Raw genomic sequence first — 71841 nt, 5'->3', positions numbered from 1 at the left:
AATGGAAAGTTCTGTTTTTGACAGGCAAACCCACAAATGATCAAGAGCGAGAAAGTATTCTAGAAGAATCTAGATTATTCGGTGACATTTTAGTGACAAACATTCCAGAAGAGTACTTTTCTCCGACAGTTCTCAAATTGCTAATTGGATTTGAGTTCATCGCCAAAAATTGTCCAGATTTAGATTATTTGGTCAAGACTGACGATGATGTTTACCTTCATTTGCCAAATTTGGAAAAGGCAATAGAAGGAACTTGGCTTAGCACTAAACCGCCTAACAAATTATTTTTAATCCAATAAAAATAAAAGTAATTATCAAAAATCAGTAATTTTGTGCTCGATCAGCAAATGTTTAACTTGGGTCTCGATCTGTGATCAAGTTTTTGGTAATCATGGAAAATTAACAGTGATCACGTATCTTTCTATTCATTTTTCTCAATTAAAAGAAGTTTCTAATTAAACAAGGCGGCTCGGTAATGTGCGATGGCACATAAGGTTCCGATCCCGCCCATCCACAAATTTGGCATAATTGTCTACCAAATGAGGAACAGATAGAAGAACCCAAAAATTATTTTTTGCGATTCCCAAAAAAGCCCAAGTCTTTTTCAAAAAATTCTGTATCAACGATAAGATAGCCTCCAAAGCAAATAACTCAGTGGAGTAAAAGTTGATGCATTAGATTGCTGTAATATGTCAATATTAAGAAAGCGAGTCAAGACGAAAAGCAAAATCAAACAACAACAACAACAAACATTAATTACATCAAAAAATTTATGTCCCTCTTAAAAACTAAACTTAATAACAAAATCAACATACCGTCAGATAAACCCAAAACTAAACAAAAATAACTTATAAATCCCCAGAAAACATATGCGACCAGTCCATAAAAAGGTTTGGTAACAATTATACAAGAAAGAACAAAAACAGTAAAGTAAAAAAATTAACTTATTTTTTTGAAACAGTTAACTTCAAAGTAATAAATACCATTAGGAATCAATTAATATTACCACAATTTTACGATTTCCACTACTTCTATAGAAGGGCATTAGGACCTGTCCTTATTCATTTTTTAAACCGGCTAAAAAGAACAATAAAGAACAAACAAAATTTCAATTGAAACTTGCCAGAAAACGCTGTCAAAACTGTCAAGCCAATTTTTGGCACTCAAAATACATTTGATTGCGCCTTCTTCAAACAGCTATAATTTAGTACGTGGCTATTCATTAGCAAGACTAGGTAACAAGCAGACAAAAAAGCGAAGTGCTAAAGTATGTAATTTTTTTTTCGAAACAAAATTACATTTAATGTCATGAAAGGCATTAATAACAAAAAGAGCTATTTAAATAGTGTCGTTTATTCAAAAAAAACCCTCGAGGCCTGTAATTATCCAGAATACTTCTCGCATCTACAAAAAGAACGTCAAATATGACAAAAATCACATTAGTTTACTTTTTTTTGTGAAAAACCGGTGTCGAAGCCAGTAAGGTCATAACAAATTCTTTAAAAGATTTTGGGACACCAATCCCTCTTATTCCTTTGACACCCATAATGTTATATTTGACCTGTAGTTAACTAACGAGATTAGGTAACAAAAAGAAACATAAAAAGAACAAAATTGCGAAGTTGAAAAATTTTTTTTTTTAAATTTTGGAAAACGATTATTTTGATCGTCATGAAAGCCATCAGCTATCTACTAATATCAGAATATCGGTTCTTCTACTCTTCTATGAAAAGCCAATGAAAGCTATCACTATACAGGAAATTTCATGCGACCGAAATGACAAAGTATAAATGACAGTTAGAGACAAAATTAAAAAATTCAATTGATTTCTTCAAGAAAGAGGCGTCGAGGCCGTTAAAACGATGATGTATATCTTTCAGAATTTTAATATGTTCAATTGTGCCTTATTTTGAATGCTAATGAGGTGACATGAGAACCGTCAAAAAAGTGATAATGTGACAAAATTAGAAAACGTGAAAAACTGGCAAAAATCAAAACAAAAAAAATCTGAAATCTTGTGGTATCAAAGCCAGAAAACAATAATTTCAGGCTTAAAACTGCAACTGAGAATAAATGTTAAATAAGTAGAAAGAAGAAGCGGTCGTTTTTTTGCTGACATTAAGCTGGAAATTGTACAAATTAAGAAAAAATGTAGAGAAAAAGTTAATTAAGCCATCATTTATTGAAAGGTCAATTATTTTTAAAAAAAGAAACGACCATAAATTTTCAATTAAAAATCTTAATGCATTAGCTTGGAGCTGCTTAACAAGCAAATCGGTTGGACCTATCACTCCTGAGCTTTGATTTGATATGTTCTGTTTTTTATTTTTAAAGAAAGGGTCCTTTTTTTTAAAAAAAAAAGACCGACTGATTACAACCCGATTTCTTTGGGTGGTAGCAGTCCAAGAATGGCCCAAAACAAACCCTGCTATTGCTTATTGTCCGTTAGGAACATTTGATTTTCGAATGTTGCAGATATAGATAATTTGTTAGTTGAAAACTCAAAATAAGTTCTGCATTTTTGATAATCAACGAGTAAAGTTAGCAAAACACGGCAAGGTTTTAACTACAGTGCACTCTCAGCGGACTCTGAAGTAGAAATAGCCCCCCTCTGAGTCTACAAAGATTTTTTGAGTGTTGTTTGGGGATGTACTGTCGGCAAATTTAATCAAAGTGGACTATATTAGCTTATTTCGTGCTGTTTTTGATGAAAAAGTCTAAATTTTGAAATGTTTATCCAGATTTTTTGACCAAAAAAATTAAATCAAAACAATCAACAATGCTTGTTCGTCTTCAAAAATAAAATCAACGACACTATTCTTAAAAATTATAACAAATTTTAGCAAAATTGACGAAAATTTAGGCAAAAATTCCGGAAAATGTGAATAAAAACAACGTGAATTCACTCTTCTTTTCTCAGAACTTTAAACCTCGATAACTCTCTTTAGAAATCGAAAATTAAAAAAATCTTTTTAATTCCATATTCTACGCTGGATGAGCTTTCTAATGATACCAGTCTCAACTCTCTACGATGATTATATCGAGCGGCGAAAATTCACTGAACAAAAAAAAAAAAAACCCAGTTGAGTATATAGTTCCTCCCCCCTCAAGAGGGTCGGAACAAATAGTTTTTTATTAACAATGATGATACAAACAAAAGGAAATTTTTCGTCTCTAGAAACCACAACATAAACAGATCTTCAAAAAGGAATAAAAGGCAATATATATTAAAAATGGGAAGTTTTCGAAAGCATCTGCTTTTCGGCCTGCAATTTCATTGACCAGCATTTTCCTTGACAATTTTTATCTTTGAAAATTTCAAACTGGTTAGTTAAGAAAAATTTCGCCTTTTTCCAATCATTTTTGTGATTCAAATATCGATTCTGTCACATTTTCACTTTCCAGGTTAGAATATTATAGATTTCAATTTTCATCCTCGAAATATTAGAATTCTTTAACAGCAAGAATTATGTGCAAATTTTGGCATTTTATATACGAAAACATAAGTCATGTTCAATGAGTGAGTCCATGCTGAATTGTTGACCAGCATTTCAAACTTAGAAAATCAACCATTTCGTTACCAAAAATTAGCACTTCTAGGATTCCTAATTTTACATGTTTGCAATCCGAAGAATTGAATCTGACAAACAACAGAAACGATCAAAACTTGGCAAGTTCGATGACAAAAGAATAATTTTTCGGCAAAAACTAAATTTAAAGTTCTATTGTCCAATTGCGATTGAGAAATTTTCTAACCAATCTGGCTAAAATACTTTTACAAAAGCAAAAATACCGACCTTCAGTAAGTTTATCATGTAAGTATTATCATCAAGCATTATAGAACTTTTAATAGTACACCAATTTTTCTTTCTCAACTGGCCAAATGTTCCATGAAACCTAAAAACTAACATTAGGTGACCAATGTCGATACAACAAATTTCAATGAATTCGAATTTTGTGGAAACAAAACCATTTTGAGCATGTAACTAGCCTAAAATTGTTCAAATTTTATTAGTGTTTACTTGAGACCAAATTCAAAATAACTTAATTGCTCTTGTGAACTGTGGTATTGGTGCTTTCAGAATCTCTAATTGTCTTCTAAACGCACAATTAGTATTGAGAGGGAATTTCCTGAAATTATCCACCAATTAGATTTTCTTCAATTCGTTAACTAGATACTGTATCTGAGGAAAAGGTGTAAATTTAAGCAAATTCGAATCGAATTAGCTTTTTGTCACTCGTTTCCACACACGCTTACAATTTTAATCTTATAACATGGGTCGTGAACAAGCCCGACTAAATCGAGTGTGTATACTCGATTTTTTAGACATTTGGCACATGAAGCTCTGATGTTTTTTCATAACATTTAGTTTGCTAGACGCATCAACATTGCTTCAACTTATCGCGATTGATTCATGTTTTCAAAAGAAATGAATATTAATTAAAGTCGTCAAAAGTATTAATTAAAAACTAATTTTAATCAAAATAGTTCACTAGAATAACACAAACGCATATTTTTTTTCAATGCAAATTTTGTAGAATGAGTTCAATTGAAGAAAAAAAACACGGAATTCCGAGTCAGAATCAAATAATAAACTCTTATAACTCACAATCTGGCAGTGTAAATGCTTACAATATTTGTCATTCGTGATAAATTGAAATAACTTAAAACTTTAAATTATTCGGAAGTAAAAAAATTAATCATCGAATTAATTAAGTTTATTGAATTTATTCTAAATTCAATTTTTAAAAATGTCAAGTGTTTCAAATATTGGCGGTTTAATGATAACAGGGATGCAACAAATAGCCGACAAAACCAGAAAACTCACGAAGCATAATGTTTCCCAACATGCATCATTATATACTGGCGCGCAATGCAAGGATGCATTTGTTCATCGAAAGGACACTTGGAAAACTAAATTGGAGGAGTATCCTTTAAAAACGTGGCCAGTCTTCTGTTTCGGTGCTTTGTCAATTTTATCATCCGACCTCGTTCCGAAAATAGCCCAGTCTTGTCCTTATCATTGCATAGGAAATTCAACCATAGCCAACTTTAGTTTCAATTCTACTTGTTTTTACAAGTTTGAAGACGTCTTCTTCGGTTCATGTTTAGCGACTTTTAAAGACTTGTTTGTCCGCGAAATTTCGAAGACTTTCGGAAAATGGTCATTGAAGTACGCAAATTTCAGAAAGAGGAAATCAAATCATTTTTTTATGGTACATACCGCAATGAACGTCAACGTGACGGAAGAACGAGAGAATGAACATTTAACAACGAAAGAAATACTCAAAGAGATAACGAAGACTGAAATGGCACTTGTTCACAACTTCTTCACAAAAACTAACGAAAATAGACGCTAACGTAAATTTGGTTTGGCTTTGATGTGAAGATATGTACCGCTTAATGAGTTTACGACATTTATTATGTAACAATTATCTTTGGTAAAATTATGTTTTTTTGGAGTTTCATCGGCCAAAAAAAATTATTGATTTCAAAAATTATGAAGTTAACAGAATTAAGCGGAAAAGAAGCGATATTAGCTTATGTGTCTGAACTAAGTCAGCCCTTATTAGATTGAAATTGGCTGCTGCACTCCCGTGACATTGCTTGGCAGTAACGCTAAAGAGATTATAATTTGAACTGGAATCAATTAGGACTAGGCATGGATAACGGTGTGAACAAAGCTCAAGCATTTGACCGGATACATTTTTTATGAGTGCTCAATTATAGGCACGGATATATTCTGTTCAGCACACTGAAAAAGTTAAGGTATATTTACCTGAAAAAAGAAACACCTGAAACTGAAAAACACCCAAATAAATCTTTTGCAGACGCTATTGAGAATCTTGGTTGAATCCTGGTCGAATTGGGACGGTTATCTGGTCAAGAATTTTGGAAGACTCATGATTATATATCATCTTGTAAGGGATCTTACAAGACTCTAACTGGATAACCATTAATATTGTAAGAATCTTCGCAGATAACCGTCAGCTTCGTAAAACTCTTGCCAGGCATCCATCGCTCCGGAAATGTCCCTGAAACCAAACCAATGGTATTGCAGGACCAACAGCTATAAAAAGATTTCAAAAATGTACAGCAACTTGAACCCTTTGTACTACTACAACAAAAGTTCAGTCTATAGCATTTGTTTTGAAATCACTCATTTGTGTCTCCGGTATTAAGCAAAGAATGTTGCACTTTTAAACTATAAATAAAACTTTTCAGTGGATTGGTAACGCATATCTGATGCATTTTGCTTCTAATTTATTTTTATTATTTGTGCAACTTTTGTGATTAAATTTTGAAATTACAACAAATAATAAGAATAATAAGAAGCCGCTCAATAACTATTTGATGGCAGCAAATGTGGGTTTGGAGCTAATGGAGTTTGTAAATTGAGCAGTTTAACACCTTAAAATAATAATTTTCAAAATTTGAAAAGGTTAGCGATACAGACAAACAACAAAAACTTTTTAGTTAGTTCAATTTGCGCTTTAAAGTTTTTCGCGGTGTTATCTTACTTTCTGTAATGTTTTCCAATGAAAAGTGCATGTTTTTCTATTTCTTTTGACCAAAAAATGAAAAGCTTTGGGTAAAATTCTTGTGAGTGTCGTATTAGGTAACCGCTGCAGCCTTGCGTTTTCGCAGATAACCGTTATTTGCAAGACTCTCACAAGATCTTAGCAGATAACAATTTTTTGCAAGAATCTTGCAAGATATTAGCAGATAACCGTCCCAGTTTGCTCAAAAAAGTTTTATCTCCTTCATAGAATGGTAGAGGCATTCTTAATGAGGGTGAAAAAGAGCTGAAAAGTTAAAACAACTGATATTGTCATTACAAGATTTTCCGAAATTGTGTTTATCATAAAGTACTGATTTTTACACGTCAACTTTTGTGATCATTCGGCCTTAACTATTTTTTCATGTAAATACACTTGAAACAGTTTGAAAAGAAATGCAGTTTTTTTTAGTTTTTTTCAATTTTTTGTAGTGACATTCATAAAAAACTAGGATTATCGTCTTATCATTTCTAATAATTGTCAATCAGTAGTCCAGGGCTCGTTAAAAAGAACAAAATTTAAATAATGTAATAGTTTTGATGATTAGTGAAGCAAATCTGCTGCCAATGTTCATGGGCTTCATCACAAAAGACAGAAGACAATTGAGCAAGTATTTCATGATTTAGTCAAATTTTGTAAACTACTACTCAGTGCAGTTAAAACAGTTTATTTTCAAAGAATTCACAACGGCACCAAAAAATGTAGAAAGTTTGCAAAAGCACTAGAAGCATGTGATAAAAACCACTTTTTTGAGGTCAAAGATGTTTTCAGGAAAAAAAAAGTTTATAGTACTTTTCACAAACGCTTTTTATGGCATTCCGCGTCAATTTTGTTCCATTTTCCGACTCTTTTCTCTTATAATTTTTCAAAAAATCTGTCCGCGTGTGTGAATTTTGCGTAAAAAATGCCCATAAATTTGCTATTGGATTTCGTAAATTAGACATTTAGCTTGTTTGGGCATCTAACTAGCAGTTTCTGTCCATTTGATTGTGCTGCACACCGAAACACAAGTGATCACTTGACCAAATGCAGAAATTTTTCTGCAAGAAATCTTGTTCCTTCGTAAGAAGGCAACGTTTGTGTGAAGGCTGTGAACTATGTATTGACCTATACATAGTAGCTGTTGTATAAGCGTGAAGGCTGGCTGGGTAGACACTGAACGAACAAAACAGTTTAACCATATTTTATGTCGAAATCATGAGAATGAGATCTCTTCAAAGCTTCAAAATTTCTCGCTTTTGTTTAGTGTAAATCAAATTTCCTGAGCAAACAAACTCTCGAAGAGCACCAATAATACTTTACGTCGCTTTTTGCTACCATAGTGCATATAATGATTGTCATCTCAGCATATTGGTCCTTGATAAGTTGACGGGTTAGAAAATTTAGACTGCTGAAACGAAACGTTGTATTTTTCATCCAAAATTAAAATTTTAAAATATGTGACCAATATTTTTGAATCTTGATCCATGGATTTCAGACATACAATAAAATACTTTGAAAAATCAAATTAAAAAAGCGAGACAGAAAAAATTGAGCGTGAAATTAGGATTCAACAATAAAAAGAACACACGATTTCCAAAGACCGATATAAATAGCAAGCCAAGGGGAGTGTAGGTAAATGTACAAATTATTGCTTTGTTTGGTACAGAAAAATGTTTTATTGTATCAATTTCAACTTAATTTAAAGTCTCTCCATAATAGATTTTCATAACCTAGGTTATAAGAAGTTGAATTTCTTTTACGGTTTTAAATTTAGGATGATTTCTAATTATATTACATATGATGAAGCCATCATTCCAGGACTCTATAGCTCTGGCGAAAAACCAGTTCTTAGGGTACTGCGAATTTTTTGATGTCGAAACGGAGGAAATTTTTTCGTGTGGTCCTTTGGTACGACAATGTGGGTGCCCCTAAATTCAGGAAAGCTGGAGCTCTAGTCGATGACAATTTTTGCAAGTGAGTGGCTTGTTTAATCCTGAAAAGTTATGCAAGTGGAAAAATTTCAAATTGTAACTTTAGGTCATGAGATAAGTCATATTTTCGTCTGTTGAATCAGAAATCTACTACCCAGTTCAACTGTTTTCCAAGTGAAATTATAAAAGAACGCTTAATGCCACTCAATAAGACTGCACTATATATAAATGACTAGCATCTAGTACTTTCATAAGTTTAATTCTTGTATCAACTGGGAAAGAGCTCTTTATTGCATAATCTGCTCTTAGTCCAAATTTTTCTCAGACAATTTTGCTTCCTCTTGGTAGTTTAGATTTATGTGATGAAAAACTTCTTTTCACAATTTCAGATTCAAGTTCAACGCTGTTTCAGATTGAAATGTAAAATAGCAAATAGAAAATAAGTGAGACAACGTGCAGGATTTTAGACAAATTATCCGGTCTCTTTATTTAAAGAAGACATTTTCGTTCAGAACTACAACAGTTCCCATAGTACTACCAAATTTTCTTTTAGCAAACACTAACCAGATGGCATAAGGCCTGTTCGATCTGACCACAGGTAGGTATTTGGTTAGATCATAGTTGGGCTGGATCATGATCTGGCCTATGAACCGTTTTCAATGACCGCGGGTATGAATTAAGGTATACTCATTTTGTACCAAGGTAGCCGAAATGTTTTTGAATCAGCCCAAGTAACCTAAGTCTGTTAGCTCTGGTCCACATCAATTATCAACCAGTTTGCTTTCTACATTTGTCCGAACCTTAATTCAGTCTGGGTCAAATCTGCTTTGGTTCTGGGATCCCTGAGTAGATTCCAGAGGATATTTAGTTGGGCCGCGGCCCAATCCAATATCGGTCGACTGATATGGGATATGAAAAGACCGTGATCGACTTAAGAAAAGACTTTATGTCGACCCTTACTAGGAGGTCGACCGTGTATTTAAGGTAGGAAAACACCCCCCCCCCCCCCCCAGGTCGACTTTATAAGTCTTTTCATAAAGTCGACCTCTCAACTGGGTAGCGTCACTGTTATATAATCATTAGATGAACTGGATGATAGATATTTGTGATGTTGTGTCACCTTTTAATCCAAATTGGTAAAAAAATTTCAGATTCTCAGTTTTACTACCCTCCGAGCAGGCCTTCAACTATTATAATGTTATTGTTTTTTTTAGAACCGACTCTAATAGGTCATCTGAGAGATCAAGCCAGCACATTTAGAACCTGCAAAAGAATCAAATAACGACTCGATTTAAATGCTTTGTGATGTTTTTCCAAGATTAAGTCCTGAAGTCACAAAAAATATGAACCAGATGCACTTTGGTTGCAAACAGGTGACCAGGACCGATCAATCTGTAAATGCGACTCCAGAGACAAGAGGGACTCCAGAGAATTGTATAACTACAAAGAGTGTTGTCATCCCTTGTCCAGATCCACGTGAATTTGATCAAAGTCAATATCAACCTGCACCGTCTGACCTCTGATGGTCTGACCAAAAATGGCAACTTGGTCGCGCACCAAAGGTTGTGAGGAGTTATCTCGATACTACGTTTTAGCATGAGTTATGAAAAAAGCTAAATTCGACATGACAATTGAAGTCAATCTAAAATTTTTTTCATAGGCAATTCGAGTCGAGCATGGTCCTTTAAAAAATCGAGTCCTCAAATTGGCCCGTGTCGAATTTTTACTCCAAAAAATATAAGATTAGGGGGGTTAATCGGGGGAATTTTTAGCCAATTCCCTTCAAAAATCTTACATCATTTTGGGGGTAATGGGGGATGGTGGTAACTTGATGCAAGAGTGGGGGGTAATGGGGGGTATTTTTTTGGGAGGGGGGGGAGGGGGTAAAATGGTGCAAGAGTAGGGGAAATTATCCCGCTTGGAGGCCCTAATAGAGGGGTAATCGGGATAGTCTTACATTGTTTTAGCCCCCCATACTCGAAGACTGACAATCTTGAACCCGCAAACTCTCTAACCTCCGAAGGTTCTCCTTAGCCCCTAAACCATCAATGCTTGCCCAGTTCTTGACGGGCCATCTATATAAATCTACTCCCCATTAACTTCGTTGCCTCTTTAACCGAACATCGTTTCACCCCCTTAAATTTACCCCCCTATTCTTTCATCTTTTTGGATGATATTTTTTTTGGAATCGGGGGGAGGTAAAATATAAAAATCCAACCCCCCATACTCCCCATTACCTCCATAACCCCTCTTATCTCACATCGTTTTACCCCCTAAAATTACCCCCCTAACCGTTCATCATTTTTGGGGGTAACTTTTTTTTTGGGGGGGGGAGGTAGGTAAAATCTAAAGTCAAAAGTTGAAAGTCAGCTGCATGGTTTTTTTTACAGTACACATCTAACGGCTTTTTGAAATCCATTTTTTTCAATACACGACAATATCTTGGATATTTTACTGGGTATTCTACTAGCTGGGCATTCTGTTTTTGATGAGATCAATCCCTTTTCTTACTAATGTACACAGTCAGTTTAAGCTCCAATTTTTCTTAGTTACGCCACTCTGACACAATCAATTTTTACGTGGGGCAACAAAAGAAAGTGGGTCCCCGTATGTTTTTTGAAAACCAAAAACTAATTCACCCTAAGCATAAGATCTCAAGATGACTGATACTCCAAGTTTGATGAAATGGACAGAAGAGAAAATGATAAACGAGGTAATGCAACTAAGTATCCAAAGAAAGGAGTCACTTAATGTTGCAACAAATAAAAAGGAGGAAAATAATCATGAAATGACAATTTTGATGACAAAACTACAGCTTGAAAGAGAACTTTACAACCAAGCGCATTCTGAAATTCAGTAGTTGGGTAGTCAAATTGACAAATTGATATCAAACCTCATCAAAGCCAAAACATCCGACAATGTTGTATCAATTCCAACTGTAAGCAGCATTTTTACACAAAAAATTTCCCGTGATTAGCAAAACCACTAAGTTCCTAAGTTCTGATAGCACCTCCTAAGTTCTAATAGCACGTAAAAATTAGTCCGGCAAAATTACATTAGTATTGAGGCAGCTATATATTCGTATCTCTCATCTACAACTCAAAAACCAGGGCAACATTGTTAACGATTATGCGCCATCAGCCAACTCAGAATGTCCTATAGTCCACATTGGAGGTATCTCAATGGATCAGGGTCTGCTAGGCAAAAAAGCAGCAAAAGACTTAGGAACACTTCTGTTAAAATAAATCCGGAACTTTAACCATGCACACTAGCAATTTTCCAATTGTCAAAAGTACATAATGGTGGAATTGGTAGAGAAACTAACAACCATGAAATTGAAAAATATAATTGTGAGTAAAATGACTTTGCAGACGAACTACGAGGCAAGTTCCAAAAACACCGATATTAAATTTTTCGACTATAATTTGGATCAAGCAGATATTGGACTGGATGGCATCCATCCAAACCAAAGTAGAATTAAAAAAATTGTGTTCACTGTCCAGAATTGTATTTCAAGTGTGGGGTATCAACATGCTGGGTGCAATGTGTCTGTGAGAAAAATTCCAAGGGAATTAAAAATAGGAAAAGTTACGGTTAACTGAAACATCAATTGTCATATAGGATATAATGCGTAGGTTTTTGGAAAAAGATTTCAGATTGTTCTTTTTTTGCGCTTTTCAACTTAATAGTTTTTGGAGAAAAAGACACGTTAAAATATTTTGTAAAAAGTTACTCAAATTTCCTTTATGGCCATTTACTTTCTTGTAAAAATCTCATAATTCGAAAAAAAATTTGATCCTTAATTTTATCATACTAATTTTATATTATCTTATTTTATTATGTGGCGATGTTAAACCAAATCCAGGGCCCAATCCTAAGGGAACCCAAACATTCGAAAGTTGCAGGAAGCAATTGGCTAACCCATGGTTGTATCCTAAGTTTTTCTGTATGAATATGGAGTGTCAATAACAAACACCAAGAAAAATATAAAATTTTTCACTGCAACAAGACAGCCAAACGTGCCTAATAGTTCCTAAAACCTGGATAAACGACAAATATGATATGGCATTGAAAATGCTAAGCAATAAGCATTTTTTCATTCATCAAAATAGGTCCAAATTAACGCAACTGTCAAGGAGTGGTGGAGTAGGAATATGGATTCCAATTACTTTCAAAAATAATATCAAGAACAGATGTTTAAAATCAATTAACAGAAACACTTTGAACCTTTCTGGGTTAAAATAGTTGAAGCAATTGAAAAAACTGTGAATAAACTTTTCAAATTGTACTAAGAGAAACCTTGGAAAATTTTTTCCTGGATGAATTGACAAAAAAAGTCTCAGGAGCATACCTGTTGACAGACAACTTTATTTAATTCGGAGATTACAATCTAAATTACTTTCAACAAAAAGAAAAACGGTTTTCAACAGAGCAAAAATGGGTTACACATTGTCAACAAAGGCTAGCCAAATTGGACAAATGGAAACAGTGAAACTTTATTTGATCCTTTCTTATCCACAAAATACAAATTTTGGATACAATAACATTAGAACAATTGTTTGGAATTGATCAATTTTCACAGTTGTTTGCTTCATATTAATATTTTCATTACAAAAAAAGACAGTGCAATACCATTACAGAGCTACAAAAAAAATTTTCAAGAGCTGGGTTGAATAAACAAAATGGCCTCAACAGATTGGAGAGCAATCTATCAACAAAAAGATGCAAATACCACATTCCAAATGTTTTTAGATTTCTTTGTAATTGGCTGAATAATTTAGCTCCCATAAAATTTAAAGAGCCAACGAACAGTCCCAACAAACAAAACAGAATATCCATAGAAATATTGAAACTTGTTGACAAAGAACATCGACCTTTTAATAATTGTAATGAGAAGGCAGATTTTTCCGCTTATAATAGAAACAAATACCCTAAACGCCACTAATCAATAAGTAATGAGCATACAAAGAAAATTCTTCAGAGTGTTCCAGATTTAAAACAGCAATGGAAACTAATAAACACAAAACTCAAAAAAAATAGGTAAAACATAACAACATTTCCCAAATTCGGCGCAATAATATTATTTCAAAAGATAAAAAACAGGTGCCTAACACTTAAAAAATGGTTTTTCCAAAATAGGTATATGCAAAGACGTAAAAAAAGGATTGAATTACCAAAATTTGTTTTTTTGAAAAAATTTTTTCTTTCAGATTTATAATGAGAAAAGAGTTGCATGATGTTAATGACAAACTATCGCCGAACAAAACATCGGGTCCTGTATTAATGGTCCCAAATGGTCCCTCAATTTTAGTAAGATGTCTAGTGGAACACAATTCTAGTTTGCAATTAACAACTGTATTTCGAACAATGTTTTTCCAGATATTCCTAAAAAGCATATGTAATCCAGATTACAAAACAGGCGATCTACACGAATCAGTGACCTTTTCAATGACCTCAACTCTTAAAGGACAAAGTTTAGAACAAAATAGAACTGTTATGAGCATTTCTTTAGATTTAGCAAAGGCGATCAACTCAATTTCGCACAAAAATTGTTCTGAAAATATGTCAAATTTTTATGGGTCTGAAAAAACTGTTATTTATATGTTTCGATATAATTGAAAAACCGATAATAACAGAGTTTGTTAACATTGAACAAAGATAAAAGCAAAACACTTGTTTTTTCTTTAAAAAGATCAGCTGCTTTCTGAGAAATTTTTTATGATGGAAGTATTGTAAAACAGGAAATGAGTTGTCGTTATCTGGGCTTAATGATTGACAATAAAGTGAAAATTGACTCAGATCTAAACAAAATGTTGATAAAATGTCGACTGCTATTAGATCAACCTACTTGGTGAGACATCTAATACCGTTAAAAGCAAGAATTGTACTGTTTTAAATCACTTGTCCTGTCACATTTCAAATTCAGTCCAATTTTTCTCCAATCTCTGCCAGCCTTATCACTTCTGCGATTAAACAGACAAATAAATTAGGTTCTAGAGGTTTGCCATATGCTTAAAAAGCTTGAAAGCGGGAGGGACCTTTAATAAGAGATAAAAATTTCATCTGCAGAGCTTTTCATTAAAAAAATTTTTCTTTTAAAATTTTTTTGAATTAATTAAGCGTTACAAGGAAAGCAGTCAAATATCCAAAAATAATGAACTTTGGAATTTCGGGAAAATATGAGGTGAGAGAAAACTCCCGAACAGTCCATATTTTGCAAAAAAAATTGTGTGAATCCACATGAAGTGACCGATCAATAGTCAGAAATTTCTCGAGAAAGTGGAACAAGTTGCCAATAGAAATCCGGAAAGAAAAAAACACAATTTTAGTTTAACTAGAGAAATGATCAAATTACTTGATCAAACGTGTTCCAATAGACAGACAAGTAAAAGGTTTTAGAAACTATTTTTACATGTGTTTTAAGGACCAAACTTTTCATATGCTTTTGAAGTGATTGTTAAATGTAAATGTTTAATGAAACTTTTGTTATGGTTATAAAATTTTGAATTTACCTTTTACAGATTTAAAAAAATTCCCCATTACCCTCCATTACCCCCATTACCCCCCTAATCTTACATCGTTTTACCCCCATAGACAATTACTTCCCTACTCTTCTTACATCAACTTGGGAGTAATCAAGGTGGGGGGTATTTTGAAACGGGGGAGAACAATCGCTACAAAACTTTGAGCAAAATCAAAGACGATTGAATTAAGGTTGATTGACGAATTTAAAGAAAACTCGTATCACTAAAATGACATTGGGATAAGTCGACTGATATCTGAAAATGTGTTAGAAAACCGCATCCAAAACTATCACAGACAAACTTTAAACTGTCACAACCGTATCAAGTAACTTGTTTTTGTCGTTCAACTACAAATATTTCGAAAAAAAATTCATATTTTAACTTCTTGGTTTTAAAAAAGTTGTTTGTTCATTGTTACGCAAATGTAATTTGCTTCTCTTTTAAGTTGATGTTTTACATAGTTTGCATAGAGTAGTAATAACTTCGTGTGATTAATAAAATTTGTTCACTTGTTTTTACAATATATTCATATGTACTTTAAAGCTAATGTCTCTCATACGTAGGTCTCTATAAATACATGCTAAAAATATAACGATTTTTTGTACCTTCTTTGATCATAAACTAAAAAGCCACGAAACACATCTTTGATCAGATTTTAACCCCATGTAAATGAAAATCTTAAAAATAGGTTAACCAATAACCTTTTTTCTCATTTATTGCTCTCATGATTTTCAGCTTCCATGATGAAAGCGGCTTTTCCAAAACATGCAAATAACATCATAGGTACCCATTTTTTGGTATAGTTATTGTTATTGCTGTTATTTTAACAAATCAATTCCTTGCCTTTTTTGTTGTTATACACTACTTTGTTGATTTTGTTCCAAAATTGATCACAACTCTATTCAATCCGAGTCAAAATGGACCACAGACGAGCCATATCCGAAGTCAAACTACGTTCGGAAGTCTTCAGACGAAAGGCGCCGACTGTTGTTCGTATTCTGTGCGACAGAGCTTGGTTTAACTTTCCCCTCATACACCCGGAAGACATGAGACAGTTCATATACTGGCTCAATTTCAAGAGACCCAAATCATGGTAAGATATAACGCTAGACAGAACAAGAAAACAAAACTAATTATCATAAAAAAGAAAACGAAAACGAAGTGGAGTAACAAATCTTTGATCTTGAAAAGCGCTCAAAAATGGAACAAATTGCCCTCTTCAATAAGAACTTTTAACAGTAAAACTTGCTTTAAAAATATTTTAACCGAGTTTTTGCTCGATCAACACAAAAAAGTACCCGTTAATAGACAAATTGGAGCCTTCAAATCCTATGTTTACCTATGAAAACGAACAGCCACAATTTGAAGATTATTATATTAATAACAATGCTGATTAATTAATTTAACATTTTAAAGCATGTAGATATCTAACCTTAGGGTTATAGTCTGAGTAATTTACATGTTTCAAAAAATATATATGACAAAAAATTACACAAATGTCAAAATTATCAGAGAGCATTTAAGTCGTTTTGTCTCTTACAAAGTGAGCCTATAAATTAAAATTTATTTATACCGTTATAAAGTTCCGATAATAACTGTTATGGAGAGATATGCGAGGGGTGGGTATTCTGTTTCGGCTTACCCCAGTCAAGACCGGATGGTTATCTTGCAAAAAAACTTGCGAAAAATGGTTATCTTGCAAAATTCTTGCGATAAAACATATTCAAAAATGAGTAATATAACTCCAATATCAACCATCTATATCTGAAATAAACTATAGTGAACGAATTGTTTTGATATAGTTTTTTAAGTTCAAAGAAGCTCTGAATGAAATTTAGGCAAAAATAAATTGAAGTTGTCAAAAAAAGTTTTAAATAATTGGTGTTATGATCTATTTTTTAAAAAAAAAACAGGAAAATAATGGAGAATTGGATCAAACTTTACGACTCAAGTGCAGCTCTTCTAAAACAGGTCATATCTGAATCATCAATTGCAATACGTGACATCAAATACGCGGATCTGTTCAACCTCAACCGTTACTTAAAAGCAGCTAATGAGTTCGTCAAACCCTCTCTTGACCTCAAGTGGGTGGCACAGTTCTACAGGGATAATTGTGACCAAACAGCGAACCAGAGAGACCATAGTGACGTCATGTTTAGAGCCCTGGATGAGAGGGACCAGTTCTTGGATGTGCATTCCAAAATATCGCATCTTTATGGTTTGGGTTTCTATCCAATTAACTCATATAACTGAGTCTAAGGTTGATCACATTGAAAGGTGATGACAAGTTATGACACAAATAAGATTTTCGGCAGAAATTTGCTGATCGTTTTTTGCTGTATTAAAGTTTCCCGTTGATAACCGTCAATCGACACCACCTACCATTGATCTAGCCGTATTTTCAGAGCCAAAGCTTGCTAAAGATTAGAGCATGTAGATATCTAACCTTAGGGTTATAGGGTGAGTAATTTACATGTTTCAAAAAAAGAAAACTTTAAAATATTTCGAAGAAAATTTTCATATTTTAGGTTCTTGGTTTTAAAAAAGCAGTTTGTTCATTGTTACGCAAATGTAATTTGCTTCTCTTTTAAGTTGATGTTTTACATAGTTTGCATAGAGCAGTAAGAACTTCGAGTGAGTAATAAAATTTGTTCACTTGTTTTTACAATATATTCATATGTACTTTAAAGCTAATGTCTCTCATACGTAGTTCTCTATAAATGCATGCTATAACTATAACGATTTTTCATACCTTTTTTGATCATAAACTAAAAAGCCACGAAACACATCTTTGATCAGTTTTTAACCCCATGTAAATGAAAATCTTAAAAATAGGTTAACCAATAACCTTTTTTCTCATTTATTGCTCTCACGATTTTCAGCTTCCATGAAGAAAGCGGCTTTTCCAAAACATGCAAATAACATCATAGGTACCCATTTTTTGGTATAGTTATTGTTATTGCTGTTATTTTAACAAATCAATTCCTTGCCTTTTTGTTGTTAAACACTACTTTGTTGATTTTGTTCCAAAATTGATCACAGCTCTATTCAATCCGAGTCAAAATGGACCACAGACGAGCCATATCCGAAGTCAAACTACGTTCGGAAGTCTTCAGACGAAAGGCGCCGACTGTTGTTCGAATTCTGTGCGACAGAGCTTGGTTTAACTTTCCCCTCATACACCCGGAAGACATGAGACAGTTCATATACTGGCTCAATTTCAAGAGACCCAAATCATGGTAAGATATGACTAAAAATTACATAAATGTCAAAATTATCAGAGAGCATTTTGTCATTTGGTCTCTTACAAGGTCATTTGCTATACAATAAAATTTATATATGCTATTATAAAGTTGCAGAAATAACTGTTATGGAGAGATATGCCAGGGGTGGGGATTCTGTTTCGGCTTACCCCAGTCAAGACCGGATGGTTATCTTGCAATAATCTTGCAAAAGTGGTTATCTTGCGAAAAAAAGATATTCAAAAATGAGTAATATAACTCCAATTTTAACCATCTATATCTGAATGAAACTATAGTGAACGAATTGTTTCGATATAGTTTTCTAAGTTCAAAGAAGCTCTGAATGAAATTGAGGAAAAAGCAAATTGAAGTTGTCAAAAAAAGTTTCAAATAATATGTGTTATGATCATTTTTTTTTTTAAAAAAAAACAGGAAAATTATGGACACTTGGATCAAACTTTACGACTCAAGTGCCGCTCTTCTAAAACAAGTCATAACAGAATCATCAATTGCAATACGTGACATCAGATACGCGGATCTATTCAACCTCAACCGTTACTTGAAAGCAGCTAATGAGTTCGTCAAACCATCTCTTGACCTCAAATGGGTGGCAAGGTTCTACAGGGATAATTGTGACCAAACAGCTAACCAGAGAGACCACAGTGACGTCATGTTTAGAGCCCTGGATGAGAGGGACCAGTTCTTGGATGTGCATTCCAAAATATCGCATCTTTATGGTTTGGGTTTCTATGCAATTAACTCATATAACCGAGTTTAAATTTGATAACATTGAAAAAGGGTGATAAATAATGGCACAAATGAGATTTTCGACAGAGTTTTGCTGATCGTTTTTTGCTCTATTAAATTTTCCCGTTGATAACCGTCAATCGACACCACCTACCATTGATCTAGCCGTATTTTCAGAGCCAAAGCTTGCTAAAACATTTGAATTTTTAAGAGTTTTTTTTTAGTTAATGAGGTTAATATTTCTCGTCCAATGAAGGAAATAGGTTTTAATTGAATGCTAAAAACATGTTGAGGAAATGATGGTTTTTCAATGACCCAGTGAAATCCCATCAATGGAATTTCTATGATCAGCGACAAAGTGGTAATGATCCATCGATGAAACATCGATGGACTTTTAGGAAAATGATCCATCGATGGGATTCACTGGGAGCCCAACCCGGGCAGCACTTTTATTAGCCGGTTTTCTGCACTTTGGGATGATTGTCAAATTTTCTTCAAAAATATTTATTTTCGATTGGTACGAATAAATTGAAGCGCTATCTTTTCTTTGATTTCCAATTAGGTTTTTGATGTCCTAGGGAAATTTTGTTGTTCAAGTGTGCGGATTTTTAAATTTTGAGTTTCAACTTATGCTTGGAACAATTTTTCTAAAACTAAGATTATATTGAAAAGTACATATATATTATTTTATATCCTGGTTTTCTGCCCTTGATTTTTTTAAAAGTTTCTAGAAACGTTTTTTTTCTATCGGCATAAATTTGATTTCAACCCTTGAGTTTTTTTTAATTTTATCATTGAAAAAGTTGAGCGCGTTCGCTGATTATTATACAAAAGTGACAACAATGAGTTCTCATTTCACTGAATTTGATTAGATTAGGAAACTTGGAAATATTTTTGAGCGAAATAGAGACTTTTTGCATTGAAGGCTTTGTCAAAAATATGTCAATAATTCATATTTTTATATACATATAAACTTTTCTTTAAATCCTTTCGAGTATTTTTACCAACCTGTCACTGAGCAAGCACGCTCAAAAAACACTTGTGAGAAACTCAGAACTTCCAATATCCTATGAACAGCAAATTCTTAACTGAAAGAACAATTTAATTTAAAACTTTTAGTAGCAGACAACAGTGAATTATTCTCAGCCAAAAGTTCCCGATCACCATACGTTTCCATTTACTATTTGCGTATTGGCCAGTAGAAACAGTACCACAAATTATTTTCACCTTGAAATCGTTTTTGTATCAGATGATGCACTGTCAGTTAATGCACTGAAATCGACGAAAATTTATCACATTATTGCTTGAAATTTTAACATAAACAACCTCAACTTAATAGACTGGCTTTTGCTATGTCGATTTTTCAAACCTCTGAAAACAGTTTTTTTAACAAGTAATGCTGGTTAAAACTATAATTTATTTCATGTCCAATTTAATATTACTCATTAATGGATTGGATATGATCATTAACACATAAATTACGTGAGCTTTTAAACTAATCACAACACACTTAATAATTTAAATTTTCTCGAACGAAGTTTCAAGCAATTGTGTAAACGTGTGTGTCGTTTTTATGCAAAATTATTGCTTGATCACTTTAACGCTTTTGTTCTAGAACATTCTTCCAACTTCACTTTTCGACTGACTCTTTCATGCTTACATGCTTGAATTCCTTAATTTTAAATGATCTAAATTTCACTAATTTACAAAATTAAATATGTCCCAAAATAAACGCGGTTGTAAGATACGACATTACTTCTCCCTAGTCCGAATTTTTTTGCACCATAATAATCCATTTGTTCGAAAAACGTTGCACCATTATACACAGTGACTTCTGCTGCTATTCTAAACAAATTTTCACTATTCCTAAACACGGCTGCTTATTTTGCGGTTAATTGAGGGTCTAAGTGTATGATAGAACATATTTGATATAAAATAATTTGGCTTGCGCCCCGGACAGATCTGAAATTTTCAAAAGGTTTCAGAACGCTCTTCAAATTTATTTCTTCGAATATTTAATTTAGTTTCCTAAAGTATCAGTTTTGCGTTTTTTATTTAAATGTTTTGGCAAAATATCACGCTGACAACAAACACATACCTCAATCTACGTCTCTTTGAAAACAAAATTTGTCGTTGGAATAGTTTATTATTTAGTAGTTGCGTCGGTTGTTTTGATGTAAGCGTCAGCCCTAAATTAGTTTGGAAAACAAACGAAGCAATTCTCTTCCCAACTTTCATATGGTCTTTCGATTAGTTTCTGCAAAAAGCTTGTTTAGGGCGTCAAAGAATTTTTTCCGAGAAGTTTGCTCTACTTTTTAATCATATTCTAACACGTTGTACTTTACAGCTTTAAGAAGGTCTGATTATGCGTGAACACAAGTATGAAAAAATGAACGAAACCCGTACAATGACTTCTTGCAGGAGAAACTCCTCACCTTAGATCTTGATTCCAGGTTTATTAGTGCTTTTTAGCTGCAAAATTGGGGTCTAAAAGCGATGGCTTTCATCAGGGCTGGAGTTTTTTCCATCTCATAATTGAGTTCTTGCAAACTATTTTTGGTGACCCATTGCGTGAGAGCTCATTTCGAATTGATTATTTCAATTGATATATTGGAGTGCAAAGACTATTGAGTTGGTTTTCGGTAAAAATTAGAGAGAAAAAACTTGGTATGTTTTCACTTATAAGCAAGATTTTTTTGTACTTGCATGCTTTGAAATTGGAAATTACGAAATTTAAAAGTTCTTCGAAAGACTAATTTTGGGTTCATTTTGGTAATTAAATAGACTAGATTGCAAAGAGTTGTTAAGAATGTGATTAAAATTTGTGTTTAGACCCGGATCAATCTGTCAACCCATACTCCCTTCTTAACAATTCGGTCGACTACTCGCGTCCTAGAGTAAGGTTTGATCACACAAAAGAGAGAGCATCATTCACCTCTCTTCCTCTGAACGTGAACAAACTGCTCATTTCACGCCCCCTAGCAATCTCAGTCGAGGATAGCGAGCTGATCGAAGGCGTCTTAAAGGTTAACAGCATGCTAACATAAATGATTACAGAGAAGACATTGGTTTCCTATTTTGTAATTCTGTACCAGCTCTTCATATTTAATTTAAGATTACCACGACAATTTGAAGTCAAATAATTTAACTGAATTACTAAGTCTTACATCACTTCAAATCACAATTTTATGGAATTTTCTGATGCGAAAGGAATGTTATCTTAGATTGAAAATTATTGGCATGCACTGCCCTGGTTAAATTCTTAACGCCTTTCTTGTGAGATTCTTAATCAAATAGGCCAGGGTGCTTACAAAAATAACGAAGTTTTAAAGAGAAACAAACATCTGCATCTTTTAAAGTAAAAAAATAATTAACTAATTAACGAGTTTTTTCTGTTTTATAGTTTGCTGATTGCGTGGTATATCTGTGCGAAGAGATTTCAGCAGAGTTGGATAGTCTGACAAGAGAAAATGAGTTCAAGGCATTTGGTTTCATCAAAAGACTTCACGGTTTGGAAGAGTACAAGCGTGAACAGAGAGCCCGAAATGGGTACCCGGTACCAAAATCTCAAAATGCAAATGACGCAGAAGATTTTGAGACGAAAAAGTTGCCTCCGATTGATTGGAATAAACCTATTATATCAATTAACAGCCTATTATAAATGTATTTGATGTTGAAAATTATAAATTCAAAATAATATTTATTTGAACAATGAGACTCGCATGATTCTGTGCGTGGCAAAGAATGTTCCCACAATCGCAGTTGACAGAATTCAGTGTTTGGGTCATATAACAATATCTGACATGATATTGCAGGCCCACCACCTGTATGTTTTAAGCAAGCTGCTACGAAAGCGGCGGCCCCGGGTCGAGGTTTCATGACAATAAAAAGTTAGAATTGCCGTAAATGCGGTAAAAATTTTCAGCGTGGTAAAAATTTTAATGTGGTAAATTTTCAGCGCTTAATGCGGTGAATGTCGTGAAAAAAATTAATTTCACCGCTAAAAATTGATTATGTTATGTCAATTCACCAGTAATAATTGCTGTAAATTTTTTTGGTAATAGTTTTGTAAAAGTTTTAGTAATATATGCTGTTTTCAGCGCTGAAATTTTTTTTTAGCCGCTTCCTGTTGGTGGCGATGAACTTCACCGCTAAATATAGCTGCTCTTACAATAGCTCACAGCTAAAAACAGCAAAGATTGCAAAATTTTAACGTATGTGTTTTCCACAAAAGGGAGTGAATCTGATTTAAATTCAAAAGTAATATGAAAGAAAATCTAAGACAAGTGGCACGGAAGAAAAAGGGATTGACAGAGGTTCGAAACCGTGTACGTCATTTTAATTTTCGTAATAATTCCAGTGAATTTGTTGACACCAAAATTTTTATCTCTAAAAACCGCAAATTTGACAAAAATTCACCTAAAAAAAACAAATCTTAAAAATTCACCGGTTTCTCCGCTAGAAATTTGGGCACTTTGCGGTTGAAAAAATTTTTCGGTGCTATTCAACGCAATTCTTATATTATTTTTTCAACAAAACAGTGACCCTGCTTTTAAATAAGCAATTTAAAAAAGCTGCGTCTAATTTGAGCTTCTGTAATGTAGGTATGATGTATGTAAATCAAAACTATCAGCATCTAACCGAGTTCTCAGAAATTACTTGCACTTATCTTTTTCATTTTTTCTCAAAACTTAATGAAAATTAAACCTTGCACAGACAAAACATTTCTTCTCATTTTGTCAAAATCTTGCAATGGTCCACACTGAAATAACAAAAATGTGTGAAATGACTGAAAAAAAAGGCTGACCATCTTCTTAAAAATCTTCTTGCACATTAATTCATAAAAACTGCAATATTTTTATGTGTATTGGAATCTATACAAAAACAGGGCAAACTAAAAGAATATTGGTCTTTAAAACCATCAGAAATGCCTTAAGTTGGCGTATATATTAGAAATAGGAATATGTTTATAAGTTTTTGAAAATTTCGGTCAGAATTTGAGCAAACTGACATATTGAACTGCAATGTGGCTCCAATATTGCTCAAAAATGTTTACCAAAAAAACTGCAATTATTGAAATTTTCTTTGTTCCGACCCACTTGTGGGGGGAGGAACTATATACTCCAATGGGTTTTTTTTGTTCAGTCAATTTTGACCGATCGATATATTCATCGTAGAGATTTGAGACTGGTATCGTCAGAAAGCCCATCCAGCATAGAGCATGGAAATTAAACTATTTTTTTTTTCACAAGGAGGTATCGAGGTTTAAAATTGTGAGAATATAGTCGGAATACTTTTGTTTTTATTCACATTTTCCTACCAAATTCACAATTTTAGATCAAATTTTCGTCTTTTTGCAAAAATTTGTTAAAATGTCCAGCAACAATGTTATTGGTTTTATTTTTATGAATAAAGAATTCCTATTGATTTGTTTTATGCGGGTCTTTTGGTTAATATTTTTTGATTGAATCTGTCGAATTTCAGACATTTTTTAATCAAAAATGGCTCCAAATACGTTTTTTATACCTTTTTGTATAATTATACCGGAAATACAGACCTAAAATCAGCTGTCAAAACATCTGAAACCTGCAAAAAAAGTTAACTGCGAATTGGTTTCCTATAGGGGTCCTTTGGAGTTAAAATTTTGTCGGTTTTTCGAAATTGTAACTCAAGAATTTTACAACATGCATCATTTATTTTTAATTCATTGAAATCTTTCAGTTTCTAATTGCTCTTTTTGCAAACGTATGGAATAATTAATTGTTTTTGCCGAAAGCGCAGCAAAATGTTGGCTTGAAGAGGACACATCTTGGATTATTAGGACATTGAAAATATTTGTTTTAGGAAGATTTTAGCAAAGTTTGAAAGTTTTGAAAATTTTGCAAATCTTATTTCTGTCCACATGTAGATAAAGTTCAATATATGCAGGGAACGACCTTTTTCATGTGATGTTAGAATTTGTTTTTTAATTTATAACTAGTGGTTTCTCGGCTTTCTTAGCGTAACTTCATAACAGTTTCGTAATTTTTGAAAAATTGCCTATAGTCGAGGTAGTAAAGTGTTCCCTTTTCAAATTTTTTAAAGGATATTTATAGAAATTGGCATAAAAAAAGCGCAAAATAATTATTTACACATTTCTCGAGAATAGCTTACAAATTTTACGGCCGCGAAACTTTTACCTCGCAGATTTCATTAATTTTTTTTGGTTTTTTGCTTCTAACTGTCGTGGTTTGGTTTTTGTACGACATATTCTTGACAACCAAAAGCCTCAATCTTTCTATGGATGGTCAAACGAACATATTTAACTGTTACAGTTTATAGCTCGCGGTTTTCAGGACTTTCATTTGATTTTCTTTTTTAAAGCAAAAAAATTTTGTACTCTGGATATTTTGTACTCATTGCCGTCAAAAGTGACGTTATTTTGTTATTGTCAGAGCTCATCAATTTTCTGTTGGTCTACACAAATTTTACGCTGTTGATTATGGCTTGACTCACGTCTTTAATGCTTAGAATTTTTTTTATAGGAAATTCGTAAGTTTTCGATACTGGTAAATTTTTGTGGTTATTTATCTTGTCTGTTTCATAAGAATCCTTTCGAATGAAGACGTATAAAATCAAAAGAATAGCCAGCAAAAATGTCAACTATTGTATTCAATTTTTTAAATATTTTAAATGTCTTATAGTTTTAATGTTTCAACACTGTCTTCAAAGAAATTGTTTGTGAATTTTTGAGTTCTGTTCGTATTCTGTATGTTCGTATGTTCGTAGCTTCCTGGACAGTTGCCAGTTAATGTGTTTTTGTTTTAAGTTGAAAGCCTATGGTTTGTTTGCGATTTTTGTGATCTCTCTAAATTCTGTCAATTTTTTAGCTTCATCTCTGTAAAGACAAGTTGCATACCTTCTCCAATGAGCAAAAATTCATTGTTTATAATGTTTTTTTTTCGACTAAGAGTTTCTTGGCTTTAATACTACACAATTTTGTAAGCGAATTGTGATTTTTGGACGTTCGCCAACTTCTGAGTTTTTTTTATGTTTTCTTGCAACATTATCACACTAATATAATTTCCAATCTAGCGTTGAACAATTGTGAAATCGACAATATATGAAGTTTTCCACGAATAGCTGATGTTTTTAACGGTTCCGACACCGCTTTCTCGTTAAATTTAATTGATTTTGCCTTTTGTCTTTACCGATCTCTTTGTTGTAGGCTGATGTATATTGGATAAAGACAGTTCTCAATTGATTTCTATGAGGTGTACACTAACCTCGTTAATAAGTCGAGTTGTTAGGTATTGATTCTGATCGACATGAATTTGGTTGTTTTCAAAAGTAGAAAGCTAGTTTTTGAATTTCGCGCTGATTGCTATTTTAGCCGACCTGTTACCGAGTCTCTACTAGTACTAGTACTTTATTGACCGATCTCAAATCTTACCTAATGAAGTACAGGTTAACTTATTCAGTTCGGGTTTTATATGATCTCATTGTTTGTTAGGGGTTTTTTAAATATATACATTGGGTTTTTGGTCGTAAATAATTTTTGATTTTTGACTTTTTCCGTAGTCTTCTCTAGTAGCCCTATTAGCAATGAGTTTTGTCGGCCCTCTAAATTGACGCTTTCTTATTCCATCAGTGGTCAGTTGAAAGATATGTATGTTTTTAAACGTTTTCTATCTCTTCATCATTTGGTAGCCAATTAAGTCAGGAATGTGAATGAGCTGGGTAGGAACATTGTGCAAACACACATTACCGATCCTCTTTGTTGTATTCAAACATGAGACGCCGATTGATAATGGATTTTTCTGGAATGTCAACAAAAATTCGAAACTTGTCTGTTCAAAAAACGTGGGGCTAGCGTACCTTCTTTTGATTTCTTTCATGTCGTATGTCACCTTTGAAGTGTTTTTTTGTTGCTTCCTTCTCATTTTAAGCAGAATTAACCGCGCTCTATATCAGATGCCATTTTTAACTGATAAAAATCAAAAGCAGCTCTCTCAACACAATAAAACCCTTTGCTACGCATGCGAAATCCGTTAACGAAATTTCAGTCTGTTAGTTCCGATACGGAATTATAATATTCATCAAATCATTGGTATAATTCTTTTTTCTCTAATTGGTTCACGTTTGCTCAATAAATCGTTCATAGGAAAGGAATGTAAGCATTAAAAATTACGGGACAACATTACCCAACAGATTATATGAACATATTGTAGGAATTCTGTTCTGTTGAAAGCGAGCTAAAATGTGATTACAGATGATTTTTGTCTCTGGACGGGTTTGACCTGGTTTACCTCAACAAACAATCTTTAAACGAGCACGAGTGCGAAGCAGAGTCGAGTCAGATCCTGACCGATTATAATCTACGCCGTGAGTTAATTATAATGTGAACTAACCAACTAAATTTTTTGCTCATCTTTTGCTACGAGATAGATTTTTTAAAACATTTTTGTATCCTTAACGGCCTTTTTTGCATTTTTATTGACAAAATTTCCAAAATTTAACTGCTTGAGTTTGATTAAAAATTGTACCAATGCTAAGCTCTTCAAATTGAACAAGATAACAATTTCTCAAAATCGAGACTTGAGGACAAATAAATTTAATCCTTTCAAATTACTCAACATTGCAAAGTTACAAATTGATGAGCTGCACCAAACCTAAGCGCTGTAGTCCAAGCAATGTCAAATTGCTGCGTCTTGTTTCCTGATTTCTGGTTTTTGTAGATTAGAACGTCTATGAACCCTCCAACACAAGAGCATTCGTTGGGTACTGGTTTGTCAGCAACAAACTTCAAACTGCGTTTGTTATAACTCAAGTTATAACCAACTTGGTTGCAGAAGTAGTCAGCAAGTTCTGGTAACCCGACATCAATCACGGCTAGATGGTTCACACAGAAAAACTGACTCCGTTGCTTGTCGTAGGGGTCGTTTTTTGAGTCATCGCCAGTGTATTTCATAGTCAGTGCCCCATTTGAAAGAACTCCAAATATGCTTCCTGGAAAAAAAACGCTTATAAACTATTCATAAGCAAATCCTATATTGCTTAACACATGCAAATGAAAATATTGCAATTTCATTTCTGGTAAGAAAACACGCTGTGTAGAATAGTTTCCACATTTTTTTAAATCTGTTAAATATAAATTCAAAATTTTACAACCATAACAAAAGTTCGGCTAAACGCTTACATTTAACAATCACTTTAAAAGCATATGAAAAGTTTGGTCCTTAAAATACTAGTAAAACATTTCTAAATACTTGTACTTGTCTATCTATTGGAACACGTTCATGTAATTTCATCATTTCTGTAGTTATTTTCGCCTTAAACTTGTTTTGTTTTTTTCTTTTCGGATTTCTAGTGGCAAGTTGTTCCAATTTCTCGAGAAATTTCTCACTCCATGTAGATTGACACATATTTTTTGAAAACTGGACAGTTCGGGAATTTTCTCTCATCTCATATTTTCCCAAAATTTTGAAAGACAATTTTTAGATATTCATATACAAACCAAAATGGAAAAGTTATGCGAGATTTCTTCATTGGGCACTGCAGATTTGTCCACGCGGTTTGTATGTATGGATTGATTTTATAATGCATTGAGATATTAAAAGCGAAAACTAGTAAAATAAGTGAGTAAATTTATTCAAAAATTCTGCACAGGTAAAAAATCCTAAGTTCAGATTCTAGACGGAACCGACTTCTGGCCCATCCCTCGCTAGCAGAAGATACCCAGTTCAATTTTTCGAATGCTCTATCTGCCAGACCTATAAAATCCATGGTAATCTGACCTGAGACAAATCCGAACGCACTTGGGCTTAGTAAAATTAGCTCTTTGAGCGAAATTCAAATTTAAAAAAAAGCGTCTTTTACTGTAAAACTACCGCAAAAACTTTTCCAGAGCAATGATTGCCTGATCAAAAACCTTAGATTGGTCACGGAAAATTGTAAAATCAGAATTCATTTTGTGCTTGCGGTGGTTAAAATAAAAGTGATTTTTTTCTGGATTTTCAATTTGATTAATTCTCATGATTTTAAGGTGACCAGGAAAAAATCATAATGAGTTTTAATGTTAATCAATACTTTTCTAGTATAAAGTTCTTTTTGAGTGGACAGAGGACAATGACCAAGTCTTGGGACCAGAATTCCAGGCATCTGTTTATCTTTTATGCGCAAATGTCGATAATCATGATTAATTAGTCCTAAATTAAAATTTTTAGATTTGCAATTGAGCAATTTGTAAATGAGTGCTGGAAACAAGTTCAAAGTGCCTTAAAATTTAGCGCAAATTGACTTTGAAAAAATCCTTTCAAAAAATATGAGGTTGCATTAAACATGGCTATGGACGTCATCTTAGCATGGTATAGCACGATACATTTTAATCTCCAAAAAAAAACGAAATCAACCGATATCATTGGCCTTGAATGCTCGGGATTTTTATATGTGTCTATAGTTTAGTTGCAATTGCTTAATGAGCCCTTTAATATAAAATTCTGCACGTGTCAATGGGCATTTTGTACAAAATTTCAGCGCACGTGTTATTTGAATTCACATTTTATGAAATTTAAAAATTAACAGTGTCTGCATATTTACGTATACTAAACGTCATTCTAGCGAAAGTTCAGCAATTGTTCGTTTCAAATATTTGAAAAAAGACCCGTCAGCACTTGTTATTGGATGTTCGTCAACATTTGCTTCAATATCAGTAAAAACGTGTCTATGACGCCTCTTAAGACTTGATAGAACGAAACAAAATCTTGACTCGAAAGTTGATACAATTTTTATGGATTCTAAGCGATATCATATCAAATGTGAAATTGAAAACATGTGAACGTGAAAACATGTAACACCAGGACCATAGTAATATCAAAAATCAGTGCTGAATCATAGTATTTCTCAGTCTGTTTTTTTTTACTATGAACAGATTATGATCATGTCACTTTTTACACTGTTCAGACAAAGAATCATACTAAAAAACCGGCTCTCTGAAAACACTCCGGACAGTCCAAATTCCAATTGCTCGTTTATCGTGCACAGTCAAAAACATTCTGAATGTTCTGGACAGCTGAATTTCAGAGTGAATGCAAATTGTGACACCCAACCCCTCACCCGTCTCAAAAAGTGCACTGATAATCTGTTCTGAGGCCATCGCGGCCTTTGGCTGGGACCTCCCTAGCACAGAAACCATCGCTTTTAAGAGTGAGAAAATCGTTAGTGTCTTTGTTAGTTAGGCAAAATCGATGAAGGCGCTTTAGGTTTTTTCTGGCTATCGTCGCTATGTTTTATTAACTAGAGTGTTTGTGGGTTTTGCTCGCTTTTAAAACAAAAGAAAATTGTGTTTGCTTTTTAGGTGCGATCACTTACTTATTCGATTTCTCATGATAATATCGAAGCTCATTGAGCTTGATTTGATGTATACGTCAACATTTAACAAGTGCCTTAAATTTTTAACTTCCAAAGCAAACAAGAACTCCATATTTGTCACCTAATTTTATAAATGAGCTGAAGAATAAAGTCAATCAATTTGCCCTTTTTTGAAGTAATTTTTAAAGAGGTACGTTTGAAACTCCTGCGATTATAAAGCTATCTTAACATTTGACTACATTATAAACAAAAAAATCTAAATTTGGAAAATTCGAACCGAATCAAAGAAACTGAACATTCCGACGATTTCGGAACACATTTAAAACGGATCACACCGAGCATTTTTTTACGTTTCGTTACCAAAAAAACTGAATCTAAGAAATCAAACATGCCGAAGTTTCCTTACGTCCCAGACCAAACAAACCGACGATTTCTTGCATCGCTTTCGATTGATTTTCTGGATTTGGACTTGGTCTATCATCAGCTTCTTCTTAAAATGATTTCACCAACAAAGTATAAACAAATAAATCAGGAAACACAGTATTATACAAATAAAGTTGTCAATTAGAAATTCCAAACCTTTTGTGTTGTCGCAGCGATGTTCGCAGCAGGATTCCTGACTTGTTTGGAAGTCCTCATCTGACGCAATTCCATTTATCAGACATACCTTCTTATCGACTTCCAAGTATTTCGTTGCACCGACTTTTGCCTGCAGTGATCGCTTTTTTTGGTTTGTCAAAGCAGCTTCTAAATCCATTTGCAAACACGCGGCCCGTCTCAGCATCGAACCGCCGCCGCAAGTCTTCGTGCAAAAACTCATCGGCGACCCCGCTTTAACATCAGAAATTTTCAAACACGGCTCAGCAGAACAACCTTCTGAAGTGATAATTTGTTCGCACTTCGGATCAATTCGGCTGCGGTTTCGGTGACCCGAGCCGCAAAGATTGTCGGCAACACAATCAGACCATGAAGTCCAACTCGTTTCGCAGATTTTGTCTTCTTTCTCTGAAGAACTGTATTCTATAGTTTCAATAACGTCAATCTTTTTAGGGTCTATACTGCTATTTTTCTCTGTCATATTTCCTACTGAAATTGTGTGTGATAACTCAGTGAAAACAGAAACGTCTTTTGCAAGTTGGTTTTCAATGCTGTTCACGTTATTCTTTTTTAAAGTAAAATGGTCTGTCGTAGAAGGTACCAAGTTTAAATTTGCGAATTCCGAAGTTGCAGTTGGATAAATGTTTGAGTTAACGGCAGGCAGATGTCGAAGTTTTTCAGAAGAGACTATTGAATCGACAATTTTCGAAATTGTTGGGACAGTGACGTCATTTTGCGGCAATGGTTGGGGCATTGTTTCTGTTTGTATAATGTCACCTGAATTGCACAAAAAGGATAGATAATGTCAAATGAAAACAGTTTATCAAAATTTGAAAAATAAGAAAAATGAGAATTTGAGCTTAGAGAAACCTCCCTATATAAGGATATGTATTGAGTCATCCCCTTTCTTTGTGGTAGTGTTGACCAACCAATTGACGCACGTTTGTCAAAAAACATTGAAGGCTTAACTTTGTATTTTTGCTCCCACTTCTGTAATTCACAATATTTTTTAATAGCGGCAGAGACACCTCAACGAAGATTTGAAAATGGTTCTCAAAAAGGTGATTAATTATCATTTTAAGTTGTATTTGATCTAATATGTCATCGCAACAAAGACTGAGCAAAAGTGAGCTTAGTGAAATAGAGTGAAAGTTGGGTGATAGTTGCCAAAACCTTCCATTTTCTTGGAACAAAAATACCTTTACAATTTGCTTCTATAATTAAAACATGGTACAAAGAAGCTATGTATAGCGTGTCCCATAAAGTTGAAATAAACGAAGGTTTCAAAAGCCACATATTAGAGTTCAAAGGTCAAAGTTCAAATTTGAAACATGTAGAAAAAATTGATGAATGACAACTTAATGGAGAAAACGTTGACAATCAAATGAGCACATTGATGCTCAATTGCACGTTTTTGGCGTTTTTCAAAAGTTCGCTTATTTCAACTTTATGGGACAGACTACACAGCGTAATTTTCGCTGTTTAAGCATTAATTCTGCTCAGTAAACATGACATGTGCCAAATCATGAAAAAGGCGTAAAATTTTGGAGTTTCGTAAGAGAACTCATTCTCGACTTCTCAGCTTGCAAATAAAAGACGGTTGTATCGATTTTTCTTTACTGTTAGCCATGTTGTTGCAATAGGGAATGTCGGAGGCAATTGATAAAATACAAAATCCAATTAAACCTTATATCAAACAACATACCACTACTCATCAAAAAATGACTTAAAATATCAGCTACGGACTATCGAAAAAAAAACCACGAATCGTCATCGTCAAAAACCCAAGAAAGTTAACAGGAAATGTTCTAAGATCTAAAAACGCATCAACTTTCCCCCTAAATTTCTTTGTAGCTGCAACCCAATTTTCAAAAGCATAGTTCAGACAAATTCACAAAAACAGTAATTTTGTCAACAAAAAAATTTTGCAACAAAAAAGGTCAGCTGTAGTCCTTGCTAACACTCTCAAGAACTGTTTTGCTACACAGCATACGCGTTTTTGCTAAATAGGCTAGAGAGCAAGGCAAACAATCTATGGAAACAGAACTGGGTCCACGGTTACTTCAAGACACTGAACAAAAGAATGATCCTGTGAATATAACAGAGATCATCATCTTTGCTCAGATTTGAAATCAGTCAAAAACCTAGTTTCAGAAAAAAACTGGATTTCGGGATTTTTCTGTCCAAAATATTCAATATATTCAAATTGCAAAACAAAACGACTTTGACTGCATAAATTAAATGCAAAGTAGGTTATTGCGAAAATATATGTTATTAAAATATCATGATAAAACGATTGCTACCTTTTAAAAAAGAAAGTGGTGCTTCATTTAAATTGAATGAAAAAAAAATCATATGGTTTCTTTTAATCAGATTTTAAGACGAAATGATTGACAGAACCAAACCTTATACTAGGGTCTGCTAATTGTATTTTTATTCAAAGAAACTTTTTTCAGTTTCATAATTTAAAATTCGTTGTATTGAAGAATGCAATTTTAAATATATTTCTGCATTTGAGCAAAAAAGCGTAATTTTCATAGAACAAATCAGATTCTTAATAATAATTCAGTAAACAACGAACTCCAAGCGTACTACTAAATCTGACATCTAAAGGTTGATAGAATAAAATATTTGAAAAACTATGCTTAGCTTCTAAATATTGTCAAACTATATTAAGAGCCAGTCCGCCTGATGTGCATCAATTAAGTTCAGATAATTAGCAATCACCTCTTCAGCAAAACAGCAATAACAGTTTTTGAAGTAGAGAAATTTATTGGATTGCATGTATTTACACAATATATTCCAAAAAACAAAATGTGCAGCATTAAAATTCTGAAGCTACGGAAACAAGTGTTATAAGAAAATACATGCAATATTATCGAGCTAATTCATTTTATCTAATGCTGTCTGCCCGCTTTAAGATGTAAACAATTAATATTTTGTTTGAAAACGAAAAAAAAGAAAGTTCTTCAATCTAAGCCATCAAATAAAAAGTGAAAGACTCTAACAGTAATATTGGATTCTGTTTCACGTCTGACTCCCCCGCTTAGTTGAAGCATTTTCTGCACTCAAGCGTAGGTGATTTTTTAGCAGAATATGATTAGTTAATGGCACTGTTCCAAAACTGGTGTCGACAACAGAATGGGGAAACGATCGGGAAAAAAATCCCTAATTTGCTCAGCTGAGACCAAATGTCATTTTGACTACCATAATGAGTTACGAGTTTCTTGTGGTTTAGCAAAAATAAATAGCCTGAAAAATTTCGAATGAATTTTTTTCAAAGCTTGGAAAATGTTAGCAGGATATCTGTTTTTTAATCTTATTAATATATTTAAAAATGAAGTATCTGTTTTACATTGCCAACATTTTGTGATGTGTATTGCACTGCAGAGCGACTAAGAAAATGCTAATTGAGCACAAATGGAAGGATTTCTGTTTCACAATGCTGCTTTTTTGTCCCCTCGACATAATCGCAAGAGCAGTGAATCATTTGTTATCAGACCATGTTTTAGAATTTTCAGCCCTCTTGTGGTCTCAGCTCTCTCATAGATCAAAGGAGTTGACCAAAGTTTTAAAAAAACAATTTTCAATGACTGAAAAACAATTTTAAAAGTCTGACAGATCTTCGAAGTCTGAACAAAATTTTCAAAACCCGAAAACAATTTTCAAAGTCTGAAAAACAATTTTTAATGTATAATTATCCATGGGGTTATCTGTTTGATAATCTGACTGTCCTGAAGATAAGAGAAAGATAGCAGCAAATGCTATATGCATAGTTTTTTCCGTTTTGATTTATTTTAAAATTTTAATTAGAGATTTTCAGAAAGTACTTCTCGTTGTATCATTTGGAATGATTTTGCCTGTTGACGACTGAAAAAGTGCAATCTCATCTTTGCCCAATGTTGATCTCTCTTCTCCATCATTGGTGTAATCTGGCACAACTGTTGAAATGACTCTGGATCCAACGGTACTTGTAGTTGGTTCTATTTTCACTGGAACAAATCTGTTGCCTCGATCTGGACCGTCAAAATTGGTTGCTGTTGTTTGGACAAAATTCAAATCTCGTTTATTTTCTGGTGAAGTCGTCAATGGAGGTAATGACACGATATCAATTTTCATATTTTTGTCAGACCATTTTAGAATTTTGGGTTGTGATATCATTCGATGTTTACTTTCGAATTGGGGTAACGTTATGTGTCTCATTTGATCGTTTTCAGCGGCAGTAGACTTTATGGTTGTTGTTATTATTACGGCATCAATATTTTTTGAAGAGTCCTGCTTACTTTTGGTGAAAACGACAAACTTCGCAAGGAGGAAGCCCAGAATGACAAGCACAATTAGAAGCACAATGAAACAACACAGAATTCGGAACAGTTTTGGCATTCGGTTGTCATCTGCCGCAAAGTAACTAATCCTGAAACATTATAATGAGACAAAACGCCCTGATGAGGTAAAAAAACATAGGAAAAAAGAAATTTTGCTGGAATTTGAGGTTTTGGTAAGTGAAGTAAACCCAGAGTGTATTTCAGTACTGATCAAGTGTGAATGCCAAAATTTTTTTGGTGACCTTTCTCTGTTCATGGCAGAATTACGACAGGCCAGTTTAAGTTTTAATCTGGGTTCATCATAATTTTACCTTGTTAATTATTATGAAACATTATTTTCTTATAATTATCGGCTGCGTTAGCATTTTCGATCAGCAGTATTGTCAATCACTCCAAAAAACAATTAGTTCAAAACAAATTTGAATTGCTGGGCAAATTGAGCATATAAGAACAAAAAGAGCAAAAAAATGACCTGCTAAAAATTTTTGATCTACGTCACACAAGAGAGGGGACTTCGCGGAACAAAAGATTGATCGAACAGTGATATGGTGTATGTATTTGTAACTTTTTCTAAAAATTCTTATCCTAAATGCTATTTGCTATAATGAAATAATCACGTGATCGGTATTTTATAAGAATCTGCAACATCCATAAAAAATTTACTCACTTTTTATGATTGAAGGAATTTATTGAATCGATCCTTGTTTTGCTATTAAAAGGTTTCCATTCTTTTGATCTTTAAGGCTTAACAAACAAAAGCTTTTCTATAGTTTTTGTGGCAGTTTATCTTTTTATCCGTGTTCCCTTTGAATCTTGAAGCAAAGGAACCGAGGAATAAGGGATTGGTTTCGCGAAGTGCTAAACTTACTTTGCTCAGACACTGATTGAGTAATTTATTGTAATCATAATCTCTCCGAAAAAAATTATTGGTCTTTTCATTCGTGAACTTATCTAGATTGCAATAGCGATTGCAAGTTGGGATCAGTTCAACAATTGCTTCCCTTTTGCAAATAGGAGCAATTTTTGAATAGGAATTAAGCGAGCAAGTTACTATCCAGTCAGAGACGACCAATAATTTTCCACGAATGCGCATATGTTAAAATGAATAGAAAAAAATACCTCGTGCTATGTTAATTAGTCGAACTGTAATACAAAACGAAAAGAATTTCAGATTGGTGGGTCGGTGGGTGCAATTACCGACCCGCTGGTTCTGCATTACATTACACAGCGCATGAGAGGCATGACCGGGAATAGCCGTCCGCAATTGCGCTTAAACTGATATCAGGCTATCTAAATTGTAGGCCGAGAAATAATGCGGTAAAAATTTTGCCTAGAAGGGCGATTCTCTACTAGGTACCAAAAGAAGGACAATTTTTCATAAGATCCGCATGGTTTTCAAGTTTTTGAATCTCTTTAGATTATATTTTTGAGCAAGTTCTTTACTTAAGCCGCGCTTTTGAAAACGAAATATTCAAGTATATTGTCTGTTCGGCGCAGCTACTATTCAAGCTGCTCTTGCTAAATTGCCCATTAACCGCAGCGTTTTTTATTAGTTCTTCTCAGGGCAGTAAAATGTGCTATGTAAATGCTGCTTGGCTGCATTGGGGCAAAATTCAGAGCGAATGAGAAAGTCTTGATGAATGTTTGGTTTAAAATGATACAGAAATGAGTCTGCTGTTGATTGAATGCTATAAGAATATGGCGAGATTTTCTGTCGAATTTGTGTCTTTCCTGCACTTTCAATTGAATAAGGCAGCTTTTTATTTTAAATAAAAACAAGGCGGCTCGGTAATGTGCGATGGCACATAAAGTTCCGACCCCGCCCATCCACAATTTTGGCATAATTGTCTAGCAAATGAGGAACAGATAGAAAAACCCAAAAATTATTTTTTGCGAAAAGTCTTTTTCAAAAAATTCTGTATGAACGATAAGATAGCCTCCAAAGCAAATAACTCAGTGGAGTTAAAAATTGATGCATTAGCTTGATGTAATATGTCAATATTAAGAAAGCGAGTCAAGATGAACGTCAAAAACAAACAACAACAACAGCAACAAACATTATTTACATCAAAAAATTTTTTTCCCTCTTAAAAACTAAATTTAATAACAAAGTCAACATACCGTCAGATAAACCTAAAACTAAACAAAAATAACTAATAAATCACCAGAAATCATATGCGACCAGTCCATAAAAAGGTTTGGTAACAATTATACAAAAAAGAACAAAAACATTAAAGTGAAAAATATAACTTATTTTTTTGAAACAGTTAACTTCAAAGTAATAAATACCATTAGGAATCAATTAACATTACCACAAATTTACAATTACCACTGTTTCTAGAGAAGGGCATTAGGACCTGTCCTTATTCATTTTTTAAAGCGGCTAAAATGAACAACAAAAAAAACAAACAAAATTTCAATTGAAACTTGCCAGAAAACGCTGCCAAAACCCTCGAGCCATATTTTGTCCCTCAAAATATATTCGATTGCGCCTTCATCAAACAGCTATAAAGTAGTACGTGGCCATTCATTAGTAAGACTAGGTAACAAGTAGACAAAAAAGCGAAGTGCTAAAGTATGAAATAATTTCAATTTTTTTTTCGAATAAAAATTACATTCAATGTCATAAAAGGCATTAATTACAAACAGAACTATTTGAATAGGGTCGTTTATTCAAAAAAAGGAAGCCCTCGAGACCTGCAGTTACCCAGAATATTTCTCGCATCTACAAAAAGAACGTCAAATAAGACAAAAATCAAATTAATTTACATTTTTGTGAAAAACCGGTGTCGAAGCCACTAAGGTCATAACAAATTCATTAAAAAAAAAGATTTTGGGACACCAATCCCTTTTATTCCCTTGACACCCATAATGTCATATTTGACCTGTAATGAAATAACGAGATTAGCTAACAAAAAGAAACATAAAAAGAACAAAATTGCGAAGTTAAAAAGTTTTTTTTTTTTAATTTTGGAAAACGATTGTTTTCAAAGTCATGAAAGCCATCAGCTATTTACTAATATCAGAATATCGGTTCTTCTATTCTTCCACGAAAAGCCAATGAAAGTTATCACTATGCAGGAAATTTCATACGACCGAAACGACAAAGTATAAATGACAGTTAAAAACAAAATTAAAAAATTCAATTGATTTCTTCAAGAAAGAGGCGTCGAGGCCGTTAAAACGATTATGTATATCATACAGGATTTCAATATGTTCAATTGTGCTTTATTTTTAACGCTAATAATGTGACAAGAGAACTGTCAATAATGTGATAATGTGACAAAATTCGGAAACGTGAAAAACTGGCAAATATCGAAACAAACAAAAATCTGAAATCTTGTAGTATCAAAGCCAGAAAACAATAACTTCAGGCTTAAAACTGCAACCGAGAAGAAATGTTAAATCAGTAGAAAGAAGAAGCATTCTTTTTTTGCAGAGACTAAGCTGGAAGTTGAACAAATTAAGAAAAAAATAGAGGAAAACTTAATTAAGCCATTATTTATTGAAAAGTCAATTATTTTTAAAAGAAACGACCATAAACTTTCAAGTTAAAATTTAAATGGATTAGCTTGGAGCTTTTTAGTAAGCAAACTGGTTGGACCTATCACTCCTGAGCATTGATTCGATATGTTCTGTTTTTTATTTTTAAAGAAAGGGTCCTTTTTTTAAAAAAAAAAAGACCGACTGATTACAACCCGATTTCTTTGGGTGGTAGCAGTCCAAGAATGGCCCAAAACAAACCCTGCTATTGCTTATTGTCCGTTAGGAACATTTGATTTTCGAATGTTGCAGATATAGATAATTTGTTAGTTGAAAACTCAAAATAAGTTCTGCATTTTTGATAATCAACGAGTAAAGTTAGCAAAAAAAGGCAAAGTTTTAACTACAGAGCACTCTCAGCGTACTCTGAAGTAGAAATAGCCCCCCTCTGAGTCTACAAAGATTGTATGAGTGTTGTTTGGAGGTGTACTGTCGGCAAACTTAATCAAAACGGACTAAAGTAGCTTATTTCGTGCTGTTTTTGTTGAAAAAGGCTAAATTTTGAAATATTTATCCACATTTTTTGACCAAAAAAATTAAATCAAAACAATGAACAATGCTTGTTCGTCTTCAAAAATAAAATCAACGACACTATTCTTAAAAATTATAACAAATTTTAGCAAAATTGACGAAAATTTAGGCAAAAATTCCGGAAAATGTGAATAAAAACAACGGGAATTCACTCTACTTCTCTGAAGTTCTCAGAAGAAATTCAAAATAAGAAAAGCCGAGAAGATTTTTTATATTTAAAAATAAAATCAACAACAAGTTTTTAAAAAATGTTGACAAATTTTAGCAAAATTGGCGAAATTTTGGTCAAAAATTAGCGAAAATTCCGTAAAATGTGAATAAAAATCAACGGAATTCACACTATTTTCACAAAACTTTAAACCTCGATAACTCCCTGTAGAAAACGAAAATTAAAAAAATCTTTTTAATTCCATATTCTACGCTGGACGAGCTTTCTAATGATACCACTCTCAACTCTCTACGATGAATGTATCGATCGGCGAAAATTCACTGAACAAAAAAAAAAAAAAAACCCATTTGAGTATATAGTTCCTCCCCCCTCAAGAGGGTCGGAACAACAATTTTTCAACAAGGAATAACTATAAATAAGAAATTTTTAGATGGCTTTTTTTAAGCTCTACCAAGTTTTGCTTGAATACCCATTATTTTTTTAGAAAGAGCATATTTTGCAAAGTTTGCAATTTCATAGAAAAAACATGGAAATCTTCTTTGGGAAGAAGCAGCCCTTGATGTGAAAGCTGCTTTATGTAATTCTCAGCTCTATACTATCAAGACAATACCATACTTGCTAAGAAATCTGAGAACAGACATTTCCATTTTAGCCCATGGAGGCTCTCGGTGTAAAGACTGACTTTAAATATGTTCATTAATCTGTTAATTATTTCAATGATTTTTAAAGTTTTTTGTGTTTGAAATTTCTATGATCACCCTTAAACATGGTGACTGCTCGGGGTACTTGTCATTACTTTTGCTATAATTCGGTGTGTTCGGTTGAACACATGGGCTAAACGCGTTAACTTTAATATATAAATGTAACGGATGTATATACCTTTGTGCGATGGAAGCCCCTCTGCTTTGTCTCTTTGTGGGTCTGAATCCAGAAAATTCTTCATCTCTGAACTGATCAATTGGTTGTCCGTAGCCATTCTTACCACCAGATGGACCAACCCCAAAACCACTCGACATTCTAACTCAAAATCTGTCTCTACAAAATGCTCTCTAAAGTTTATAATTTACTTTAAGAACCGCCTGTGTAGATAAATGAAATTAGACTAATTACCTACTTACCTGAGCTAAAGATGAGTCATTAATTTACATTCCATTTTGAGTGGGATCGTTACTATTTTCCTTAAAAGTCCAGAAAATAATCAAATTTTGAAGGATAGTTATCGCTAAATAGCCAAATTTTAAACGTTTGGAGACCGTGTAGGTGTCTGGTTTGAGTAAAACTCTGATTAAATGTTAATAAACATACTGGTTACAAATCGTTAGTGAATTCCTAGATTGTTATTACAACAATGAGGACTTTCGATTTAGGAGACTTTTCTCAATGAAAGTTGAGTCGTAGTAGATGGTTGTTAAGATTAGATGGATTTTAAGCAAATGAAAACATAGGTAAGCAGAGGAGCCTAGGTGAGCCGATAGGTTATTCAACGAGAGCTCCCACTCCTTAAATTAATCTTTAACCAAAATCTGGAAAAAACTCATTATTTGAGAGAGCTCAAAAAAACTTTGTCAGAATTAATTTTGAGCATCAACATCAACTTGATTTTTATTTAATTTTCCACCATAATAATTGAGAAAAATGATATGACACAAATTTATTTTACATTTTTCAAAATTCGATTTATTTTTTTTCTATCACGGATCTTAAAAGTTGTCAATGTTGCCAGGGATTGCCCTAAAAAATATGAAAAAACAGTGCATTAATTTAAAGTTACGCGAACCTAATTTCAGGTATAACAAAGTAACTTCTTTTTATTTCAAGGCATCGCCCTAGGACCTTGGTTCGCTCAGTTTATTTCACCTGAAGCTGTTCAGGCAACATTTAACTAAATCTGTACGAGATCTGTACTTGACGGGAAAGGTCAGGATAGATACCCGATTTGAAACAAAGTGGTAATCTTGTAAGATCTTGCAGGAATCTTGAAAAGTTCTGACAAGATATTTTTAAATTTCACAGGATTCTTACAAGATTTATATGAGATCTTAAATGATTAACTTTTTCTTACACGATTTCAATAGTATTTTTACACGATTAACTTTTTCTTGCAAAGTTCTTCCATATTTTTTATAACAATATTCTTAAGAGACTATTTTTTCGAGCAAGATCTTGTAACGACATCTTTTTTAAAAGAATCACTAGAACTAGGTAAGAAGCGCCCAATAATCGAAACTGACCTATCATACTTTGTAGGAACGCAAATATCGATCAAAAAAGAACTCTCTAGCATTCTATTCAATATTACTCGGAAAAAAAAATTGCAGCAACAAAAAGAACTTAATTTGAAGTAAAATAAAAGAGCATACTAATAAACCATAGACTTCGTATTATCAATCTATCACAAAAAGAAAACAAAAGATGGTTTCGCGCGGTGCAGCATATTTTTATCGCCTCTTCAAACTTTTTTTGTTTTTTCTTTGTTTCCTTTCTTTGTTTGTGTAGTCTTTTCGTCGAACTCACATGTCTTTTTCTCGCTATTGGAAAGTTGCAAATTTGACGCACAAACTTGAACTATTTGCAAGAAAAACGCAGTGAGTAGAATCTGAGATTAACTTCTTTTTGCAACAATCTTGCAAAATCTTACTATTATAAATTTTGTTGTCTATTTGAATATTAATTGCTTTTCTTTTTAAGTTGGGTCGGAATGGTGAGAGAAGTCTAGTCAAAGTGTAATAATGAAAACACAGCAAGCCGTATGCAAGAGTCTTTTGTGAATACCATTGATATCAATTGGCCATTTAATTTTTTTTAAACAAGTAAATTGAATATATAACCCAGGGGTTAAATATTACAAGTTTAAAATTATATAAACAAAATTATTACAATGTTAAAAATCAAAATTAGTGGTTCCGTTTTCTAAAGGTAAAAATAACTTTTGAAGCCACCAACATTGCTTTCCAACGGCACAAGTTTGAATTGTTGGAGCAGATGCTGTTTTAACATGCGTTTAAACTTTGAGCGTGATCTGATAATCCGGACTTCACGCGGAAGTTTATTCCATTTTTGGATGCTTCTTTTTTGTATTGATCGACTGCTCGACCTTAAGAGAATTAGCTGTTCAGTTCTGTTGTTTTTTCTTATTAAGACATTACCACTTAGAAAAGAAAGTGAGTAATTACATTTAAAGAAAGTGAGTAATTAACATCATAACAAACTTTAAAAAAACTCCAAAGTTCAAACGAAAAATTTGCCCGCTAGAAGAATTCAGTGTTATAACCGTGGTTGAAACTTTTATCTGAACTTTTAGCATCAAATGTGACTCGCCGATAACTTATAACTTTCTGCAGAGACATTTGAAAGAAGCATCGGCACGAAATTTTGATGTTTTTTCAGCTATAGTTATAATAAATTCTACAACAAAACGTTACATAACTTAAAATTTTCCAATGAACAACTGAATGTCAAAATTTTTACGCAATTGCGAGGTGCAACAGAGTACATATAGTTTTTTTTCAGTAACAGAACCTAATTGTATGAGTTTTGGTTTGGCATTTATTTTAGTCACGGCCAAATGAAATGATACGTCAAGGTCAATGGAAAACAGGTAATAATTGCATTTCATTTTTTGGGAAAATATTCATCAATTTTAGCTGTTTTATTACACAAAATTGATAAAATGATAGTGCTGATTCAGATTAAAAGCTATTTCGTCGGTTTTTTTTTGTTTGGTATGCTGCTTCGAAGGACAATTACATTGGAAAAGTGTACCACTCAGGCAACACGCTGAGTCGTTCTCAATGGCTGAAACAAAGAATTATGAATTTTTGTTCCTAATAAATAGAGTTGAAAGTGCTTTTTAAAGTTTAAATAACTCTTAAATGAGAAATTTGAACGTTTTAGTTTGTCAGTCCCCTGACGGTGAGACGTCAAGAATCAAACCAAGTTTCAGGCATTCTTTACCAAAAAAAACAACGGTTAGGCAGAAAAACCTAGTCTTCTAATTTTTGACTTTTCGATGCCCCAAGATTGCATTTAATATCATGAATGCTTTCTATCAAAATGAAATCACTCAGCTCGCAGTTTTAAATTACTTAGCTCCTGAAATTTTGTTTACTTGTTTTCGAAGTAATCATTCTTGGGAAAACATATTTTTTGTGAAGAAATCCAGCGAATCAAATTTCCTATAAAACTAATTAGAATGTAGCGAGTTGAAACTTTTGCACATCGTTTTCATTAGGCTCGTTATCGTACTAGGTATGCTGAAAGAGATAATCAATTGGAATAAAAAGCGGTAGGTGCCATGAGTCAAATTTGCAGAAGCGGAGTCAGACATTTTTGGCCATTTAGTTGTTTTCAATTAAATCAGTTCAAAATTGATGAACTGAAAAGTATTCAATTTTGAAAATTGCCAAAATGTTAGCGCAACAAGTTTGTTTTGGGTAAATAAATTGAATAAAACCTACAGCGATTGTTGAACAATTTTTGTGAACAAAATTAGTGTACCATATTAACTTTTACAAAATAACACATTTACAATGTCTTAGTGAAAAAGTGGACAATTACTGGGAATTTTTTATTGTGGAACAAACATGAAAATCTTAAACTTAAGCATATATATCTTTTGTTCCAGACTAACGATTCTAACTTATGTTCCAACTAAATCATTTTGAAGCCGAGTTCAACAAAGCGAGTAACCGATTAAGCATAAGTGAAATAGAGAAATGAAAGTTTTATCTTAGATTCGGAATTTTATTAACTCAAAAATGAAAAATTATATTTACAATCAATCAATCAAACATAATTTGAACCTCCTATTGCTTTGGTATTTAGCAAAATATGAAAAACAAGGAGGCTCGGTAATGTGCAATCGCACATAAAGTTCCGACCCCGCTCATCCACAATTTTGGAATAATTATCTACCAAATGAGGAACCGATAGAAAAACTGGTGGATGAACGAAAAGATAGCTTCCAAAGCAAATAACTCAGTGGAGTAAAAAAAATTATGCTTTAGATTGATGGGATATGCCAATATTAAGAAAGCGAGCGAAGACGAAGGGCAAAATCAAACAACAAACATTAATTACATCAAAAAATTTATGTCCGTTTTAAAAAACAAAACTTAATAACAAAGTCAAAATAGCGTCAGATAAAACTGAAAATAAACAAAATAACTTGTATTTCACCAGAAAAAAATGGTTTTTCACCAGTTCATAATAAGGCTTGGTAACAATTAGACAAAAAAGAACAGAAACTTTAAAGGTTTCTGTTCCCATAGGTTTACAGTTACAATGCTTCTACAGAAGGGAATTAAGGACTCTCGGTATTCACTTTTTTATGCAGTTACAAAAAGAACAACAAATAGACAACAAACAAAAAATCAATTAAAACTTGCCAAAAAATGCTTTGGAAGCCGTAAATCCATACTTTGGCCCCCAAGATATGTTCGATTGCACTTTCGTCGAACACCGATAATGTATTATGTGACCGCTGATTAATGAAACTAAGTAACAAGGAGTCAATAAGAAAAAATGCAAAATTGTAATATTTAATTTTTTTTCGAAAAAAATTAGTTTTCAAAGACATGTAAGCCCTTAATTGCAAAATGAAACATTTGAAAAGGTTCCTCCATTCTTCCAAAAGAAGCCCTTGAGACCTGCAATCATCCAGAATACGTCTTACGTCTACCAAAAGAACGTCAAATATGACAAAAATCAAGAAATTATTTACTTTTTTTTGTGAAAAACCCGTGTGGAAGCCAGTAAAGTCATAGCGAATTCTCTAAAAACATTAGATTTTGTGACACCAATCCCTTTTGACACCTTCCCTTGAAATGTATTATGTGACCTCTCATTTATGAAACAAGGTAACAATTAGACAAAAAAGAAAAAAAAGCAAGATTATGTAATACTTGTTTTCATCGAAAATTTATCTCCAAAGACATGAAAGCCATTAATTACAAAATGAAGAAATAGAAGAGATTCATTAATTTTTTCAAAGGAAGCACGTGAGACCTGCAATTATCCGGAATATATCTTATGTCTATAAAAAGAACGTCAAATATGACAAAAATCAAAAATTAATTTACTTTTTTTTTGTGAAAAACCCGCGTCGAAGCCAGTAAAGTCATAACGAATTCTCTTAAAACTATAGATTTTGTTACTTCAATCCCTTTTGACGCCTTCCTTTGACAAAAAAAGTGTCATCTTTAAGCTTTAATAAACGAGACCATGTAACAAACAGACAATAAAAGGAACAAAATTGCGAAGTTGAAGTGTTTTTTTTTTCATTTTGGAAAACAATTGTTTTCAAAATCTTGAAAGCCATCATCTATCTTCAAATATCAGAACATCGGATCTTATACTCATCCATGAAAAGCCAACTAAACTGGGTCATTGTACAGGAAATTAAATAGGACTAAAAAGACAAAGTAAAAATGACAAATAAAGACGAAATTAAAAATTTCAATTAAGTTCTTCGAGAAAGTATTGTCGAAGCGGTAAAGAACCACAGCCTATATTTTTAAGGATTTAAATTTTGAAAATTGTGCGTTTTTTTAATTTAACCATGAGGATGTGATATATAAACAACCAATAACGTGATAATTTGACAAAACTAGAAAACATGAAAATTGGGCAAATACATAAAAACTAAAAAAGAAATTGTGAAGTCTAGTAGTATCAAAGCCGGAACACCATAACTTAAGGCGTTAAACCACAATAAAGACTAATTTTTAATTTAGCAGAAAGAAGGAGCACTTTTTGGTTGCTGACACTAAGCTACAAAATGACCAAATTAGGAGAAAAATGGAGGCAAAGTTCAATAAGTCATTTTTTATTTAAAAATCAAATACTTTAAAAATCCAAACGACCATAAGCTTTCAAGCAATCAACTAGAAACATTAGTTTGGAGCTAATTAAGAGGTTGATAGGACCTATCATTAGTGAGCTTCGGTTTAAAATGTTCTGTTATTTAATTAATATAAAAAAGATCGAATTTTTTATTTAAAAAACCGACTGATGACAATCCGAATTATTTTTGGATTGTAACAGTCCAAGATTGGCACAAAACTAGTCCTGTTATGCTGATTGTCCATTAGGAGTATTTAATTTTTCGAGTGTCATTGATATAGATATTTTGTTAGTTAAGAAAAACAAAAATAAATGCTGCGTTCTTGATAATCAACGAATACAGTTAGCAAAAAACGGCAAAGTTTTAATTACAGAGCGAGCACTCTCAACGGAAGTTGAAGTAGAATTAGCCCCCTTTTTAGTCTACAACGGTTGTGTTATTGGTGTTTCGGTGTGCACTTCCTGCAAATTTAATCAGAGTGGACTTATTTCGTGCTGTTTTTGATGAAAAGGTCTTAATTTTGTGAAATATTTGACCAGAATTTGTGACAAAAAAAAATTCAATAAAAGTAACCGACAATATATTTTGTCTTAAAACGTAAAATTAACAATGTTTTCTTAAAAAATTCTATTGAAATTTATCAAAGTTGTCAAAATTTTAGTCAAAAATTCCGAAAAAAGGTGAATGAAATCAACGGAATTCACTCTATTTTTTCGAAAGTTTAAACCTCGATATCTCCCTGTAAAAAACGAAAATCAAAAAAATATATCATTTTAATTCCATATTCTACGCTGGACAAGCTTTCTAATGATACCAGTCTCAACTCTCTACAATGAATATATCGATCGGCCGAAATTGACTGAACAAAAAAAAAACATTTGAATATATAGTTCCTCCCCCCTCAAGAGGGGTCGGAACTAAAAGATACTTAAGAGGCTCATAAAGGGGCTGGTTTCTCTAAACTGAGAGATAAACCGCAGAGAGGAAGAGATATGGGATGTTAAGCACGGAAAAAATTAATTAAAAATGAAAAGACTACCCAATTTTTAACAGTGACTAAATGAGACAATTTTTTGAAAATTTTAGCTAAGCCATATTGCATTTTTTCCAACTCTGAAGTGCAAATATTATTCAAACTGGCAAAATAAAAAATAAAGGAGGCCAGCTGGACGAAAATCAAGCGCTTAAAAATGATATTTTAATCTATATGGGGCTTTAAAATGACATTTGGCGTTTTTCATTCAGAGCTAGAGCGATTTTTCAAAGTTATGAATTGATTTTGATAAACAGAAAAGTTGTTGCTCTATTTTGCAAGGTTATCCGTGAAATTATACGTATAGAGAATTGATTAATTTTGAAGACAGAATATAGAAAAAATAATGAAGGTTTATTCATTATTGTTTATTATACATACTTTGAGTCCATATGCACTTTTCACTCCCATTATAACCAAAAATAGATGATTTCTTCCCAGAAATAAGTCAGGTCATGGATTGCATTTTAATAATGATTTAAGTTGACAATGTAGAGTACCTTGCAAACGATAAAGTTGACGGTAAATAGTAGCATGCCACAAAAATAGGATGGCTTCATACATAATTCGGTTAGCATTCAGAGCAAAAAAAAAGATATGAATCATTCATCCATATATTTTTCGCCGTTTTAATTGTAATAAAATCATATAATAGTTGATACTAGGTATCGTGCATTTCTTTGAATTTGCGATTTTTTGCTTTATGATGGAAATCGGTTTTAACAACAAGGAAAATTATTAAAATGTTCTAATAAACAGGTTACCAAAATGGCTGTGAACTTTAGTATCACTTTTTAACGAAACTGTTCACTTTTGTGACTTTTGACGTTTCGTAATGTTTAGGTAAAAATCAGTGTTCTTCAAATCATTAGACATAGTCAATATCATAGCCATTATCAATATACATATATTTAGCTTACGTCAGTTTATTCCGATATCAGTAATAAATTCTTTTAGCTGAGTTTTATAATAATTGCTCAAGATTATTGATTAAAAATAACTTACAAAAAACTGCTCCATAATGTTGGCACGCAGGGATAGCAAAAATGTGGACGGGAAGCGACCCTTGTCGGCCACCGGAGCAGTTGGGGACAAGCTGAAGACGGAGCCAGTGGAACAAGTTTTGGATCCAGGAAGCAAATCACTAGGAGCCGTTTCACTTCCTTCTCCCCTTATTTATCAATTTATATATGAGCAGAATTTAAGAAAAGATTTATTGGTTAAGACAGGCCTTATGTAATAACCCAGATTATGGTATATCAAGCTATAGCTTCTTACATCGTTTTCGTCGGTCTTTCTCAACACGGGTCTGGCCAATACCCATTTTCCGGTCTGTTTACGGGTTGTGAAGATCACATTTATTTCTGCTGCAGGATTTAGCCGGCGCTCCTTACAACTATACGGACGATTTCGGCAAAATCGTCAAAAACCGAAAAAACCGTCAAAAACTGACGCTTCTTACAAGCAAAACCGATAAAACCGACAAAAACCGATAAAAACCGACGCTTCTTACATCGTTATTGTCAATTTTTCCCAACATGGGCTATCATACACTTTCTAACTCGACTTTTTCAAACAATTATTAACAGACAATTTTGATGTGGTTTGACAAAAAACGACACTCGCCAATATGTAGTTAAATTGTCAAAAATGTCTGGCCGATGGTCTGGACAACGGTCTGACCAAAACTCTGTTCGGTCTGGACTATGGTATGGACAAGGGTCTGACCGACGCTCTGGACAACGGTCTGGCCGTGGTTCTGTTCAGTCTGGCCAATGGACTGGAGAAAGTCTGTTCGGTCTGGCCAATGGTGATCAAAGTCTGTTTGGTCTGACAAAGGGTGGCCAAAGTCTGTTCGGTCTGGCCAATATCTATCTTTGGTTATGATCGGTCTGGCCAATGCCTGTCTTGGGTCGCGGACTTCATACTGGGTACTAAAGTTGATACTTCTCCAGAGCTTTAGTGAAACGGTGTAGCCGAGGTTCTGGAGATAGTAGGTTAGAGTCCTCTAAACTCTAATTATTTAAGAGTAGATGGGGTTAGCTAATACAACAGTTGGGTTGTTAAAGATACAAGAGTAACCATATCACTAAAATTTACGTTTTTCACGAGCACGTTCATTCGAATTTGCCACTGTTTTATCACGATGTTAACAACATGTTGGCCAGAACTATAAACAACGAGAGCATTTGATAAATAAAAAAGTTGCATCAAAGTCCCTCGTATTACTTATAACGGAGAATTGAAACAAGTTGCAGATTAGCACCAACTGATATGATGGCTTTTAAGAATGTTGAATGATTGTTTACTCATTTGTATCTAAGTAACCGGGCGCTGTAGCAAACATGTCAGGGATAAGGCAACAAAAAATGAAACTAAAAAATAATTGAAATTTCTGTTCAGACGCATCGCGCTTTGTTTCGCAAATGTCTTTTAAGGCAATTATTAGCATTGATAGCCAAACAAATACATGCTAAAAATTATGTTTTCCCAAGATGATATTGTTATTTGTTTTCCCCCTTTATAGTAGAAAGTGACAAAGTGTGATTGTGGTTTTTGGCGTTTTTTTCGGCATCGAATTCATTTCGTGAGCAAGGCGGACTAAATTGGAGGTAATTTCATGGAAAAGTTGGTAAAGAAATGTCAGGTCTTTTCCGTGTGCCCCCCCCCCCCCAGTTACCGAGCACGAGTCATTACATAGTAAATCATTGTGTAAAAAAAGACACGTGCGTCTTGGGGGTGCAAATAACATGCACCCACTAAGCTCGGTGGCGGCAGTAACAGAAAAGATATAAAATATTCGTAATTTTTCCATTTCAGCTTTCCCCCTTTTTAACAGTTTTTCCCAAGAATCCACTACAATTAACTCTAGCAACCCAACCTCTTGCTATTATTTACGCGGCGTTCCTTTCACGTTTGGTTCCGAATCAACTATTACTAGGTGTACCTAATTTAATTTTTATTGATTGACTCCACCAAGGAACACAAAATTTGCTCGAATTTTCGTTTGAAAATTAGGCGAAAGCAATACATGTTGCGCTGCAATTTTATTACTATATTATTTTATTCTCCAGAATAAAACGATATGTTACAAAACAAATTGTGATTAATCCAAAGACATCACTACGAGACCTTTTTGATTTTGAAAACTAGTCGTGTTTTTTGTAGTGAATGAGCTTTAGAAACTCCTTTCACCAATCTAGCAACCCTGCACATTACTCTTATTTAAAAACAAAAATGATATTTTCAGCGTGAGCTTGACCTGTTTTTAATAAATAGGGTTACGAGAAAAATCTCTAAGTTGAGTTTTAGCAAAAAGAATACTTTGTTCACATACATTGCTTTGTTTAAGTTTAAAAGAATCGAGATATCACTTATTGAAGCGCCGGTCTAAAACTAAACTCAGAAATAAAAACAATGTCACAAATTTTACGTATTAATATGTTTGAGAGTTTTTTCCGCCTCGAAAGATTTCCAAAATGTGTAAGCAAAACGATTTCACTTTTTGACTTGACTGAAGGAATTGATCTAATAAGAACGACACACAAACTTTTAACAACCAATCAAGGAAGCATAAAAAGTAAAAAGAACAAACTGAGCAACGATATGACACACCTGAATATTGGGTTGTTATATAACCAATTCCCAACAATCTCGAAAATCAATGGTCGGCGTTGAACTCTTTTCTCCCAAGGCAGAAAGTAGGTTTTTTGGTAACAGTAATTTATGTGGTAACCGCATTTTTCTAAGTAGATCAAATTACTCTCGAGTGACGTTTAAAACAGGCAATGCAATCGAAATGCAAATATATTTTTCTTCTCAAAATTTATGCTAGATTGCGTTTGACCGTTTGAGTGACTGACAATTACATTTTTGAATTTTTCAGTTTCCATTTAATATTTAATTTTCTCTCTCATTCTCACTTTCAAGCAGCTCGAAACTCATGAAGGCAGTGTGCAACTAAAAAACGCCTGTAAATTGCGCACAAATTTTTTTAAGTTTACTTAAACGGTTTTTATTCTTTCTTCAATTTATAACTTTTTATTTAAAAAAAACGTTAAAATTAAAGGAAATATGTTTTATTAAGCCCTATTTTTATCATCTGAAGCCTTTCCGAAAGTTAATTTATCAACCACTCTATAAGTCACCTCAACAACCCCCCCCCCACATCAGGGAGTAAGAAAAGCAAGCTTCAAAAAATTCGATCTCCTGTCGAGTTCAAGAACTAAAGCAACAGATATAAATATCCCTGTTTATGCTCTTCGGCCTAAGTCTTGCATACCAAGACAACTTTTCATTAATATTTGTATTTCTGAAAGTCGCAACTATGGTAGCAAATCAAGCTCTATAAATACATCATAATTCGCGCCATTGGCACACCAGTTATGGTCAAAAACGGGAAATCCGTTACTATAAATAATATTGAAAGTGAACGTCAACCACTTCTGACTTCTTCAATAAAATCAACATATAAAAAGCTTCAACGAAAATAGGTTGGGGGAATGAAAATCATGAAATGAAAGAGTTTTGGAGGACGAAAGTGTAGGTGGGGAGAGGAAAATGAGGGTGTGGGGGGAGATAAAATAAAAAGGGAACTTGGTTCCTTTACACTCCCGGCAACAAAAGCAAGCATTTGATATGAAAATGTAAACACAATAAAACAAAAAGTTTTCATTCCGACATTGAGTTTTGTGTGTGTGTGTGTGTGTGTGTTTCGATGAACTTGTTTCAGTGACCCTCCGGCGCACCTGACGATTGTGGGAACACACGGCTTAGGGTTACTGCTGGTCTTTGTACCATTCATGTAGCCGTCTGGATGTCGAAACTCCTGGCTATCCCGTCTGAACCTCTGTGTGCTTTCACAATCTTCCCAAGAGGCCAGATGCCTCTGGGTGTGAACTCCTTGAGCACCCACACAATGTCACCTTCATCCAGCTCATCATGTGATCTTTGCCACTTCGTTCTCTTGTTGAGCTCAGGAACATATTCCTTCAGCAACTTGCTCCAGTAGTGATCAAGTAGTGTCTGCGTCAACTTGAAGACCTTAGTGGAGAACCGCTGGTTGCTGTTCACAAGAGGTTTCAAACACATGTGAGGTCGGCGAAGGAGGAAGTGATTCGGAGTAAGTGGTCCCTCATCTGAGATGGTGCAGCCCACATGAGTTAATGGCCTGGAGTTCAAAATTGCCTCGGCCTCTGCCACAACTGTCTGGAAAACTGAGAGTGTTAGTTTCCGACTGCCCAGCACTATTAGTAGACTCCTCTTCGCGGTCTGTATCAGCCTTTCCCAGACTCCTCCGAAGTGTGGTGCCAATGGAGGGTTGAAAGTCCACTGAATGTTCTGTTGAGCCAATTGCAGTCTGATGTACTCATTGTCTGGCTTGTAGCTTCTCTGGAACTTTAACTTCATTGCTTGGTTGGCTCCAATGAAGTTTTTGCCATTGTCACTCACAATGAGGTCAGGGTATCCACGTCGTGAGACAAATCTGCGGATTGTCATGAGAAGACAATCAGTTGAGAGGTCATGGCATACTTCTAGGTGGACAGCTCTGGTGACCAGGCATGTGAACAAGCAGACGTAGTGCATCTGGGTGCCCTCTCTCTTGTCCTCAATGTAGAAAGGTCCAAACATGTCCATTCCTTTTTTGACGAAAGGGTACTGCTTGTTTGCAACTGGAAATCTGAATTCAGAAAGATCGGCCATCTTCTGTCTCACATTGTCTGCCCTCCATCGTCTGCAAATGAAACAGTATTTCCCCAGACTTCGCAGCACTTTTCTCAATCCAATCATCAAGAAAGTCTGTTGCAGGTGAGCCTTCACATGTTCCACACCCTGATGGCCACAGTCATGGTGCGCCTTTTCAATCAACAGTCTTGCAATTTTGCTCCTGCTATGGAGAAGAAGCGGATGTTTTGCATTGTAGGTTAGAGGTGCCTTGTTGAGTCTTCCTCCTACCCTCAAGAGTCCGTCTTCATCTAGAAAGGGTGTGAAGGGCATCAGCTTGTCTCCTTTCTCAAGATTGCCTCCCTTCAACAGTGCAGAAATTGTTCCTGAGGAAAACTCCTTTTGGGACATTTTGATGAGGTAGTTCCTTGCCCTGTTCTCATCTGATGCAAAAATGTTAGTGTTGGATGTCTCAGGTGATTCGTTTTGTCTTCTAGTTCGAACTTTTGCCCTGAAGCGTCTTATTGCCCGGAACACCATTCTAGTAGAGTTGAGCAGTCGACTCCATGTTGAAAATTTGTCAACCTCAATGACCGGCGTCTGAAGTTGTGTCGCTTGTGTGGCGCATATGTGGGGATCACTGTCCTCGGCAAAATTCCAAGAGTCTTGAGGTTTGCTCAGAAAGTCCGGTGGTTGAAGCCACAGCTTTGGTATGTCTGATGGGGTGAGGCCTCGTGTTCCATGGTCAGCGGGATTCATCTTTCCAGGGATGTGTCTCCAATTCTCTTGGTTGGAATTCTCGTGAATTTTGGTTAATCTGTTGGCAATGTACATTTTCTGTCTTTGCTTGGATTGGATCCAACCAAGTGTAGCGGTGCTGTCTGTCCAAAAGTGTTGTCATCCAACTTATTGTAGTTGTCATCTCGCTCTCACAGAACCCAGCTAGCTCTGCTCCAAGTGTTGCAGCTTCCAATTCCAGTTTTGGAATGCTCAACTGCTTGATCGGTGCCACTTTTGTTTTACTGATCACATATCGGGATGTGGAAGATCCATGGGCGTTCGTTGTCCTCACATAAACTATGGCAGCAATTGCACTCATTGAGGCATCAGTGAACGTGTGAAGTTGATGGGTTCCATTGGTGCTGGGAATCAAGCATCTAGGAATTTCAATTGAAGTCATGTTGTCGAACTCATCCATCCACTCCTGTAGTTCCTGTTGGTAGCATTCTGACACAGGTTGATCCCAGTTTCTTCCCTCTTTAATGATTCTTTGGAGGCTGCATCTAATTCTGATGGCAAAGGGTGATATCAGTCCGATTGGATCGAACAGAGAAGCTGCCATTGAAAGAACCTTTCTTTGAGTCATCTGTTGTCCTGTGTAGAGAAACTTCGGTTTTGCAAGCATCAACTTGTCAGTGTTGGGGTCCCACGTCAGACCAAGGATTCTTTGGGCTTTCATTTCCACCTTGTCTTCTTCCAGTAGGTTTTCTATTGCGGCTGGTCTGTTGCTCAAGAATTTCGTCAGATTGAATCCTCCTGTATGTAAAACAGTTTTGATCTCCTCTGCACATCTGCGGGCCTCCTCTTCAGAAGGGTAGGTCTGCATGAAATCATCCATGTAGAACTGCTGCATGGTTGATGTGTAGGCCTCTGGATGTTCTTGTTTGTGGTCATTTGCACACTTCTGCAGAACAAATATCGCACAAGAAGGTGAGCATGTGGCTCCAAAAATGAGTCGATTGTATTTGAAGATCTTTTCATTGCCATCCTCTGTCCAGAGAAAACGGAGATAGTCTTGGTCTTTTGGTTGGATGCCAATCTGCATGAACATTGCCTCGATGTCCGCTGTGATTGCCACTGAGTACTGTCTGAAGCGGAGAAGAAGGCCATGCAGGTTGCAGAAAAGATCCGGCCCTGTCAGCAATGCATCATTGAGTGAGAGTCCCTTATATTTGGAAGCATCGTTTGTGACTCTGCGGATTTTGTCTGGTTTCTGTTTGTTGATCACTGGGTGATGGGGAAGGTACCAGACAGAGTGTCTGCAACTGGGGTCTGCAGTTGTGATGTAGTTTTTATCCAAATCTTTTTTGATTGTTTCCTCATAGCGGTCTCTCAAGTTTATGTCCCTCTCCAACCTCTGCTGCAGAGCGTGCCACTGAACTTTGGCCATGAAGTAGTTGTTAGGTAGTGTGATGTCTTTCTTCCATGGAAGTCCAATCTGTTATCTGTCACCAATGTGTCTTATGGTATCATTGAGGCTGGACACCGCCTCCTTGTCATCTGAAGACTGTCCCTTTGAAGAACACTGATTGAAGTTCACTCCTTCAATTGTCCAGAAGAGCTGGAGAAGATCTTCATCTGGATCGTCTTGCCGTCTCTTGATATGATTGAAAAGTGTTATGTTTGTGCTGTTTGACTGTCCGACCCTCTTCTGTGTGTACCTCTGAGGAATGGGCCCGGTCAGTGTCCAGCCAAGCAGAGTGTTGACTCCGTAAGGTGTACCACTGGGTCCCGTTGTGAACTGTCTGGGAACTGTTGCTGTGAATGCGTCTGCTCCAATCAGTATTCCGATCCGGTTGTCCCTGATTGTTGGAAATCTTATGCTCTGGAGGTGAGAATGGTCTCTGCAGATCTCATTCAACATTTCAATTTGAACTCTTGGCATGCGAAACTTGTCCATTGCTGTTGCGTACACAGGGATTCTGATCACAGGACAACTGCTGTACAAAGCTCCTATGCCGATCATGACATCTGCTGTTTTGACTGAGTGTTCACCATGAAGTGAAGCTAGTGGTAGGGTTATGTCTTTTAGTTGTTGAACTTGAAGTGCATCAGCAACCTTCTGTGTTATTTGAGTATTGTCACTGCCACTGTCCAGCAATGCGTAGGTTTCAATGCAAAGATCTCTGTTGAAAAGTGTTACTGGTATTGCCTGCAACTGAATCTGCGGTCTGATCCAAGAAGTCTCCCGCTGGTTGCTGCAGGTGTAGTTTTGTTGCGGAGTAGTTGCCTGCTGCTGAGCCACAGTGCGTTGATTGCTATTCTGCTGTCTGTTGTTGTCGTTCTGCGTGTTCATTGGCTGAGGGTGAAAACCATTTTTGTTCCAGTAGCCCCTGTGTGAAGTACTGCTGTTAGATCCACCATGTCTGTTTTGAGTTCCACTCTGTTGGTTGTAGTTTGAACTCGTCTGCTGCCTTTGGTTTTCATTGTTAAAGTTACGTCCATAGTTTGACTGGTTTTGGTTGGTTTGGTGTCTGAAGTTATTTTGTGAGTTTTGGTTCCAGTTCCCATTTGGTTGTGCATATTGTTGCATCTGCCTTGCATCTGTCCTATGGAGTGTTGAGTGATGGAAGCCATTGCATCTGTCCACAAGGCACCTTGTTTTTGATTGACAGAGACCCTTTTCATGACCTCTTAGACAGTTAGGGCAGAGATTGAACCTTCTCACACAACACTGTCGGTCATGCACTGACTTTTCCAAGTATTCGGGACATCGACCAAGGTTGTGGTTTTGTGAGCAGAGTTGACATGACACATCTGGTGGCCCCCTTCTAGAAGAACTGTTCACTCTGGTTCTCTGGTTCCGTTGTGGGGAGATGTCCTCACACGCCTCTGCGTAGGAGTCAATCCAATCAGCAATGTGGGTAAGGTTAGGTTGCAGCAAGGCTTGGCTTCTTGTGTGTTGATTCCATCTGATTATCATGGTAGCGTTTAATTTGTCTCTGGCCATTCTCAGGACGGCTGAAGACTTGAGGTCAGCTTCAAAGTTGTGAAGCCTGAATGTTTGTACCAGTCTTCTCAAGAAGGATGAAAAGCTCACAAAAGTGTTTGTTTCGTCCAGTCTGGGTTTCGGCAACTTCTCCAATTGATCTAGGTATGCAGCGACAATATGCTGTGGTTTGCCAAACTTTACGGTCAGATCAGCGATAGCTTCATGGTAGTAGTCCCCATTGTATGAGTATACACTTATGGAATCTCTTGCCTTATGTGTTACAGAGTTTTGGAGGTATGTCATTTTTTGAGCGTCTGAGAGGCCACTGTTGTTGTGAATGGTCGCTTTTAAGAAGCTGAACCACTGGTGCCATTTCAAAGGATCACCTGTGAAATTATCAATTGATATCTTGGGCAAACTCATTGTGTTCTGTATCATCAGTGCCTGGTGTTGCATCCAGTCTGGTGGAGAACTCGGGAAACTCGGGAAGCCATTGTATAGTTTGTTGTTAGAGCCGTTGTTATAGTGTACTTCATGCCCGGTACAACTGTTCAGTGGTTGTTGATTTTGTGGTGTGTACCTAAGGCTCATGGTAGGACCAGCTTGGCTATTGATGTGAAAAGAAAGTGGTTGTTGCAAATGCCCAGCTCTATCCTCACTCTCATGTTGGTTCTGTCCTCGAACATGGTTCTCTTCTCTAGATCGAATTGAATTTTGCCAGCCCTCATCTATTCTCAATGCCCCTGTGAGAAATTCTCTGTTCCTTCTTCTCTCTTCAATGTTAAAAACGGGTTGAGAATTATCAGGGTCTTCTGAGTCGGACGAGTCAGCGTTGTTTGTTTCTTGATTGTTGCGGCTTGCCAACTGATGTTTCATTTGTTTCATTGCTCTATTGCGTAAAGGGTACTGTTTTCTCAGTAGATTAGGGGAAGGCGCTGCTGATGTGTTGAAAGCAGATTCAGTGTCACTTGCATCCGTTCTGTGTGCTTTTGCTCTCTGTTCGCATTTCAGCATGGTTATGTTTCTTTCAGCAGATTCATTAGCAAGTGTTGTCAACTCTTCACTTGTTAGCTGTAGCTTCATGAGTTCACTGCAACTTCTGTCCAACTGCTCTTTTTGAGACCTCAAAAGTTCCAAAGTTTCACGTAGTATGCTTAGACCTTCGTTACTATTGCTCTGTTCTTCGAAGAGGTCTTTTACTGCGTTCCACTCTATCACTTTTAGCTGAAGTTGTTGCTTGAGGCTGTTCTTTGGTGTTGATGATGCTTTGGACTTGTTTGGCATGTTGATTGTGTTAGAAGACTTTTCTTATTTTACAAAGTTTATACTGCACTGTTACTGCACTATGTTTCCTTGTAACAGCCCTATTCTAGTTTTTGTTATGTTAAACCTATTATTTAAATGAGGCTGTTGCTTACTGTGCTTTTGTTTAATGTTTGATTGCTATGTTTATGCTTGTCGCTATCACTAAGTGATGTTTGATACAGATATGATGCTAATCAGAAGTTGCATAGAGTTAAACTTTTCCACTAATCAGTGAAATTCTTACAAACTTAGATAAATTAGATGTTTGTCTGGTTGCCTATTTGATTCTCGAGCGCGACAGAAGGAACCCTAACCTGTGGTGGTTACCTTTCGACTATTGTGTGTGTCTACTGACACTGGTGGGGGGATAACTTCACGTTCCTATAAACCTTAAGGTAGCAAGGGCATACCAGGCCTTGCAACTAATCCTAAGTTAATGTGTGTGTTGGTGGTGCTTTAAATTTCACCTAGAGGAGGACCTACTCCTTTCAAAACTAATGCGAAAAGATACTATATTGATCCAATGATAACTAGTCGCCTATTAAAATCCAGCTTTTGAAATGAAGACATTCAAATCCGCAAGCAAGACCAGCCCATCTGTCGTGACTAGGCATCCCACGCAAGCATCCTTTTCAGGAGAACTCTCATCTCAGTCTTCACTTCTAGGGCCAGATTAAAAATCAGTTGGATCATTTGTGATTGTGATGTTTTTGATTAAAAAGTGTGAAGTTATCAAAACCAGAGTTTAAAATGTGCTAAGTGTCAAATGTCTAAGTTCCCCCCTATAAAATCAAAAATTCCTCAGTCTGCGTCGAGCAAGTTTCAAAGGTCCTTTGTTGACCCTAGGATACGCCAGAAATGTTTATGCTCTTCGGCCTAAGTCTTGCATACCAAGACAACTTTTCATTAATATTTGTATTTCTGAAAGTCGCAACTATGGTAGCAAATCAAGCTCTATAAATACATCATAATTCGCGCCATTGGCACACAAGTTATGGTCAAAAACGGGAAATCCGTTACTATAAATAATATTGAAAGTGAACGTCAACCACTTCTGACTTCTTCAATAAAATCAACATATAAAAAGCTTCAACGAAAATAGGTTGGGGGAATGAAAATCATGAAATGAAAGGGTTTTGGAGGACGAAAGTGTAGGTGGGGGGAGGAAAATGAGGGTGTGGGGGGAGATAAAATATAAAGGAACTTGGTTCCTTTACAACCCAAAAAAGTCAATCTTGCAGACTGGGTTAATATTTTTCCAATGAAATTTAAAAGAATTTAACTATGTAAAAAACACACGGGGGATCTTGTAACTTTTAACAACTGCCTTCTAAAGAAAATTGCAAGGCCGTAAGGAATGGAAGGTTTACTTCTAAAAAAATTGGGGGTAAAAAAAAATAAAAGTTGGGGGGTTAATTTAAGAAATTTTGCCACTAATCAGTTTCTATAAATTTGTATATCACAATTGTTCAATTTTTCAGACTTTATTTTCAATTTCGGATGACGATGACTGTCATTTTCTGCCCATTCAGCTTTTCAGTTTTTTTTTTCAAACGCGTTTCAATTGTTTTTTTTTCGTTGTGAAACGGCTTGGAGATTTAGGCCAGGTACCAAGCAAGAAACTGGCTGATGACTCTGACTTTGTGAACTATGCTGAGGTGTCTTACTACACGTACACCCTTCCATCCAAATCAGTCACAATCTCACAACATACAACGATACTTAATAAGAACAAAACAATCACTCCTATGAAATCATATTGCACTTTCAAGGAACACCCCCAAAGTAAAGACAAGGCAAAACATTTACACCTGTCGCTGAGCGATACTGATGAATTATACAGGTATAGAGTCTTTTTTTAATAATTTCATTATCATGTAGTTTATGTATTTCGTGTAGTTATTTAACAGACACATGATTTAGTTCATAACATATGTCCGCATACAGATTCCAACGCGATACCGGAAGACACAAAAAGTTATCTTGCAAGATCGTCATCAATGATCAGTCGATGATTATCCTGAACCATCTTACAAAGTATATGCTATCTTGCATCATTCTTGATAATTCGTTCCGGTCGAGCTCTGCCCTCATTGCCTCTGAAAGAACGCAGAAATATCACAAATTGTAATTGCGCTTTAAAGAAATAATTTGAAACAGAAAGACACATGCGATGTTCCTTTATTTCCGGGAAATACACAAATTATATTTCAATAAAAAAATTATACCTTATTATGAATATTTTACAATTATGACTTGCTTACACTTATTTGATCTCAGTTTGAAAAATATTGGTTTTTCCATTTTGCACAGAAAGTACAAAATTGCAGCATTATCGGATGAAAAACCTCAGCACCATAAAAAAAAGTGATGGAAAAACAATTCTCAAATTTGAAGATTAGGTTCTTTATATCGACAGTCCACGAAATTAGTCAAATTTAAGCTGAGCAAACTCGAAAATGGAGTAAATGGAGCCCAATTTTATGGAAGTTCCTCAAAACGGTTATTGTATAACTGTATATTACAATAAGTTAAATGCACAGGTGGTGGTCAAGCCAGCTGATAGGTAAGCCAGTCGAATTTCGAACAAAAAGCCAAGTTAGCCGAAAATTTTCGAGATAGCATTATTATGGTTTATCCCTAGTGCTAATATGACAATGACGGCCCGCGATTTCCGGATTGCGTCCGATAGCAGATGAGAGGCATGGAAAGGACCGTGGTCCGATGGCCTCGAAATAGCTATATCTCTTAAGAAAACCCTTATTTTTAATTCCCTGGTGCACTGGAGTACATTATAAATCGTAAAAACTATGCGCAGTCTTGATTGTTAACAATATATAACTTTAAAAAATGAATTATTTCCGTATTAACTATTACGTAACATTCGGCTTACTTTTACTCCAACTTGCTATGCATTCTCCATTTGCACAAAGCTGACAAGTGAAAAAATGGCACATGATAATATTTCTAAATAAGTACTGAAATTAGATTTGCCCACACTGAAATTGGTTGAGGTGCTATCTGGAAGTGACCTCTGATCAGACCCTTCTAGACAAAAGTATACTTTGCTCAGACTAAAATGCGCTCGGAACACGGTGTGCGCTCGAAGTGCATCGAAACTGTCTCTAATCAGGCCTTTCCAGGCGGAAATGACCTCTGATCGGACCGAAATCAGACCATTGTCCAGACAATTGTGCAACCATGGCACCGGCCAAACCCAGACCATCGTCCAGAAGATTGTGCGCTCAAAATCAATTCTGATCAGACTCAATTGCGCTCAAAATATTCTTATCAGTGAATGGTTTTCACTATGAACGAGTTTCTTTATTTTTGTTATTGTATATTCATTTCATAAAAATTGATGTTTGCATAATAAAATTCATAAAAAGAAAAGACCATTCTAAAAGTATTGCTAAAGAAAAGAAAGTCCAACTGCTGAGAAAAAATCTTTTTAGTATACCATTAGTGCAAATTTTGAACTCAATGGATGAATTTAGACAGCTTTCCATATAAAACGTCGTGTTTTATAGTTAATCCAAATTTTGAGTGGACTGGCTTTTTCTACAGCCGGACCCCTTTGGTTGTGATCAAGGCCATCAGACTCTAGATGTGTTTGTGATCAGAATGCTGCTTTTTGTTGCCTCTTGGCAGAGTCAACATCTCGCGGTAAAAAAAAAACAAAAAATCAAAAGAAAAAATTTCCGCTCGAAATGGTCTCTGCTGAGACCCGATAGCGCTCAAAAGCTTCTCCGATCAGACTACTGTGCGGTTGAATCCGCCTCTGATCAGACCAACCCAGACGGAAATGACCTCTGATCAGACCATTACCATCCGGAAGTGACCTCTGATCATACCATTCCCAGACCGATGTGACCTCCGATTATACTAGTCCACTCGAACCAAATATCAGACCCTGTAAATTTGGTCTGGGAACACACCGTTTGCGTTGGACTTGGTCTGATCAGAGGTCACTTCTGGATGGGACCTCCACCTGGGTGGGCTCCATTCATTCTTGTCGAAACATCCAGTCTGCTACCCAGGTCATAAAAATTTTGGAAAATTGTGTGAGAAATGAACTGAAATGGGCCGAACTACGATTAAAATGAAGTAAAATACGGCACCCCCATTTGTGTTTGTTTTAACATTATGTGTGCATATGAATTATTTATAATTATTTAATTATTATATATATATATATATATATATATATATATATATATATATGCTATATAGGACTGGGGGGGGGGGGGGGGGGGCTAGCGGAAAAGATCCACAAAACGTGAATAATGATAATTTCTTAAATATTTTTACAGCTTCACGCAAAGTGGTTCCAGCAATGAGTTGGCAGAATTATCAAGCGAGCCACAGCCAGTCACAGACGATATCTCCTGCACTGAACCCGAAGGCTTTGATCCCGTCATTGCGTTCTGCGCAGACTGCAATCTACGTGTAATAACAACAGTCTCAACTGAAAGAAAGAAAAAAGCTTATATAGCATTTATTATTCTTTTAGTTCTATTTTTATGGCCTTTTTGCATTATTCCATTGCTACTTAAACGTTGCAAAGTACCTGTGCATTATTGCAGCGTCTGTGGTTCGAAACTGACCCCGAGCTCGCGTGAGAAATCGACAAAATGTACAGAAATGTCGAAAGATACTCCAATTAAAGTCACCAATGAAAGCGATTCAAGGTCGCTCGAAAAGTAATCGATGTCGCAAAAAAGGCCGTGACATTGATAACAATGAATCAAATTATATCTGAATTGATGATAAATATCTGTTCAATAATATGAAATAGGTTATTTAATTGACACTTTACCAAGCAGTAGAATTAAAACAAAGCCTGCAATATAATTAAAAACTGAGCCGAATTAAGTTTTGATTGCAAGCATTTCATGAATCCATCCGGCAGATTTTGGAAACGTCTCATTCGTTCCCTAGTCTAAAGGTCGAGCAAATGAAAAGACCAATAGAGTCTGGAGTGTGTGTGTGTGTGTGTGGGGGGGGGGGGGGTGGGTGACGGTGACGGAGCAAATCGATATTTGCAAAGTCATTTTGTCACGTGGTCTGAAACAATTATATAAAAACTAAAAACTGTTTCGGATCTTTTCCGTTTGTGCCCCCCCCCGCCGCTTAGTTTTGCACCCCATCCCCCCCCCCCCGACGCGCGTGCCATATTTTTACATGATGATATACCATGCAATGGCACGTGTTCTGTAACCGGGGGCGCATAACGTACGGGGGGGGGGGGCACAAAACTGATTCGATCCACTGCTTCTATTGCCTCATTTTTAATCGTCGAGTTTTGTGTCAGCTGGCTCTGCATTGTCTCTGAGTGATAACGAGTGAGTCTTCTTTACACTGTAATCAACTCTCACAGCCAAAAGTAGCTTCCTAACTGAAAAAAAAGAATTAATTTCGCTATTTCTTGAACTAACGCATGTTGTACAAGAAAAAAGCACGGATAGATAACGAGATCAATAATGTCTACTTTCAAAACAGTCCCAGATATAACAAAAAGTTTTGGATAAATGCATTTCAAAAAAGTTATAAAAATTGCTTTATATTGGAATAACAAATTAAGTAAAAACTGTTATTAATTCTTATATTGCTGCAATAATAACAGTTGCTTAACATATCCGTGATAAATAAGCTACTTTCTTGGCTTAATTGCTAAAATCCAAGCCTACTGAATACTACTATAACCTCAAGAAGTAGTCAAAAACTACTTCATTTCTAGAACGTTTTGTCTTTGTTCTTTTTAATGGCGATTTTGATAGTATTGGCCTTCTTCTGTTTTCTTACATTCCAAATATGGATTGTATTAGTGCGCTGTCATTTTGCAACTCGCGGAAGAGTAATGGCGACGTATTTTTACAATTCAAAGAATTTGAATTGTATTGGGGCGCTGTCTTTTTTACAATTCAAAGAATTTTTACAATTCAAAGAATTTGAATTGTATTGGGGCGCTGTCTTTTTTTTAAGATCTGTTCACACATTTTCATCATTTTTGAAGTCAAATTGGAGTAGTGATTTTGGTCACGCCGAAACAGGAAATGGAGCGAAAAAGCGAGTGGTTTTGCGGCGTGAATTTTTTTCGCTCTAATTTTAAAGTAGAGTGCAAAAATGGTGTTTGAACAAAAATTCGGTTTCTCGGTAGTGGTTCTTTGTTCACATGCGGCAATTTCACTCTGATTTTTACAGTTTTTTCGTTTTTTTGGATCGGATTTTTTTCTAAATGGTTTTCACAATCCATTCACAGCTCATTCTAGGCCTAGTTTTTTGTTTGAATTAAATTTTCATTTCTCGCTAGAGGTTTTTTTGTTCACATGCGGCATTTTGACATTGATTTTTTGTTTTTTTTCTTATTTTTTAATCTGATTTTTTTAAAATGGTTTTCTCAATTCACTCATAGTCCATTCTAGGTCTAGTTTTTCTGTTGAGTCAATGAAAATTCTTTGAATTGTACGTCAGGACTTGTCTTGCTATGTTTTTTTTAAGATCTGTTCACACATTTTCATGATTTTTGAAGTCAAATTGGAGTAGTGATTTTGGTCACGCCGAAACAGATAATGGAGCGAAAAAGCGAGTGGTTTTAAGGCGTGAATTTTTTTCGCTCTAATTTTAAAGTAGAGTGCAAAAATGGTGTTTGAACAAAAATTCGTTTTCTCGGTAGTGGTTTTTTGTTCACATGGGGCAATTTCACTCTGATTTTTACTGTTTTTTTTCGATTTTTTGGATCGGATTTTTTTCGAAATGGTTTTCGCAATCCATTCACAGCTCATTCAAGGCCTAGTTTTTTGTTTGAATGAAAATTGCATTTCTCGCTAGTGGTTTTTTTGTTCACATGCGGCATTTTGACATTGATATTTTGTTTTTTTTTTCTTATTTTTTATCTGATTTTTTAAAAATAGTTTTCTCAATTCACTCATAGTCCATTCTAGGTCTATTTTTTCTGTTTAGTCATTGAAACTTCTTTGAATTGTTCGTCAGCACTTGTCCTGCTATGTTTTTTTTGGTGACTTCTTTTTTCAAAGGATATTAAGACAAATGCCGCACTTGAAAACAAGTGTTTGGGTCAATCGGCTCCACAAATCTCAAAATTAAGAAGAAGTATTAGAGTGGCTTTTTTTCATTACGACGCAGAGGTATACCCCAAAATTTCTGCCTTAGTAAAATTGGCTCAAAAATAGATACATACAATGAACGAAATTAGGAGACATCCTTTGTATCTTACTTTTCACAAAAGGGGTTCCGCCAATATTGCGAAAGAAAAGAACTTGCGGAACCAAAAGTAGGTTACAAGTCTTGTAGCACGTTTTCGGTCAATTTAGGTATCTATTATTCGCGCGCATTTTGAGCATGCAAAAAGCTCTTTAATAAAGATTTAATTGAAGCTTTCAAAGCTTTAAAGCACTTCAAATACATGCAACCGTAAAAACTGATTTTTTTCCGAAAAATCCCTCGCACATCAAAGGCTTTTTGTATCAAGTTGGGACTGGCTGATTTTAATAAGTAGTAAAAAATAGTACTAATAAGTAGTAATAAGTAGTAATAAAGTACTATACGAAGCAATAAAGTAGTAATAAAGTACTACTAGTAGTAATAAGTTGGCTTAAATTTACAAGTAATGATAAAGTTAGGCTTAATTGCGGATTATATGCGAAATCGAGCATTGCGTGCGAAAAATCGATACAAAAATGGAGCAGATGCGTGATACAAGCCGTACACAAAATAGGTTATAAAGTTTGTACTTGTTTTTCGCGTCTAGGATTAGGACACTTTTGCGAACACGGGTTGCTAATTTCCTTTCCATTTTGCCGGTTTCCGCTAAAGTAGCTATTTTCCGCCATATTGTTCCATTTTCAATGTATTAACATAATAAAAACGAAAACAAGATACACGCACTGGGCATAATTGCCCGTGACGATTTGGGTATACCTCTGCGTCGTAATGTTCATACAAGTTCTGAGAGAATACGAGAAAAAAGTGTGAGTTATTTTCTTAAAGTGAGAAAAAATTTATCACGTGTGGCATCATGAAAACATTTCTTTATCTTCAACTCTAATTTTTTCAACCAAATGCTTTTTGCGAAAGTTTTTAGCTGACAATTGTACGTTTGGAATCCTTGTTCAACGTTTCATAAGACAATTTTCAATAAACTTTAAGGAAGAAATTTTGAGCAAATTATTCTCTTATTGATCACTTTTTAGCGTTTTTTGTATTAATTTTAGATTTCCTACTGTGTACTGAAAGTGTAATTTGAGCTAGTATTTCTGTTGTCTCTAATCACTTTCTTATGGTTAAATTATTTTGCTTCCTTTTAAGAATGTAAGTCTAATTTCTGAACGTTTTTCCTATACTTAATATTTTTCCTCGAAATTCTTCGAAATTTTTTACGATTATTTGTTTGACCTAATTCATGGGGTGTGTAACTAATTGGAGATACTTGATTGTTTGGTAATCAGATACCATAAAAAAGCGATTTTTGTAAATATTGGTGTTTTTTTGCTTACTGGGTGGTTGATTCTTAAATGCTCTCATACAAAGTTTGAAGCTTCTTTGTAAAAATGTGTGTGCGACTTTTTACGCAAAATTTTTACTGTTCTTACGCCTTTGATCTACAACACTTTTTCTTCATTTTTTTCTTAGAAGACATTTTCATGCTTAGTTTTTGTTTCATGAGTGATCTAATTTGCACTTATTCAAAAAATTTAAGTCTGTCTCTCACAGAAAGGCAATTTTAACATAGGATAAAACAAGGCCCTGATATCCAAGTTGTTAATGCATCAGAGTAGGGAAAAAGAGGTCGTTCTTACGAATACCTACCAACCAGGGCAGCGGTGTGAATTTTTTGCAACCAATAAAATTTCTTGGGCCTACAGCCTCTGTTGAATTAAATGTCCTGCTTGTCCTTCGCGACCAATTTTCCAACGTTTGCCATTTATGTTTTGAGTCTGTCAGAAAAATAAGATTAACAAGTTGTAGCTGAAACGTACAAGAACAGCTTGTGGATGTTCTAATTGTAAAGTTGACTTACAATATTCACATGTTGAAAGACAAGGTTTCAAATGAAGATGTTTCCTGATCGGCCTTTAACAAGTTACTACGCAGTTATAATAAAATTGTGTTATTTTGTTTTTTGCGCTTTTGTAGTCATACCAGCTTTTGCGCCTTAGTTTTTTTGCGCCTCATTAATCTCATTATCTTATTAGTCGTGAAATAATTCTGAAAAATATGGTTCTCTTTAAATTAAGAAACAAATTAAATAATCTAAATGCATACTTTGTTATTTTACTCTAAAAGTGTAAAACCTGTGTTGTGGAAGTTTGCTCGAAATAATCAATCTGGTCAACTTTGACTGCCAGTTTTTTGATTTTCTGTTTTCCGATTATTTTCTTCATTTTAATGCGAGGATCTGTCCAGCTATGTTTTATTTATCTTAATGTGAACTCACTATAAAATAAAAAAATCAGTTTTCAAAGTTTTTAAGCTTATAACAAATCAATCTTTCGCCGTTTTTGTCAAATTTCCTTAGTTTTTTATCACAAGGTTAAATGACAAAAATCGATAGTTTATGTGGTTTAAATGCTAAAAACTAAGTATTTTTAATTTAATTTCTTTATGTATAATGTAATGTTTCTACCGACGTTGATACTGAAAATTTAACTAATTTTTTGCATTTTTCATGTTTTTGTAAAAAAAACTTTGCAATTTTGATTTTTTTTCCTCTTATTTTGGGAGCCAATGTTTTTTTTAGTTTTTGCAGATGGTTAATGAGTGTTATTTATTTAGCCAAACAAACGTTGTAAAGATATTATCATCAAGGATTTGGGGAGTTGTTAAGATAATAACATCAAAGATTTGGCGATAAGCCATCATGTTTTTGATGGCTTATATATTAGTTCATATCTAAATTTTGGTTAGAGTGCGTTGGTTTCGAAGAAAATATTACTAAAGAATTAAAACAAATAGTAATCAAGCAATTTTTTAGGATATTTCCCTATCAGTTATGTGCCTCTTAAAATTGAGCGCAACAGTTTTTTACTTTTTTTTTACTTTTTTTAATTTTTTAAATCTTTGTTTCAGTAAATTTTTAGCAACAAAATAGTCGTTTTGGGGACCTAAGCTTCAAAACGTTTAAAGAAAATTTTAGAAAGGCTTCTTCTGTATGATTGTTCGAAATTATCCTTTACTCTGCTGGCTAAGATACTGATCTTCAGTTACTCCAATAAATTCTTTGTATTTTAGTCCAGTTTTGCTGTGTTGTTGTTATCAACAGTTTTGTTACGATCAAATAACTTCACTGTTACTTCAAAAGATAATTTTTCTAAAAGTTTTAGAACGTTTTTAAATAAAGTTTTTTTCAGCTTATTCGGTCAAATTTCATTAAATTTTTTGACATATTTGCTTTGTCAAAAGTTAGTTTTAGTTTATGTATCCCAATGCAATTATTTTTATTCTAACATTCGTGCAAATCTAATGTTCACACCAAACTTATTATCAGAAAGTTAAGAAAAATTCTTGCTAAAAATTCTGGGCATCCATTAATGCTAATTTTTAAGTTTTTTTCTGCCAATAAAACCAATAAATGGTTGCAGGGGGTTAATGAGTAAGTTTTAGCAAATAGTTTTAGGATTTTACTATGAAAAAATATTGGAATTATTTTGGTAACTCTTTTTGGAAAAATTTTCAATCTCGTTTTCTTATTTGTGTCTCTTTTACATCCAGACTTATTTTTGATGGCCTTCATGTTAGTTGTATTTTAAGTTTTGGTGATATCTTTGTAATGAAAAAGTTTAACAAAAAAGTTAAAACAATTAGTTTTCAATTTTGACCATTTCTCTAACAAAAATTTAATATCATTTCTGTAGTTACTGCAATCGAGTGCCAGGCTTTTTTTGAAACATTTGGAGCAGCTCTAAATTTTCAGATCATCCATTCAATTTGTTTGAGGACTTGTCCTGTTATGATCCTTATTTTGTTGTCAAGATTTTTGTTACAATTATATGGGGTCATGATAACTGTAATTCTGCATCTGGTTCATTTTTTGTAACATAATATATCTTTTCACTGCTCGTAATGAGAGTTTTTTGTGCGTTCAGGAGATTAGGAACTTGGTGGCATTTGACTTGCCTCAAAAATTATTTTTCTCCCCTCAAAAGTACTTTACTTTACTTAAATTTAGTGAGATCTGGTAAGCAGAGCGTAAGTCACTCTAATTCAAAATTTTTGAACTAACCGAGGCAGCAATACCTTATACGGACCCTTCAGCATACATAACATCTGAGCATTTCAAATATTGATTAAATTTTTGATTACCTTTTTGAGACTTCAGGGCTACAAAGCTATCACACATTTTTTCTATCAACCTGCCTGCTATTTGATTTGTGTAAGTATCAATCAGTACTTTCCAAAATGAAAAAATTGCTAAGGGTAAATCTGTTTCCTCAAATAACGTTGTAACGTATTCAATTTTTCGTCTCATAGCATTCTACTGCTAATTTTGGGTTATCAATTCTTCAAATCAATAAATTTAAATAGGTATTCTAACAGCTATTGATACACAAACTATAACAATTTTCAACTGTTTTGGTTCTTGCTTTTATTTGCATTTATTTCATGGGGTAGTTTTGGTGTTTTCAGTTTCATTATTCTATCAGAGATAAAAGAGTTTGACTTTCGTATCTTCGTATAGCTTTCCACGTTAAGTGCAAGTAAGCAAAGGTTTCAACATTGACTTGGCAGAAATCACCGATGAACTTTCAAGCTAACAAGGAGGCTCGGTAATGTGCATTCGCAATTAAAATTCTAAACCCGCTCATCCACATTTTTGGAATAAATGTCTACCAAATGAGGAGCAGATAGAAAACCACCAAAAATTCAAGTTTCTTTTAAAATGTATATGAAAAAGATCGCCTTTAGCGCAAATAAATTCGGTGGAGTAAAAATTGCCGCATTAGATTGATGAGATCAGTCACTATTAAGAAAACAAGTCAAGAGGAACAACCAAACTCAACAATAACAACAAACATTAATTACATCCAAAATTTTATGTCCATTTTAAAAAATCTTACTAACAAGGTCGTAAAACGGCGTCGGATAAAGCTGAAACTAAACAAAAAAAATTCTACAGAAAAGATATAGGACCACGCCGTAAGAAGGCTCGGTGGCAAGTAAACAAAAAAGAACAAAAAAAGCAAAGATAAAAAACCGGCTTATTTTTTTAAAAACAATTAATTTCAATGTAACGAAAACCAATAGATATCAATTGAAAACATCCAACAATTTTATAATCAGATATGATTCTGTAGGAGAGCATTAGGACCTGTCATCGATCAGTTTTTTATGCGGTTTCAAAGAGAACAACAAATAGAGACAACAAAAAAATTCAACTAATTGCCAGAAAACGCTGTCGAAGCCGTAAGGCCATACTTTGCCTTTCAAAATATGTTCAATTGAGCTCTTCTCAAACGTCAAAAATGTGGTTTAGGACTTGGCTTTAATGAGCAAGTAGACCAAAAAAGGAAAAAGAGCAAAAATAAGCAAATCTTTTGTTTCTTTTTTTTCTGAAAATAATTTTTATTAAAGTCATGAAAGCCATTAGCTACATAATGAATATACTTAAATAGGCACTCTATTCATACAAAAAAAATGATTTAGACCTGTAATTATTCAGAATATGTTTTACGTCTACAAAACAGCGTTAATTATAGACAAAAATCGAAATCAGTTTACTTTTTGTGCGAAAAACCCGTGTCGAACCCGGTAAATTCATTGCGAATTCTGTACAAAAAAGATTTTTTTACTTTTTTACCTTCCATCGACAAAACTAATGTCTTATGTGAACTGTAATTTAGAGACTACGTAAAAATAGACAAAAGGAACAAAAGCGAAGTTGAAAAGCGTTTTTTTTTAATTTTGAAAACAATAGTTTTCAAAGTCATGAAAGCCATCAGCTATCTACTCAAATCAGAATACAGGCTAATTTGTTCCCCATTGAAAAACCAGGAGATCCCTCATTATCCAGGAAAAACAATAAGACTAAAACACATAGTAAAAACGACAGTTAAAGACAAATGTAAAAAATTCAATTAAGTTCCTTGAGAAAGGGGTGTTGAGGCCAATAAAACCATAACATATGCCTTTAAAGACTTTTATATGCCCAATTGTACCTCAATTTGAACGCCACTAATGTAATATGTGAACTGTCAATAACGTGATTATTTGATAAAACGAGAAAAAAAACCCTGAAAAATGGGCCAATACCAAAAATCAAAAAAAAAATTGTGAAATCTAGTATTATCAAAGCGACAAAGCAATCTTAACGCGTTCAACCGCAAAAAAATGAAAAAAAATTTCAATAGAAAGAACAGAAAGAAGAAGCATTCTATTTCTGTAGACACTAAGTTGATTGATCAAATTAAAAATTGATCAAATTAAGAGAAAAATAGTGACAAAGTTCTGTAAGTCAATGTTAATCTAAAAAGCAAACATTTTTATAAGTCAAAACAACCATAATCTTTCGAATAAATAAACCAGATACAATAATTTGGAACTGTTTAGGAAGCCATTTGAACCTATCAACAGTGAGCTAAGATTTGAACTATTCTGCTCTTAACATAAAAACGATTGATTTTTTTAGGAAAAGACCGACTGATTGCAATCCGATGTATTTTTGAATCTAAAGACCAAATTAACCCTGCTTTTGCTGTTTGTCCATTTAGAACACTCAATCGTTTCAAATTTTTTAGATTTCGATAATTTGTTAGAAAAAATATC

At 34.5% G+C, this 71841-nt stretch overlaps 4 protein-coding genes across 9 annotated transcripts; 3 read left to right on the top strand and 1 right to left on the bottom strand.

The window, feature by feature from the left end:
* Positions 1–15544: 15544 nt before the first annotated feature.
* On the top strand, positions 15545–17251 carry LOC142349725 (uncharacterized). Its single transcript, XM_075401461.1, has 2 exons — positions 15545–16091; positions 16912–17251. The coding sequence occupies exons 1-2, from the start codon at positions 15916–15918 to the stop codon at positions 17249–17251; spliced, it is 516 nt and encodes a 171-aa protein (XP_075257576.1). The 5' UTR covers positions 15545–15915.
* Positions 17252–18061: 810 nt separating this feature from the next.
* On the top strand, positions 18062–22684 carry LOC142349463 (uncharacterized). Its single transcript, XM_075401043.1, has 4 exons — positions 18062–18237; positions 18673–18977; positions 21820–22013; positions 22391–22684. Exons 1-4 carry the CDS (start codon positions 18062–18064, stop codon positions 22646–22648), a joined length of 933 nt encoding a protein of 310 aa, XP_075257158.1. The 3' UTR covers positions 22649–22684.
* Positions 22685–27563: 4879 nt separating this feature from the next.
* On the bottom strand, positions 27564–40643 carry LOC142350037 (uncharacterized). 4 transcript variants are annotated; one of them, XM_075401943.1, is made up of 5 exons: positions 40620–40643; positions 40381–40550; positions 34764–35347; positions 30916–31710; positions 27564–27975 (listed from the first exon to the last, which is right to left on the bottom strand). In XM_075401943.1, the coding sequence occupies exons 2-5, from the start codon at positions 40515–40517 to the stop codon at positions 27599–27601; spliced, it is 1893 nt and encodes a 630-aa protein (XP_075258058.1). In that variant the 5' UTR covers positions 40518–40550; positions 40620–40643; the 3' UTR covers positions 27564–27598. The 4 variants fall into 4 exon arrangements, with proteins under 4 accessions (XP_075258058.1, XP_075258060.1, XP_075258061.1 ...); XM_075401945.1 differs by having other exon boundaries at positions 34794–35347; XM_075401946.1 differs by having other exon boundaries at positions 35217–35347; positions 40620–40635.
* Positions 40644–48204: 7561 nt separating this feature from the next.
* On the top strand, positions 48205–62922 carry LOC142349464 (uncharacterized). 3 transcript variants are annotated; one of them, XM_075401046.1, is made up of 4 exons: positions 48205–48526; positions 49355–49371; positions 59718–59902; positions 62373–62922. In XM_075401046.1, the coding sequence occupies exons 1-4, from the start codon at positions 48400–48402 to the stop codon at positions 62764–62766; spliced, it is 723 nt and encodes a 240-aa protein (XP_075257161.1). In that variant the 5' UTR covers positions 48205–48399; the 3' UTR covers positions 62767–62922. The 3 variants fall into 3 exon arrangements, with proteins under 3 accessions (XP_075257161.1, XP_075257162.1, XP_075257160.1); XM_075401047.1 differs by lacking the exon at positions 59718–59902 and having other exon boundaries at positions 49355–49375; XM_075401045.1 differs by lacking the exon at positions 49355–49371 and having other exon boundaries at positions 48205–48527; positions 59663–59902.
* The last annotated feature ends 8919 nt before the right edge of the window (positions 62923–71841 follow it).

The sequence above is a fragment of the Convolutriloba macropyga genome, chromosome 11 (assembly GCF_964194025.1).
Source record: "Convolutriloba macropyga chromosome 11, txConMacr16.3, whole genome shotgun sequence".
Lineage (NCBI taxonomy): Eukaryota > Metazoa > Xenacoelomorpha > Acoela > Convolutidae > Convolutriloba > Convolutriloba macropyga.
Note: the sequence above shows the minus strand (reverse complement) of the source record. Positions and strands in the feature narration are given on the sequence as shown.

Excerpts from the sequence above, each read along its gene's own strand:
- LOC142349725 (XM_075401461.1), top strand. The coding sequence starts at position 15,916 with ATGGACCACAGACGAGCCATATCCGAAGTCAAACTACGTTCGGAAGTC. Across the intron at positions 16,092-16,911 it reads TTCAAGAGACCCAAATCATG|GAAAATAATGGAGAATTGGA; the intron begins GTAAGATATAAC and ends AAAAAAAAACAG.
- LOC142349463 (XM_075401043.1), top strand. The coding sequence starts at position 18,062 with ATGGACCACAGACGAGCCATATCCGAAGTCAAACTACGTTCGGAAGTC. Across the intron at positions 18,238-18,672 it reads TTCAAGAGACCCAAATCATG|GAAAATTATGGACACTTGGA; the intron begins GTAAGATATGAC and ends AAAAAAAAACAG. Across the intron at positions 22,014-22,390 it reads TGATCGAAGGCGTCTTAAAG|TTTGCTGATTGCGTGGTATA; the intron begins GTTAACAGCATG and ends TCTGTTTTATAG.
- LOC142350037 (XM_075401943.1), bottom strand. The coding sequence starts at position 40,517 with ATGTCGAGTGGTTTTGGGGTTGGTCCATCTGGTGGTAAGAATGGCTAC. Across the intron at positions 35,348-40,380 it reads GGGGCTTCCATCGCACAAAG|GATTAGTTACTTTGCGGCAG; the intron begins GTATATACATCC and ends ATAATGTTTCAG. Across the intron at positions 31,711-34,763 it reads TCCAAATGATACAACGAGAA|GTGACATTATACAAACAGAA; the intron begins GTACTTTCTGAA and ends TGTGCAATTCAG.
- LOC142349464 (XM_075401045.1), top strand. The coding sequence starts at position 48,400 with ATGTTGGCACGCAGGGATAGCAAAAATGTGGACGGGAAGCGACCCTTG. Across the intron at positions 48,528-59,662 it reads CCAGGAAGCAAATCACTAGG|CCAGGTACCAAGCAAGAAAC; the intron begins AGCCGTTTCACT and ends TGGAGATTTAGG. Across the intron at positions 59,903-62,372 it reads GATACTGATGAATTATACAG|CTTCACGCAAAGTGGTTCCA; the intron begins GTATAGAGTCTT and ends ATATTTTTACAG.